The sequence below is a fragment of the Triticum aestivum genome, chromosome 7D (genome assembly GCF_018294505.1).
Source record: "Triticum aestivum cultivar Chinese Spring chromosome 7D, IWGSC CS RefSeq v2.1, whole genome shotgun sequence".
In the NCBI taxonomy this organism is placed as follows: Eukaryota; Viridiplantae; Streptophyta; class Magnoliopsida; order Poales; family Poaceae; genus Triticum; species Triticum aestivum.
In genome coordinates, this window is record NC_057814.1 from 48,520,606 (window position 1) to 48,592,694 (window position 72,089).

The 72,089-nt window shown below is 47.0% G+C and overlaps 2 protein-coding genes and 1 long non-coding RNA gene across 11 annotated transcripts; 2 read left to right on the forward strand and 1 right to left on the reverse strand.

The window, feature by feature from the left end:
• Positions 1-5,531: 5,531 nt before the first annotated feature.
• LOC123170749 (serine/arginine repetitive matrix protein 2-like) lies at positions 5,532-8,970 on the forward strand. The gene is made up of 4 exons (XM_044588526.1): positions 5,532-5,773; positions 6,934-7,407; positions 7,494-7,798; positions 8,458-8,970. Exons 1-4 carry the CDS (start codon positions 5,532-5,534, stop codon positions 8,499-8,501), a joined length of 1,065 nt encoding a protein of 354 aa, XP_044444461.1. The 3' UTR covers positions 8,502-8,970.
• An 11,018-nt stretch (positions 8,971-19,988) lies between these two features.
• Positions 19,989-28,056, reverse strand: LOC123166929 (uncharacterized). Of its 2 annotated transcripts, none has more exons than XM_044584754.1 (2): positions 24,299-27,161; positions 19,989-20,335 (listed from the first exon to the last, which is right to left on the reverse strand). In XM_044584754.1, the coding sequence occupies exons 1-2, from the start codon at positions 27,096-27,098 to the stop codon at positions 20,193-20,195; spliced, it is 2,943 nt and encodes a 980-aa protein (XP_044440689.1). In that variant the 5' UTR covers positions 27,099-27,161; the 3' UTR covers positions 19,989-20,192. The 2 variants fall into 2 exon arrangements, 1 of the variants encoding a protein (XP_044440689.1); XR_006483728.1 differs by lacking the exon at positions 24,299-27,161 and adding an exon at positions 27,591-28,056 and having other exon boundaries at positions 20,199-20,335.
• Positions 28,057-32,854: 4,798 nt separating this feature from the next.
• Positions 32,855-37,026, forward strand: LOC123164264 (uncharacterized). 8 transcript variants are annotated; one of them, XR_006482250.1, is made up of 6 exons: positions 32,855-33,660; positions 33,919-34,011; positions 34,584-35,351; positions 35,430-35,495; positions 35,891-35,997; positions 36,689-37,026. It is a non-coding gene; the product is annotated as an uncharacterized lncRNA (long non-coding RNA). The 8 variants fall into 8 exon arrangements; XR_006482256.1 differs by having other exon boundaries at positions 34,584-34,699; positions 35,399-35,495; XR_006482253.1 differs by having other exon boundaries at positions 32,855-34,011.
• Positions 37,027-72,089: the final 35,063 nt, after the last annotated feature.

Here is a 72,089-nt window from a genome sequence, read left to right on the forward strand (position 1 = left end):
GGGCCCCCGACCCTGATGGACTCTCCTTCATGTTTTACAAGAATTTCTGGGATCTGATTAAAAAGGATCTCATGGCTCTGTTACATGATTTCTTTTTAGGAAAATTAGATATCTATAGACTGAATTTCGCCATCATCACTCTCATTCCAAAAGAGAAAGATGCAGTCAATATGAAAAAGTTCAGACCAATCAGTCTACTTAATTGTAGCTTTAATTTTTTTACTAAAGTCCTCACCAATAGACTTTCATGCATTTTAGACAGGCTCATAGCTAGTAATCAAACAACCTTCATTAAAGGGAGGTACATCCTAGAGAGTGTGGTTACTGCACATGAGATTTTGCACTCTGTTAACAGCTCCAAAAATACTGGCCTAGTACTAAAGCTAGATTATGAAAAAGCTTTTGACATGGTCAACCTAGATTTTTTGGCAGAGATGCTTAAGCTTAGAGGGTTTGGAGAGCTTTGGCTCTCCTGGATTGATAAAATCACGCATGGGGGTTCAGTTGCTATGAAGCTCAATCAAGTAATTGGAGAGTTTTTCACCACTGGGAAAGGACTGAGGCAGGGAGACTCTCTGTCTCCCCTTCTCTTCAACCTGGTAGTAGACTCACTCACCAAAATGCTAGATAGAGCTGCCACTGCCAATTTGATTAGGGGGCTTGGGAGTAGGATCTACCCTGGAGGAGTCATTTGCCTGCAATATGCAGATGACACAATCCTTTTCTCTGAAGCAAACCAGGAAATGGCTAATAACCTTAAGCTGGTCCTCCATTGCTTTGAAAAGGTTTCAGGGATGAAGATTAACTATAGTAAAAGTGAATTAGTACCAATAGGGCTATCACAAGATGACACTAGTATCTTTGCTGAGATCTTTGGCTGCCCTATTGGTAATTTTCCTATTAAATACTTAGGGGTGCCTCTCCACTATGATAAGCTTAGGTGGGAAGATATTCAACCATTGATTGATAAAATCCTTAAAAGGATTGCTGGTTGGAGAGGTAAGCTCCTCTCATATAGAGGAAGGCTGATCCTAATTCAAGCTTGCCTAGCTAGTATACCTATATATCTCCTTTCTTTCTTTAAATTCCCCAAGTGGGCTCTGGATCTCATCAATACTCAAATGGCCCACTGCCTCTAGAGTGATTTTGAGGGAAACGGAAAACTCCACTTAGCCAACTGGGGGATGATCTGCATGAAGAAAGAATATGGGGGTTTAGGCATCCCAAACCTTAAAGAAGTCAATATGTGCCTCCTTGGCTCTTGGCTCAAAAGGTACATTCAGGGGGAAGGGAAGCTGTGGAAAAAGGTAATAGATAGCAAGTATAACACCAGTTCTCCAAATATCTTCTTGAGCTCCTCCACCAATCCGTCCATATTTTGGAAAGGGGTGGTTTCTGTGATCAAGAGCATCAAATTTGGATATATATGGGTAGTGGGGGATGGTTCTAAGATTAGGTTCTGGGAAGATACTTGGATAGGCACAGCTCCCCTTGCTGTGCAATTCTGGGATCTTTACCTCATTTGTGAGGAGAAAAATGTTACTATCCAATCTACCTGGGATGGGGACTCCCTCAAAGTTTCCTTTAGGAGGTATTTTTCCCCACCTATGATGGAGAAGTGGTATGAGCTACTAGAAATAGCTAAAAGTATTACTTTCTCTGATGATACAGACGCACTGATCTGGCAATTAGAGAACAGTGGTGTTTACTCGACTAGCTCTCTTTATTCAATCATTAACTTCCGCGGGGTGCAACCAGTTTTCATTCCCGCTGTTTGGAAATTATCTGTTCCCCCCAGGATTCACATGTTTCTGTGGCTCCTGGGATATAATAAGCTTATGAATAAGGATAATCTGCTTAAAAGACATATAGATAGAGGTAAAGAATGCCTTTTCTGCTCCTGTGATGAAAGCATCACTCATATATTCTTTGACTGTGTGGTGCCCACTGCTATCTGGAACATCGTGCACAGTTTCTTTAAGAAACCAGACACCCTATGCTATGAATCTGTAGCGAAACTGTGGGTTTCTAACAAGAAACATCTAGTTTTGAACATGGTTAATGCTGCGGTCCTCTGGTGCATCTGGAAATTTAGAAACAGCATGATTTTTGACTATCTTCCTTGGGTTGATATCAAACAGATAGGGTGGAGGATCCTGAAGGCGCTAAGATCATGGATGATACTTCTGCCGACCCAGCAACAAAGATAGCTGGAAGCCTTTTTGACTCACCTGCTGCATTACCTCAAACAGCCGCTGAGGATAAAAGGTGGATAACCTCTCTGGACACGCAAGCTTGCTTGGGGGGTCTCAGTCTGTCAGATGATGAAGGACCGGTGTCCCCTACCAGCGAGAAGAAGCCAGGGAAGCACAACATCATCAGCCCGGTCTCAGTTCTGGAGATGGGGGTGTGGTCCCCATCACCCGGGGTGGCGCCGATGAAAAGGGTCAAGAAGATGACGCCAACGGGCTCAGTGAAACCGAAGCTGCAGATCATGATGTAATTCGTCTCTAGTTCACCTTCGGTTGCCTGCGAGCAACTCTCTTTCGAATAATTTGTTTTCCTTTCTTCATAGTTTCTAGTTTGCCTTATGGTACATGCTGTACATGACGTGTTCGGACCTATCTGGTTTCATTCTGAGTAATGGAACTGGGGAGGGGGGTTTCCCCCACCCTGATCTTAAGAAAAAACCTAATTGGTAGTTAAGATGCAAATTCGGCAGTAACATTCTCAACACAGGAGCCAGTGATATGTACAGTTGCTTCTACCGAGTCGCATGCATGAACATATCCCAACCAATTGTTTGTTGTAGCAAGCGACTATCTCTTCTGTCACTCGGTACGGTTTATTTATGCAAGTACCAAAGCCTCTATATCTGGGGAAGATTTCTTCACCATGTTTCACCACTTGGGTGAAAGTGACTTAAGGACCTATGTATGGGCGACACGTGCATTACTTTGGGACGTGGCGGGGTAAGATCTGGTGTGTGGACATAGTATCGGGGATATACCCCACGGTATGACCCGGCCAGAGTTATGACCCGGCCGTGACTTGGTATTTCATTGGTAAACCGCCCGAGGACTGACGACTCACTGATGACCCGTCCGAGCCTGGTGACCCATTGGTAAGCCGATAGACAGTTGTAAGCCGGCAGATAGTCTCTGACCCGACAGATAGTTGTAAGCCGGCAGATAGTCTTTAACCCGGCGGAAAGTTGTAAGCCGGCAGATATTCTCTGACGCGGCAGACAGTTGTAAACCGGCAGATAGTCTTTAACCCGGCGGACAGTTGTAACCGACAGATAGTTATAACCCAACAGATGGTTACAACCTGGCAGACAGTTATAACCCGGCAGACAGAGCCGCCTGGGGTTAATAAGCCCGAGATGTTAAGAAGCCCAAGACGTTAAGAAGCCCATGGAGAGAAGCCCATGATGAGAAGTCAAAATAGTTTAAGTCTTAATCCGGCTAGGACTCAATATGTAACCTGCCCCTTCAACTTATATAAGGAGGGGCAGGGCACCCGGAGAGGGGAGATAATCTTGAAAGGCTAGACACAATTAGAGGAGAGCCGGTTTATGCGGCTACTCCCTGGTGAGCATAACGAGACCTAGCCACAAACAACATGTAGGGCTATTATCGAATGATGTTTCTCGGGGCCCGAAGCGGTCTAAATCCTTGTCTTGTGTATTAATCCGCCTCGCGTCTCACATCCTGATCAAGCCCTCTCAAGCTACCACATAGGTGCGTTGGCCTCACGACAAAGTCCTCACACTAGGACATCTGCCGTGACAAATCCACGACAGTTGGCGCCCACCATGGGGCCCGCGCACGGGGGTGATGAGTTCTTGGAGGGATCTCTTCTACGGATCGAGAAGCTCGCGATTGGCTAGTTGAAGAAGACTTGATTTGGAAGGATCTGCATCAGTTTTTGAGTTCATCAGTTCAGATTCGATTTGGGAGATTTTAGTTCTACTGAGGTCAGGGTTGCGCTCTGTCCACCGTCGTCGTGTAGTTGATTTAGTTATTCCCGGGCTGCCGTTCTGCTGAGCCGCCGTGCACCGGGTCACGTCATCCTGTATCAAGCATCCGCGTGAGTTGCACAAAAGGAAGTCCCGAGGCGGATCTGAAAAGAAATCGATAAAAAAGAAAAAAAGGAAAGAAGAAAAAAAAACAGCCCACGATTCGAAAGTGGATTCCGCCATCGAGCCGCCGTTGCTCCGCCGGTCGTTCACCCCTGCGGTTGGCTTTTGCCGCCGTCGCCGTGTCGCCAGGACCAGCCCGCCTTCGCGTCCGCGAGTCGCCTCTGGCCTGAGCCGTCGGCTGCTTCTGAATCGGCTCTGGCCCGAGTCGCTGTCCGCTCCACTGTTGTTTTGAGACGCCCCCGCTCATCGATGCTCTGAGCCGCCGTGGTTTCGCCGACTCGACCTTGCCGCGAGCCGCTCCGATGTCGACTCGCCACTCTGACCTCGCTTCGCCACGGCGACCCTCTGCGCCGCCTTAAGTCGCGCTCAACCTTCCCCTCACCGGCGGACTCCGCCCTTCGTCCCACCGGATCGTGCTCGCCGGCCCGCATCTGTGCTGCGACCCGCCCTGCGTCTTCTTGCTGAGGGCCTCCGCAGCGCGGCCATGCTGAGCCGCCGGTTTCTCTGAGCCGCCTCCATCTCCGGGCTGCCACGACGACCCGCCTCCACTGCTGCGGCCGATGGCCACACCTTGAGCCAGCCGTGTTCGGAGCCGCCGGCTACCTCGACGCCCTCCGTCCTCTGGTCGTGCCGTGAGCCGCCCACATCCATGGTCTCACCTCCGCCTCGCCACGCGTCGACCCTGCTGTGAGCCGGTGCTGTCCGTGAGCCGCCCGCCACCGCCGCGAGTCGCCCTCCCCGAGGCTGCCGCGTTGCTTTGCTGGGGGTTAGCCTCCCCCGCCGCCGTCGCACTGTGGCTGCTCTTCCCTGCGCCGCCTCGAGCCGCTATGCCGCCTCGCATCGCCAGTCCGCCGGTGCCTCTCCGCTCTCGCGCGGTCCTCAGGAACTTTCCAAGCGGGCCCAACTCTGCCACCGTAGCGCGTGTTGAGCCGCCCAGATGCCTTCGCTATCGCGAGTCACGCTTCCCGCATCAACACCCTCGCTTCAACTGCAGTGATCCGATTGACATACGAGTGCCCCCGTGTCGCCCCCCGCTAGGGTGGCTCGGGCGGAACCCTACCCCCACCGCCGCGGGGCTCCCAACCCCTCCCTCCCCTCCCCTCCGCCGCCGTTGGAGGAGGCCGCCGGGCAAAGCCCGAGTGGTTGACGGCGGCGGCGGAGGCCCCCTTCCCTCCCGCGTTCCTTTGGGTGAGGCAGGTCACCCGGGGCGCAGGGGCCCTCCTCCCTGATCTGAGCCGTCGTCGCGGCGGCGCAGCCGATCTGAGTCCGCCGACGGCGCCTTGGCGGCATGGTGATGGGAGGAGGCGGCGGAGCGGCGGGCTTCGTGGAAGATCTGGTGGTGCCGGCTGCTCGGTGGGCGTGCTTGGTCATGGCTGCGTAGGTCGCAATGGCCGGCGGCTTGGCCGGTCGGCGGCGGCGGAACATGGCCGGTGGCAGCGGCGATGTTCTGTCTGGATTCCGGGGCGGCGGCCCTGGAGGGTGGCAGCTGGTGAAGCTAGGGCTTCCCGCGGCGGCATGGCGTGGTGTCCCTGTCCAAGGCGGATCTGTGACGGCGATCTGCTATGGATTGATTCGGATCAGAGAGGGTGACGAGCGCGCGGGATCCATCTCGGTGGCTCTCACGGCTTGGCGAGGCGGGGTGGGAGCCCTCCTCCTAGGCTCCAGTGGTGGCACACTCAGGCTGTGGCCGGTGCGCCAGGGCTCCTACGGTGGCATTGTTGTCGCGGTTGGTCGCCAGATCTAGGCGGCTGGATCTGGGGCTTTGAAGGCGGTCGAGACGGTGCACATGTTATCGGGTGGATTTCTTGGGACGGATCCGGGTGAAAACCTGGTTTTCGGTCGATGGCCGGAGCCGGTGATGACGATGCCCTTATCATCGTTTCCTTCATGAAGGCATCATCGAGGTGAAGCTCCCAACTCCACTCAATACCTCCGGGGGAAACCCTAGATCAGCTAATCGGATGCTGGCGGCAAGCACGTGTCGTTACCCCCTTGGGGGCGGCATTCTTGGAGGTGCACTCGGCTTCACGAGACCAGCGGACGGCATCTTTGGTGGAGCGGTGCTTCATCCTACACATTGATGGCGACGGATCTCGGCGGCGTGGCGCAGTGCAGATTCGGAGTTCGATGTGCGAGGATGGACTCGCGCAGGAGGACGACGCTGTCTGGCGTCGTGGTGGCGTCGATGGCAGAGAGACCTGGCACGGTAGATGCAACAGTACAGCTCTGAAGATGGATTGGTGGCAGGTTGCTGCGGCGGCCTCATACCCGGCAGGCGTCCTGGTTGAGGAGTGCGCCGGACTGGTAGGTGCCCCATACCCGGCAGACGTCCTGGTTGGGACCTCAGGTCTTAAATGTTTAGGTTTGGCTGCGATGTCTGTTTGGTATTAGGCCCAGGCTATCAGCGTCCCTTCATCAACTGGATAGGAGTAGCGACAGTTGTTGCTTAGACAGTAGCTTTAGTCTTACTGTTGTATCACTTTGTAAGGTCTTGTGAGAATAATTAATAAAGTGGCCGCATGCATCGCCCAGATGCAGAGGCTGGGGGTCCTTCTCCATTTCTAAATAATAATAATCTCTACTCCTAATGGAGCAGTTGGTAGTCTCCGTCGGTCAATTTTCGTCCCACCTCACCCGATTTTTTTGGTACCTATTTTGGTACCTCCTCCCACCTCATGCTGACTCCCACTAATCGAAAAAACCACGTACCAAGTCCTCCACCAGCCCCCGCGCTCGAAAAAATCTACGACGATTAACCAGCGATAAAAAAACTTATGAAAAATAACCAGCAAAAAAACCCCGCACGTACGAGCGACGTCACATGCCCTCGACTGCACGCCCTACTATGCCCGACTCACTGCCCTCGTTTGTGGCCGCCCTCCATCCCTTCGCCGCCGCCGCTCCATCCCTTTGCCGCCGCAACATGCCGGATCTTGCCTCAGCCGCCGCCTCTCCGCCGTGAAAGAGAGGGCTCCCGATCTCCGCCGGAGTCGACCAACGGCGCGACGCGCCACCAGATCGGCGACGCGCCGGGATCGCCTCTCCGCCTCGGCGCTTGCGCTTCCAGATCGAAGCCCACGACGGCGGCGTTCCCAGATTGGTGACGCGCCACCATACGTCACGGCTGACAGCCGTGTCCTCGTCAAGGAAGTGTCGCTTCGAGGTGGCGGCAACCAAGGCCTCCCGGATCCCCGCCTCCTTCCTCACATCTCCGGCGGCGATAGCGACAAATTCCGACACCATGAGGCCACCGGCACGAGGAGGTAATCACCCGTCTCCTTACGCGCTGCCTTATTCTTCTTCCTCACATCCCCGATCTCACTTGCGGGCGCTGTTACGCTTCACGCAGGATGCGGCGGGAGGGGTTTTGGCGGCAGGAGCGACGGCGGCGACCGCGGGGGCAGGGGCTTCGGCGGGAGAAGCGATGGCGGTGGCCGCAGCGGCAGGGGTGGCCGGGGAGGCAGGACGCCCAGGGGCCGTGGTCGTGGCGGCGGGGGAAGGGGAGGGCCCGGCATGAAGGGCGGGAGCAAGGTGATCGTGGCGCCGCACAAGCACGACGGCGTCTTCATCACCAAGGCCAAGGAGGACCCGCTCTGCACCAAGAACATGGTCGCCGGGTAGTCCGTCTACGGCGAGAAGAGCGTCTCCGTCCAGGTCTGTGCTCACTGCCCCGCTCTTACTTATGGCACCATATCATGCTCCTCCGTCTGCCACGTGGGGAATAGCAGTCTCTTTATCTGTGTTTCAGAGTCAAGGGATTTGTTTCACACCATATCTCTGTCATGCAATGGCTTCTTATCAACAGAGGACAAATTTATTTTACAGGTTTGAAGCTTATCTTGCTGGGGGATGTGAGAGATTTTCTACACAAAAGGGCACCTAAAGATGTTGAACTGATCCGTACTGCAAGGCTCATGCACGTTTTGGCTCATGCAGATATCACATGTGTTTCTTTCTCAGATGCCATTGTTCCATTGAACTGATTGTTTGCAGCCTGATTGTCTGCAAATTCTGTAAATTCTCACATGTGTTGAACTGATTGTTTGCAGACTAAAAATTTGTTTTTAAATTATGTTCATCAAGTGATTCCAATGTGCCATGATAAGATGCGCAACTCAACATTTGAGGTTTCTTACTCATAGGATTATCTCATCTTGAATTCTGGTTCTTAGAGTTTTTGTTTCCAACCCTTATTTGCTTGTCTTGTCTTTTGTTCTTACGGGTTTCAATCTTCATCACACATCTTCTGTAGGAAATCTTGTACTTAAAATGTAGAAAATGTCCCTAACTTTGTTGTAATGCTTGTATGGCAGCCTATTCTGTAATCTGTTCAATTACAGAGTTTATGATCTTGTGAATGAAGCAGGGATCTGAGAAAAAAAGGTAATAGTACTTTACTTCCCAGGCAGATTTGACATATCCTCGTTTACTTCCCTCTTCTCTTCTGACTAACTCCTTAAATCATCAACATGTGTGTACAGTTATTCCTGCCCATGTTTATGTCAAGGAGCATCACCGTATGTGTTCAAGGAATGCCATTGATTGTATTATCATTATTATCTGTCACAAATTTGGATTCTGAATTCTTTCAGAATTCGATTATCTTGGATTGAGACCTGCTGCACTGAGCGTAAGTAGATTTAAGGAGATCGATATTGAAAATAGTTGGCTTCATTATGCAATTGACTGAAAACAACTGTACTTTCACCTCGAGTTACTAAAATGATGCTCCTTCATTAGAATTCTATCATGTTATCTCACCTTTTGGTCAGAAAAATGAAAAAAAGTGCATCTTCGGTATTTAGTTTGACACCTATTTGTTTTCTTTCCAGCTTCATCATGTGCTTCCGCAATAGGTATCTGTTGGAAATATGCCCTAGAGGCAATAATAAATGGTTATTATTATATTTCTTTGTTCATGGTAATTGTCTATTGTTCATGCTATAATTGTATTGTCCGGAAATCGTAATACATGTGTGAATACATAGACCACAACGTGTCCCTAGTAAGCCTCTAGTTAACTAGCTCGTTGATCAACAGATAGTCATGGTTTCCTGACTATGGACATTGGATGTCATTGATAACGGGATCACATCATTAGGAGAATGATGTGATGGACAAGACCCAATCCTAAGCATAGCATAAAAGATCGTGTAGTTTCGTTTGCTAGAGCTTTTCCAATGTCAAGTATCTTTTCCTTAGACCATGAGATCGTGCAACTCCCGGATACCGTAGGAGTACTTTGGGTGTGCCAAACGTCACAACGTAACTGGGTGACTATAAAGGTGCACTTCGGGTATCTCCGAAAGTGTTTGTTGGGTTGGCACGGATCGAGACTGGGATTTGTCACTCTGTGTGACGAAGAGGTATCTCTGGGCCCACTCGGTAATGCATCATCATAATGAGCTCAATGTGACTAAGGCGTTAGTCACGGGATCATGCATTGCGGTACGAGTAAAGAGACTTGCCGGTAACGAAATTGAACAAGGTATTGGGATACTAACGATCGAATCTCGGGTAAGTAACATACCGATTGGCAAAGGGAATTGTATACGGGATTGACTGAATCCTCGACATCGTGGTTCATCCGATGAGATCATCGTGGAACATGTGGGAGCCAACATGGGTATCCAGATCCCGCTGTTGGTTATTGACCGGAGAGGCGTCTCGGTCATGTCTGCATGTCTCCCGAACCCGTAGGGTCTACACACTTAAGGTTCGGTGACGCTAGGGTTGTAGAGATATGTGTATGCGGAAACCCGAAAGTTGTTCGGAGTCCCGGTGAGATCCCGGACGTCACGAGGAGTTCCGGAATGGTCCGGAGGTGAAGAATTATATATAGGAAGTCCAGTTTCGGCCACCAGGAAAGTTTCGGGGGTTATCGGTATTGTACCGGGACCACCGGAAGGGTCCCGGGGGTCCACCGGGTGGGGCCACCTGTCCCGGAGGGCCCCATGGGCTGAAGTGGGGAGGGAACCAGCCCATAGTGGGCTGGGGCGCCCCCCATGGGCCTCCCCCTGCGCCTAGGGTTGGAAACCCTAGGGTGGGGGGGGGCGCCCCACCTGACTTGGGGGGTAAGTTACCCCCCTTGGCCGCCGCCCCCACCCTAGATGGGACTTGGCCGGCGCCCCCCCCTCCCAGGGGGCCTATATAAAGGGGGGGGAGGGAGGGCAGTAGCATTACAGCCTTGGGCGCCTCCCTCCTCCCCTGCTACACCTCTCTCTATCGCAGAAGCTCGGCGAAGCCCTGCCGAGACCCGCTACGTCCACCACCACGCCGTCGTGCTGCTGGATCTCCATCAACCTCTCCTTCCCCCTTGCTGGATCAAGAAGGAGGAGATGTTGCTGCACCGTACGTGTGTTGAACGCGGAGGTGCCGTCCGTTCGGCACTCGGTCATCGGTGATTTGGATCACGGCGAGTACGACTCCGTCATCCACGTTCATTGGAACGCTTCCGCTCGCGATCTACAAGGGTATGTAGATGCACTCACTTCCCCTCGTTGCTAGTATACTCCATAGATGCATCTTGGTGAGCGTAGGAAAATTTTAAAATTATGCTACGATTCCCAACAGTATCTTCAACCTCGATTTGATCATACACTTTTCTCCCTTATTGTTAAAATCATCGCCACTAATGTTTTCAACTGTCATCTTTCAAGTTGCAAATTCTTGATGAATTCAAATTGTATGCAGCCCTGCCATCTACAATTTGGCAGTCAGATGGTGATCTGAAACTTAAAATGGAGCAAATGGCCATGAGCTCTAATAAATATGAGGTTTTCTATAACAACATACCTCAGGTATAGACATATAGTCCTCTTCATGTTTCCCAGATCCACGCTGATTCGTTAATTTAGTCCAACAGTTTGTGTATGTGTACTATGATCAATCTAGAATACTTTTATGAGTTGGAAAGAAGGCCAATAAGGTGGTTGTATAACCAACAAGCTCTACTTGATTGGGATATTCTTCCAAGACCATTGACTTAGATTCTGATAGTTACTCCTTAGGAAAATTATGACTGTCAGAATGGTCGCTCTGTCATGCCCCTGCTGTTGCTTCTTGCCGGTGCATGCTGCTGCTGCTGCTACTTCTGGCCGGCCCGTACTACTGATGTTGTTCGTGGTCGCCCTCCTGTGTGCTCGTGTTGCTGCTGCTTACTGTGCTCCCGTGTCGTACTCGTGCAGCTGCAGCGAAAAGACAACAGAGCCATGGGTGCTGAGGGCGGGCACTGGTGGTCGGCAGAAGGCGCTGTGGAGGTGCTCGCTGCTGCCCGGCTCTACTTGCACGCCACCAGGTTCAGAACTGGCATGGACCTGGGCGCCGCCGCCTTTGCAGCTGCTCCCCGCTGCTCAGCTGCTCCCCGTGTACATAATTTATTTTGTAGAGGAAGAATATGGTAACTTAAACAATATTACATGTGATGCCATGTCACTGCAGTGAAGCATTCTTTTTGACTAGCAGTGAATAGAGTTACAGTTAGTGAATAGGGTTACAGTTTGTGAACTGAGATGTTTGTGTAGTTGCTGCACTTTTATAACTACTTCTGATTAGTTGCGGATGCAATGATGTTTAGCTGATGTGGAATATTTTTGACTAGAATCCTTGATTGTGTAGTTGTTGCATTTTTTTAAAATTGATTTATTCATGCTTCATACACACTGGAGACAATTTCATCTAAGGAAAATCAAGTTCTGATTTGAAAAATAATAATTAAGTTCTTGGCACAATTAACATTGGATGACCTGCCTTGCTATATCTGTTAGTTAGGCTGGATGGAGTAGGATTAGTTAGTGGATCAAACCCCGGATTATATGTCCCCTTTTATTGTGTACTATAGTTTGAGAGTTTTCTCCAGAACTGATGCTATAACTTCATAAACTACAGTTACATGTATATCCGAGTCTGAATCAGATAAGTAACAGTGCTCATGTGTATTTATGTATCAGGATTCACATTTCCTTTAATAGTTACTGAAGTTTGTTTTATGGTAGGAAAACACATACTCTAAAGCAGTAAAACGTTTCGAGTTCGATGGTCAGCTTGGACAATACAATTTGGATTCTTTTGGAGACTGGGAACAACTTTCAAGCTACTTGTCACAAAGTTTCATTGAACGCCTTGGTAAGTTTGATGCATTCTTCATTTTTCTCTTACCCTTAACAGTTACAGAGAAGCCTGTATTTAAAACATTTTTTTATAGAACCAACTAATGAACTATTGGTTATGTGTGTTTGATTTGTACAGAGCCAACTGGTGGAGAAATTACAATTGCATTGGAGACATCATGGTTGGATAGAGCTCCCCAAACAGATATGGAGAGATGATTGATAGAACAACTTAGAGAAGACAAATTTGCAAAGAAAGGGCTTGTACAGCCCGAGAGGAGAGGATGCTATTACACAACTATCCCCGCTTCGGTTAAGCACAGAAACATTTCTGCGGATGAGGCAGGTGTGGAGGTCGCAGAGGAGGATGGGGACGTGCTCACGAAGCCCTAGAGAAACATGAGCTCATGGGTGCCGACCTCCATCACCCCCCTGATGCTATGCAGAGTGAAGGCGAAGAGCTAGCGGGGAGGACACCAACTGCCTCTTCATAAATTTACTCCGCGTCATCGTTCATGTGGACGAGGCCGGAAGAACCGAAGGCGTTGGCGGAATTTGAGGAGGACGAGATGACAGGGATGATGATGGCATCATTGTTGTTTGTAATTGAGAGCATCACGGTGGTGGGTACTGCGTGTGGGGGAGGAAGGAGGTGAGTCGGCTGGGTGCACTCCTACTGGTGCTATCGATGGCGGCACTATGCTTCAGCCTTGTAGCGGCAATGTTGGAGGCAACGAATGGTAGTGTGCTATTGCTGGCATGGTTTAGATTCTGCCAGCCACTGGGTGCACAACTAGGCGACATTCTTGGAAGGGATGTGCTACATGCCCGACTGTGATGGCGATCACGTCTACTACGTATGTTTCATCACTGCAGCGGTTCGAGCACATTGACCGATTCAACCCCAATGATCACTATGCCAAGTCCAACCTCGTCTTCTTCATACTTGTGTGCCCTTTAGGGTCCCATGTATGTCTAGCACGAGTTGCATATAGGTTCAGTCAGCCTGCAGCGTGCCTACGTGCACCAGTGTTGGATTGGAGGAAGAAGGTCAAGTTGTTCGAGAAAGCCCAACCATGGGGAACAAGACACATAAGGAGAGTGACCAATGAGAGGATGACCATAACCATTTTGGTGACAAAAATTATTTGGAGTTGATGCTTTCTTTTCTTCTCTATGCACAGAGTGTTTACTTTCTTGAGCTATAGTTTTGGATTATCAGTATTTGACCCATGTTAAGGCAAAAAAAAATTTGTCCCATGTTTTTGAATACCCATAGATGAGCCCAGGCTCATCTGCACCCGTGTTGAAGAGAAAAAACAAAACAAATACTTGAAAAAAAATGACTTATTGCATGGTAGATAGTTAGGTGCGTGAGGTCCACTTCAATTTTCAGATCATTTGGACATCTGAGTAGATCTCGGCAAAAAAGACAAATTTGGGTCTGTAAAAAAGTTTACTGTTCAGATACTGTTCTGGCCCTATTTTATCTTTTTTACTGAGAGCTACTAGATGTCTAAATTATCTAGAAGTTGGAGCGGACCTCACGCAGTAAAGTATCTACCATGCAAAAAATGGGATCTTTTTGAATTTGTTATGATTTGTTTCTTGACCGGGTGCAGATGAGTCTGAGCATCAAACCACTGCACTTCCATGTTTCTTGCTATATCATATCAAGCAAAATTCATGGTATCTACAAGTATATCATATATTTTTATGTTGATGAAATCATAACTTTTGAAGGTGTAGATCAGTAGAGGACTTCTTGAAAAGGTTGATCATTACTCCCATTCACTTTACAATTTCTGTCATAAGACGCATGCTTCACTTTTCAGTTTGACCCCCTACAAAATATTGTAGGGTGAATAAATTCACCCCCTAAAATAATATTGTAGGGTGAATAAATTCCAAAAAGTATGTGGCACAATCACTGGAATTATGGTGTTATGAGGTAGAAGATTTAAAAAACACGTCAATTAAGAATTATACATATTTATACCTCTAACAGGGAAGCATGTACTCCCTCCATTCTATAATGTAGTGCATATAAATTTTCTAAAAAGTCAAACTTTACAAACTTTGACCAAATTTATAGAGAAAACTATTTATATCTACGATATCAAATATATACAATATAAAAGTACATCTTGTGATGTATCTAAGGATATGTATTTGGTATTCTACATGTATATGTTTTTCTCTATAAAATTGGTCAAAGTTTGTAAAGCTTGACTTCTCAAAAAATCTATATGCGCTACATTGTGGAACGGAGGGAGTATTATATTTGTGCTGCTAAGATTCGGTTTTCCTATCCCCGCAAAAAAAATATTGGAGAGATCTAGAATGATGTATTCATTTGTTTTATCTTTATGGATATCAACATCATTATAGTTCTTTCAAAATAATGCATTTGTATGTAAATTTTGAAAAGCCCATAGCAACGCACGCACATTTAGCTAGTAATAATAATAAACTGCAGTGATCCCACTGTCTCCAAGTCACCGGGAAGGCCACCGCCTCGGGTTAGCTGCGTGTTGAGCCGCGAGCCGCCGACCTCTGCGCCGAGTCGGCCGGCCGCTGCCATGATTTGCCTTGTCAACAGCGAGCTGCCTGGTTGCCGCCGAGACCCACCCTGGTTCCATCAAGCTGCCATGGTCCGGTCCGTCTGAAAGAACCACCAAACTATGGACTGGCCTGCACGATCAGATGACCCGGAAATAGACGGCCTTCGTCGCATCGTCGGCTCACCTTTAAGTCGCCGAACACCATCATCTTCTGCTATTCTGTTTCTCTAGCATGTCAAGTCTTGATCTATAAAATCGCCAAAAGTCAGTTGGAGTCTCCGATTCGTTCAGCATCGAAGAAGTAATTTGCAGTTGTTCAGAAGTTGAAAATCTGGCTGCTAGTTTGACAGAGTCTGACGCACAAAAAAAAAAGTAAATACAAGAAGAGGCTGCGACTCGGAGGAGTACTCAGGCGGCGGCTGGACAGTGCTTTTGGTCTGCGCCTTGAGCCGGTCCTTTGCCGCAGCTGACCTGCGCCCTGGCCTGTGAGCCGCCGCGCCTCGCACTGCTGTGAACCGCCCTCGCCGCGGTCGACATTGTTCCACCTCTGCGCTACGCCGACCCGCCGGCTCGGCCTCCGCTGCCCTTGGAGCCGCCGTGGTAGTACTAAGTCGCCCCTGCCGGGCGTTGAGCCACCGGGGCCAGCCGCCGTTCTGCCACTGCTCCAGCACGGGTCTCACGGCCGACCCTGCCGCGGCCGGCCTTGAGCCGCCGCAGTTAAGCCGGCTACGGCCTCAACCCATCTGCCGCGAGCCGCCCCCTTTTCGCTGGCGCTCTCTAAGCCCGTCCTTCGCTCGCCACAAAAAAGAGAGAGAGGAGGAGTTGACCCGGTGGGATAGAGCCAGAGTAAAAAAAAAGATGTCTACATCGCCCTCGTTGGCATCTGCAGCGGGCTACCTCACCCGGCGCGTGACCCGCCCACGCCAATTCTGCCGTGTCTCGTTCCACCTCGCCGAGCCGCCTCTACCTCTGTAAGCTGTTGCATTAACGCGCCGGTTACTCCCGTGTGCTCTTTTATCACAGAAGAGCAGATAAGACTGATTGAAGGTAAGGTAGAAGGCTGGCTGCGAAAAGGTAGTTTTCTGTTGACAATAGATGGGCCGTACCATAACCAAGTTATCTACGGACGCTATATATGGATCATCCGTTGTCCGGACGAGTCAGGTGATATCCATCCAGTATATTTTTTACCACATATTAATTTCTTTAAAAGAGCAATTACTCTGGCTTGCAAATTCTTTAATGCATGACAAGTTGTCTACTGCAAAGGAGACTGTTATGTCACGGAGTTTGTTGAATGACTCGTACCGGGAGTATATAGCAAATATTGCAAGGATCATCCACTCGCTTCAAGCTTCTGGTTTACATCAATTTCAGTGTTCCGCTGTTCAAATTATCTGGCGGCTTATGCCATGTGCAAGAATGAAGAATCTCAAGCCAACTCCTCGAGCCGTCCTGAGACTCGGGGGCTACAATGACATGACTCAGCAAATCTTGCCAGTTTTAGCAGATTCAAGAATCCCGGGTCATTGGAGGGAAAATAACCCGGTCCCGGAGGCTACTGCCACATTGCTGAAAATGCAAAAGGTTGTCAGACAATTTCCGGCTTAAAAAGTGCCTGGCAATCCAAAAAGTTCTGGTTCGATAGACGGATTCCGGGTTATCAGAAAAGATTCCAGCTTAAGGGAAATTTCTCTCCCAAAATGTTTTGAGCTCTCAACATCCGGTTCAAAAAGAATTCATCCCTCGTAAGTTTGAGTTCTCAAAAATAATAATTAAATATTGCCAAAGAGAACTTGCTGCCATGATGCGCGGTTCAAACATTGGTATCCTGCCTCATGGGCTTACCTTATTATGGTCACTTGGGGGCTTCCTGCTCATCGAGCATAGCTAGGACTAACCTTTTGATCCGGCTTGTACGCCATGATTACAAAATACTTGGGGGCTTCCTGCTCATTGAGCATAGCTATGATTACCCTATTGATCCGGCTTGTACGCCTGGAATGAAATATTACTTGGAGGCTCTTTGTTCAACGGACAAGAGTTTTTATGACCCTTGTAATAGGCTTGGAAGCCAGGTGTATTCACCTAAAAACCCGGGTTATCCTGCCTTTTTAAGTCTGCCACTCCGCCCAGGTAATCCTGGAATGACCCGTCGAACTTTTGACAGTCAATCTTATTAAGACCCTGAACTTGTCAAAGTTAAAACGACGACTGGTCATGTGAGGCCCGGCTTATAAGGTCTGCATAAAGGTTCAACTCAGCGGCTGTGCGGCCCTTTGAAAGCACTTGATTTTTAGGCCTGGCAGCCTATGAAAAGCCTTGTTTTTATCTTTTGATTTATATTTGAAAGTTTTTTGAGGTTCATCTTTTGTGACATGTTAATACATGGTTGAAAACCGATGAAGGCTATGATGACTTATGGTTCATATATGAAATTACCCGGTGTTTATTAACCCGGCCTGGCTTTGGACTATAAGTCGCCAGTGTATGATGATCTTATATGCTTGGAGTTCTGGCTCTAAGCTTTGGGATGTTACCCCTTACTACCTTTGGCTTTGTAAGCCGGCGGTATAAACAAATTGAATAGGGCGTTGTGCTCTCAATACTTGGGTTGTAACCTTTACTGCACGGCATATGATGAGTCGGCGGTGTTAACAAATATCACAGGTATGATATTTATTTTGTTATAATTATATGAGGTTTTTCTAAACCGGCCCTGGCTACGGACTTTAAGTCGCCAGTATCATTTGGATTGCGTAATTGGGATTATGCGCTTATAAATCATTGGGTTGTTACTCTCACTGGATGAGGCGATGTAAGCCGGCAATTGAGCCAATTTTCCAGGTTATAAACCGCCGGGTTGCATCCCCGAGGATAATGGATGCGCATTAAGTCTCTATTGGCCAAGAGCCGCCGGATTATATTATTCCAATCTTTAATAGCCAATTTGGCTGAATTTTCATTATGATATTGAATGATTGAATTTTCCAAAGTCGCGTCAGCGCAATGGCTATTATTTCTTTATCCATGGATATGATTTATTCTGCAATGGAATGAATAGTTCCAACTCGCTGCAGGCATACGACCCGGCACTTGGGGCTACATTATTCTGATTGAGAGTACATCAAATATGCAAGTCCCATGTCACTGCCAACATGCACCATGGCACTTGGGGGCTAATGCAAGGTCATTCTTAACTTGCTTTATTGAAGACCTGACCCATCACATAGTGATGAGCCGGCCCTTGGGGGCTACCAATTGCTCCTGTCAAAAACTCAAGGTACATAAGCTTTAATCCATTATATTGAAGGGTCCACTGCTCATTTGGTAGAGTACAAAGCTCTTAACCTTATGGACGTGGGTTCGATCCCCATGGTGGGGGTTGCATCATATGATGTTATTTTCAATGAAGTATATATAAAGTCCCAGATTGCTGCAAGCATGACAACCCGGCCCTTGGGGCTACACTGGTTGAAGTTTTTATGAACGTAAGGCAATTACAAGTCCCAGGTTGCAGCAAGCATGACAATCCGGCACTTGGGGGCTACATATGTGGAATATTGAGTTTATGACTAGTGACTGAGATGAACAACCCGGATTTCTTCAAGGTTGCGACATTTATATTGAAGCAAGTCTTAAGCGGTTACTACGCTCCCTTCTTAAGACTTCGGGGCTACAAGTGATATGCATATAAGGGAGGTATATTTTCAAGCTTGATGATTATCAAAAATATTGAGTATTTCAAAAACCAATATTTTTGTTAAGCATTGCGAGCTGAGTCAAATGAATTATTCTTCACAAAATTTCTGTGAGAAACTAACGTCAGTAAATTGAGTATGAAGCTGGCCTATTGACCCGGATTTTCTAGAAGAAGGAAATGACAAGGAATTAAGGATGATCAGGTGCCGGCTTATAAGAATTCTTAACCCGGAGCACAATTCTGTCAAATTTGTTCTTGTGTTTGTTTTACAGGATCAGTTTAACATGGATAAATCCAAATTAAATTAGGGGCTAATGTCGGGGATATACCCTGCGGTATGACCCGGCCGGAGTTATGACCCGGCTAGGACTTGGTATTTCATTGGTAAACCGCCCGAGGACTGATGACTCACTGATGACCCGACAGAGCCTGGTGACCCTCTGACCCGGCAGACAGTTGTAAGCCGGCAGATAGTCTTTAACCCGGCGGACAGTTGTAAGCCGGCAGATATTCTCTGACCCGACGGACAGTTGTAAGCCGGCAAATAGTTATAACCCGGCAGATGGTTACGACCTGGCAGACAGTTATAACCCGACAGACAGAGTTGCCTGGGGTTAATAAGCCCGAGATGTTAAGAAGCCCAAGACGTTAAGAAGCCCATGAAGAGAAGCCTGTGATGAGAAGTCAGAATAGTTTAAGTCTTAATCCGACTAGGACTCTATATGTAACCCGCCCCTTCAACTTATATAAGGAGGGGCATGGCACCCGAAGAGGGGAGATAATCTTGAAAGGCTAGACACAATTAGAGGAGAGCCGGTTTATGCGGCGACTCCATGATGAGCATAATGAGACCTAGCCACAAACAGCATGTAGGGCTATTACCGGATGATGTTTCCCGGGGCCCGGAGCTGTCTAAATCCTTGTCTTGTGTGTTAATCCGCCTCGCGTCTCTCATCCCGATCAACCCCTCTCAAGCTACCACATAGGTGCGTTGGCCTCACGACTAAGTCCTCACACTAAGACATCTGCCGTGACAAATCCACGACACATAGCGTTTGGATGCAAATTTTCTCAATGTCCTCTCCATCGGCGTGTACAATTATGGGTGTGCGATGCAATTTTGCTTCACCCTATTTCTCACTAATTTTTTGTTTGAGATTTTTTTGACTTTTTTTCACAGCCTAAATCAGGCCAATAAGAGCCTGCCATGTTAATTTTAAATTCTAAATATACTAAACCTAGCTAGGTTTCTTTTATCTGTTTTTTTACTTTCTTTACAGCCCAAAATCTACCAATAAGAAACTAACACGTGCATTTGTGGGTGATTAGAGGGGGTAGAGCGCTGTCCTGCAGTTCACATGGAGGCGGGACGACAGGGAGCTGGAGAAATGTCCAACTTGCCCCTGTGTAGCTATAAACAAACATATCTTGCCGACTGCAGCGTGTTTTTTTTTCGAAAAGGGGGGGTTTCCCCGGCCTCTGCATCAGAGTGATGCATACGGCCATCTTATTAACGAAAGAAAAGGTTCCAACAAGGTTCGAAAGTCTCCGACAGAAAAGTAATAAAAAGACAGCTCACACAGAGCAAAAGAGGCTGGACACACAGACTAGCCAAGAAAAGATGCCACATCCGGCTGGCTAAATATAGATAGGTAAACTAATTGCCTATCCTATTACATGACCGCCATCCAAACCGGTTGAAGATATCCCGAGCTACCATCTCCCAGCGGATAGATCCAGTAACCAAATGCTCCCTGGCCACCATCGGAGTGAGTAGTGACCATGAACGGATCATGGCCGTGGCTCGGAAAATAACCTGCAAAAAATGAATACGTGATATTCTGTTAAAAACCAAATCATTTCTGCAAGTCCAGATAGTCCACAACAACGCGCAAACTCCAACACGAATATGTCTCGCTAATTCAGGCTCAAGCCCAGTGAGCCATGTCCCAAATAACGTGGTGACAGAATTAGGTGGAGTAATATTAAAAGCAATGTGAACCGTCCTCCAAAGTACTCTGGCAAGCGGGCAATCAAAAAAGAGATGCTTGATCGTCTCGTCCCGATCACAGAAGCTACACCTCGTAGGTCCTGTCCAATTACGCTTAATCAAGTTATCCTTGGTTAAAATAACCTGTTTATGGACAAACCACATAAACACTTTTATTTTCAAAGGAACTTTGACAGCCCAAACATGGTTGGATTTAGGAATGGAGCTCGAATTAATCACATCAATATACATTGATTTAACCGTGAAAACTCCAGACCTAGTCAGTTTCCAGCGCAATTCATCGGGTTATTGAGAAAGATGGACATCCATTAGTCTCCGAACTAGACGGAGCCAATCTTCCCAACGATTGCCCACTAACGACCGTCTGAACTGAATATTAAGGGGGTTGGATTGAAACACCGTAGCAACGAACACCTCACGTCATTGAACAATACGATATAAAGACGGATATTGAATGGCCAAGGGTGTCTCACCGAGCAAAGTATCCTCCCAGAATCGTGTACTAGCGCCGTTACCAATAACAACCTTTGTCCTATTAAACAACGATTGTTTGACTTTCATCAGGCCTTTCCAGAACGGCGAGTCAGTTGGCCTGACAGTGACCTGAGACAAGGACTTTGCCTGTAGGTACTTGCTGCGAAGGATTTGGGCCCACATGGCCTCAGTCTCAAAAGAAAGCTTCCACATCCACTTGCTAAGAAGGCATCTGTTCTTGACTTCAAGATTCTCAATACCAAGACCCCCTTGGTCTTTCGGTCTACAGATGATATCCCATTTTGCAAGTCTGTATTTTCTTTTAAGATCATCACCTTGCCAAAAGAAACGCAATCGATAAAAGTCCAGTCTTTTCCTAACACCAACTGGGACTTGAAAGAACGATAAGAGAAACATAGGCATACTCGTGAGCACCGAATTAATCAAAATTAGTCGGCCTCCATATGACATGAGCTTGCCCTTCCAGCAACTCAGTTTCTTCTCGAACCGGTCTTCGATGCACTTCCATTCTCTATTGGTCAGCTTTCTATGGTGGATTGGAATACCTAGGTAAGAGAAAGGTAAATCCCCTAAATCGCACCCAAACAATTGCCGGTAAGCTTCCTGTTCGTCTTTGGCTCTACCAAAGCAAAACAGCTCGCTCTTATGAAAGTTAATCTTTAACCCAGTCAATTGTTCGAAAAGGCATAACACCAGCTTCATATTTCTCGCCTTGGCCAGGTCATGCTTCATAAAGATGATTGTATCATCAGCGTACTGAAGGATGGATACACCTCCATCAACCAGATGAGGTACCAAGGCACCCACTTGACCATTCTCCTTAGCCCTTCCTATCAAGATAGCTAACATGTCAACCACAATGTTAAACAAGATAGGGGACATCGGATCTCCTTGTCTTAGGCCTTTATGTGTCTGGAAGTAATGACCAATATCGTCATTCACTTTAATTCCCACACTCCCTTTTTGCGTAAATGATTCAACCTGGCGTCGCCAGGCTGCATCAAAACCTTTCATACGCAATGCCTGTTGGAGAAAGGGCCATTTAACCTTATCGTACGCTTTCTCGAAATCCACCTTGAAAATGACACCATCTAACTTCTTGGAATGGATTTCATGGAGTGTTTCATGGAGAACGACCACCCCTTCAAGGATGTTGCGGTCCGGCATGAAAGCGGTTTGGGAGTGCTGCACCACAGAATGCGCAATCTGTGTGAGCCTATTAGTCCCGACCTTGGTGAAGATTTAAAACTAACATTGAGAAGGCAGATCGGTCTGAACTGCTCAATTCTCACAGCATCCGTCTTCTTCGGAAGCAGTGTGATAGTGCCAAAGTTCAAGTGAAATAATTGAAGCTGTCCAGAGAACAGATCATGAAACATAGGTAGCAAATCCCCCTTAATAATATGCCAGCACTTTTTGTAGAACTCCGCCGGAAATCCATCCGGTCCGGGAGCCTTATTATTTTTCAACTGTGCTATAGCATCAAACACCTCCTTCTCCGAAAATGGGGCAACCAGAATATCATTTTCAGCTGCCGAGAGTTGAGGCACATCCTCAGTTCTGGACTCTTCGAGAGATATACAATTATCCTCCGGAGGGCCAAACAACTGCCTATAATACTCGGTTATATATGTTTTTAGGTTATCCTGTCCTAAAATAGTGCCCTCATCTTGCTCGAGTTGGAATATTCTCTTCTTTCTGTGCTTACCATTAGCAATCAGATGAAAGAATTGAGTATTCGCGTCCCCTTGGACCACTTTGCGAACCTTAGCCCGCAGAGCCCACTTCAATTCTTCTTCACGGAGAAGTTCTTTTAACCTCTTCTCTGCGTCAGTTTTAACCTGGAGCTCAGCAGGCGTCAAAATCATGGATTCAGCCTTAACATCCAGATTCTGTATAAGAGAGAGAAGCCTGTCCTTCTCAACCTTATATACCCCACTAAGGTGCTTAGCCCAGCCCCGTAAGAAGCTTCTCAAACTCCTAATCTTATTTTGCCAACGCTCGACCGCAGTTCTACCGCCTACACCCTTCGCCCATTCCCTAGCGATCAGGTCTAGGAATCCTTCGCGTTCGAACCAGGCCATCTCAAAAGAGAAGGTGTTTTTGTTTCCCACGTGGTTCGGCTCCCCTGAGTCAACGAACAGGGGTGTGTGATCGGAAAAACCCCGTGAAAGAGCTTGAACCATCACAAGCGGGAACTTCTGTTCCCACTCCACACTCGCAAGAACGCGATCAAGCTTTTCGTAAGTCGGGTTGGGTAGAGAGTTAGCCCAGGTATACTTTCTACCAGAAAGTTCTATCTCTCTCAGATCCAAACTTTCAATGATAGTATTGAACATGAACGACCATCTGCCGTCAAAATTATCATTATTCTTCTCCTCTCTCCTCCTAATGATATTGAAGTCACCCCCAACTAAGATAGGAAGCTGCTCGGACCCACAAATCCGAACAAGATCCGCCAAAAATTCCGGTTTAAGTTCGGGTTGTGCGGCACCATAAACCGCCACCAACGCCCAGTTGAAACCATCAACCTTAGACCTGACTCGAAACTTAACGGTGAAGTCACCCATCACTACACTCCGAACTTCAAGCGAATCGCATCTCACACCCAGCAAGATACCACCCGATCTTCCTCGCGGAGGAAGGCAATGCCAATCAAAATCAACACCACCCGCAAGAGAGGAAAGGAACTGGGGCGCAAAGTTGTCTCTACCAGTTTCCGATAGAGCAATAAAATCTAAACGATGCTCCAGTGATGCCTCAGCAAGAAACCTTCTTTTAGCCAAGTCTTTCAGACCTCTGCTATTCCAAAAGATTCCTTTCATCACTCATCATGAAATTTTTTAGTAGTCCGAATTCTAGCACTCCGACGAACTGCAGAATCGGGATAAATTTTCCGTTTCCACTTACGCTTGGGTTTACTAGGTCCTGACTCCCGATCCTCATAACCGGGCTCATTGGAACAAAAAACTGCATTCTCTATGGGCATATCATCGTCCTCAGACTCCTGATTGGATGGTGCTAGATCCACACACATAGTATCGAGCACTCTAACCCCTAATGCATCAATCTCATTGTCATTCATTGGCTTAACCGCGGCAATATTACGAATAGTTTCTAAGGCACGCTCCGCCTCCAAATCTAACAAGTCATTCACCGACTTGGAAACCTCACTATATGACTCCCCTAGTGAAACTCCCAATTGGTTTGCATTATTTATAATCTCCTCATTAGAAAAATGCAATAACGAGTTAGATATGTTTACGGACATACCAGCAGAGATAGCAGCGTCCTGAAGCTTGGCGGCCCTCATAGCGCACCGCTGCTGCATATCATCCACCTCCGGAAGCTCGTGGACTCTCTCACTGAACCGTCTCCCCGTCGAGGCAGGGTCTGGGATCCCGCCAAAAGCAACAACCTCCTCCCTGGTAAAGCCTCGCGCTGAGTCCCTCAAAGGATCAACCGAGGAGACCGGAGGAGGTGGCTGCGGGCTCCCAAACCCCGCCGGGGGATCCACGTCCACGGGGATAGACGGAGAGGAGAAGGCGCAGGCCACCTGCCCATGCCCTCCTCCCACCCCCCTGCCGACGCAGAGGGAAAAGCCGTCGGCGAAGGAGTGGCGGTCCTCCTGACCGCCGGTGAAGAGGGGAGAGCCAGGGCCACCTGCCTCGGCCCCCCCTAGCGCAGCAGCAGGCTCGGGTGGCACCGCCCCAACCGGGGAGGCAAGAGCCGAGGCCGCCTGCCTCGGGCTCCCTCCCCCAGCGCTGGCCGACCCCGCCTGAATCGGCATCCCCACAGGAGAGGAGGCTGGGTCCGCCTGACCCATGCAACCCTCCCCACAATCGACCATTACCGGCGTCGCCGGTGTCACCGGCGCCAGGCTGAGAGAAGGAGAGACCGGGGCCGCCTGCCCCCGACTCTCCTCCCCAAATCGAACCACCAAGTCAGTCGACGCCTGCCGGCCCGAGACCACTGAGATGGTAGGAGAGGTCGGCCCCACCTGAGGCTCCACCTCCCGAACCCCTCCCACGGGCGTCCCGAACAACCCATCCTCCGTAGGACTAGCCACAACGTCAAGCTCCAACGGCGGAAGCATACACTCAAAACAATCATCAGACTCCACCCTGTCGCTCCAGAGCCTGGGAGGAGCAGATGCTGGCTCGAAGGATCCAAACCGCAACGTAGTCATGGGTACCGCCGGATCCGATGGAGACTCCACTCCAGGACCATTACCTGGCAACTGAGCATCCTGACTCGACCCCTTGGTCTTGTCACGACCCGCCTCATCATGCGGGTTCCCACGAGCACCGGCATCATCATCCCCCTCGTGCATATCCATAGCATCATCTGAAGCCACCTCGGCAAACAGCTCGGAATCCTCAAACTCGATCTCAAGAGGGAACACCTCTCCCCCATAAAACCAGTTGACCCTATCTGGGACAAAATCGATGTCCAAAACCCCCACCAAGAGCCGTGCCACCCCATGTGAGCGGGTAAAAGCCATGTCCACATCCTCGGTCTTACCAACCATCATACCCAAGCTCGCCACCACACGAGCATCTGTCAGAGCCTCAGATGGTACCCCTGAAAACCGTAGCCATACCTGAGTGAGCGGTTTGCCCTTAGGTTCCACCTTTTTCCACTCGTGAAACTCTAGGATACACTTAGTACCCGGCACCTTACACAACCCAAAACTCAGCAGCTTCTGCAAATCTTCCACCGAAGGGAAATCAACCCTAAACACATTGTCCTCAATCTGGACGAGCTCCCACTGAAAATCACCTGGAGCCAGTTCCTGGAGTCGCTGCACAATTTGAGACTCAGAAATCGCTTCGCAGGTAGCTTTCACAAGTCCAGTTGTCAAACTTTGAATCTCAACTCGAGTCTCCCTCGCCACCGGAGACTCAAAGAACGTGAGCTCAGCACAGTACACTCCATACATCGTGAGAGCAGGAGCCTGGTCACGCAAAACCGGGCAATCCCCCGTAATATGAGCAGTCTTACCACATGTGTTACATAGATCCGCCATGCACTCAGCAATAAAGTGGCCCTTCTCACCACAGCGATAGCATAGCATCTTTTCTTTCTTGCGCGCCCATTTGGCCGCCCTTTCAGACTCAGCCCTGTCCCCTACCTCCGCAACAACTCCAGAAGCTGGAACCTCCATGTTGGCTAGAGCCGTCACAACATCCAGAGCCTGGCTAGGCAACTCAGTCGACCGAACTGGATCAACAGCCATATCCGAAGCCTGATGGTCATCCACCACCGGTGGCGGGGGCGGCTTGCGAGCCCGACCACGTCCACCACCACGGCCACCACGATGGCCACGGAATCCACCTCTCTGTCGATTGTTCGGTCCAGTAACCCCTTCGACAAAACCGCCTGCCGGACCCAGGAATGGTCTTTCGGCAGAACCATCACTCTGCCAAGCGTATCCGCGTCCTCCACCCGTAGACGACGATCCACGGTGCTGGCCTTTCCCGTAAGCATCAACACCATCATCCCCCCACTGTCCTCTGGGCGGCCCATTTGATCCACCGTTCCCCACGTCAGGCCTTGGCTGCAATGTGCCCGAACGCCTTTGCGCCGGTCTCGCGACATAGTGTGGCGGTGGTGCGGCATGAGGTGCAACCGGCACGACCCCCCGCCCCACGGAAGCCGGCACCGGAGGTCTTGGGGGAGGGGCACCTCTCCCCGCAACTGCAGTGACTGGCTGGGAGGGCCTCACGCCACCGCGCCCTGCATGCGGTAACGAACCAGGCTGCACCACCGGGCGCTGAAGCGGCGGACGGGCACCATCGCCACCGCCCCGACTCGCGGCGGCCAGACTCGCCGGACTTGGCGGACGGCTGCTCCCTCCCCTGCCCGCGACAACAGGAACCGAAGCAGGCGGACGGACGGGAACACCACCACCGCGGCCGATGGGCGCATTAGCCCCAGCCGGTACAGCACCCCGGGCCGCCGCCGGCACTCCACGGTGAGCTCCACCGGCACCAACCTGCGGCACCACTCCGGCACGGGCAGCCCCGGCCGGCTCCGCCGAACCCTTTCCCGGGGGCCCCTGACCCGCCATGGGAGGCAACGGAGGAATACGCCGGGCGCGGCCACCACGATCTGCGAGACGATGAGGAGCCCGATGACGAACCCTACGGCGCGCGACGGGAGTAGATGGAATAGACGACTCGATGCATGCCTCTCGCACGTATCCAACCGTCTCGTCCAAGACTCCCACAAGCGATGGCCCAACAGCGATCTCTTCGGACTGGGCCTCATACCCAGCCGAAAGCGGCCCGCTCTCCATCTGTGTCACAGCAGCGACGCAGAGGGCAATCGACGGCGCTGGCCCACTCGCAGGCCCGCACACACCCGTCGCGGCCGCAGCCAGCCCATCTGGGCCAATCAACCGATTCAAACGCGTGATCCGCGCCTCCCGGATCACGGCGTGACTGGCGGCCGCCGGCGCCGGCGCCTGCGCCGCCGATGGCCGCCGCTTCTTCTTCCTCTTAACGAACTTCCAAGAATCCTCGGTGAAGAAATCGGACAAAGTAGGTTTTGGAAGACTAACCTTAGGTAGAGGACCCTTCCAAGGTCGGATTGCCGTCGTCGCCGTACGCCGGTGAACTACCCGCCTGACGACCTCGATCTGATCCTCCGCCCTTAGTCCCATCCTTGCCGGATCATCGGAGGGGATTGCCCGATCTACGAGCATAGCCACCTCGTCCTCCGGGTACCCAAGTCGAAAGGCCTCGCAAATGACGTCGGAAGGAGAGGGAGACGGAACGCCGACGGGTCGCCGTCGTCCTCGTCCGAGTCCCCGGCGCCTTCCTCGGCTAGCGCCCAGAACCGGCCGCCCACCCGCCTCCTCCTGCCGGAAAGGGCAACGCCGGCAATCCCCGGCGGCGACCCCGTCCACCAGGACATGGTTAACTAAGCAAATCTTATACTGAAGAAGTGCGGTGGCCTCCCCCCTGTGGCCGACTGCAGCGTGTGTCCCCTCTCTTCCATAAGCATCTGGAAACATGATTAAAGCTTGACAGCCAAGAAGATAAAAAGGGATACTCTTCAGACTATCCAAATAGGACGACCATGCATTGTTCACATCGGACTCTACTTTGAACGACCGTTCAAGGTTTAATGAATAAAGAAAAAGAGACATGATAAATGCATGCACTACTGAAATTTACGTACAATACTGCATGCATGTTCACCACATAATTTTGTACGTGCATGTTTCTGCAAGCTTAGTACGTACACTTGTGCATGCAGTCGACTGGTGAAACACCAACTGGATCAATCAGCCCTACTGGCTGTCTCACTTCACGCCACGCAACAAGCAACGTGCCGCCTAAGTAGTCAACCGCAGATACTGCATGCCGCTTGGCAAACTTACAGCAACTTCATTCATGCAGTGACTGCCACTTGCCACTCTTACATTAGCAATGCGGTGAGTCATCACCCTTTCTACCTGCTATATATTCACATGGTGCCCTTCGCAGCATTCATTCGCTTCAAGCAGCGAAGAGCAAAACCAACAGCCATGAGTAGCAACCGTTCCGCCAAGAGTTTCCTATCAGGGAAACAATCAAAGAAGAAGGATACGAAAGCTTCTTTGAGCTCCTCCTCCAATGTTGCCCCCATTGACACGGTATGCATCTATTTGGGATTTGTATTTAGGCTACGGCTTCATGCAAAGCAGGGTAGTAACTATCTTCTGCCTATACATAACATGGCCGGATGATTGCCCATTTTCCCTCTAACTCCCACGTGGAACCTAGCCTGTCACGCAAAGAAATACTGTACAAGAAATGTGTGCCATTTCGCGAGCTGAAAGATGTAGAACGATGGCTCATCTACTTTTGTATACACTATATAACCGTTCATAGGCTACCAAGGAAAGTCATAGTTCACACACAGTTAAACACAATACAATGGACGGAGCTTACCGTTCTGAGAGAGCATCCTCTGTGGGAAAGCAAGTTAAGAAGAAGGTCAAGCACCCAGCGCTAAGTTCCTTAGAAGATCGGCCCCATTCCAACCGTGGCAAAGCAAGCAATTCGGTAAGCCCTTACTCTTATCCAATATTTTATGTTCTTTCCTCTTTTGCAACTAAATGAGAAGTTGTGCCTAATATTTTTATATGCATCAGGAAAACCTCATAGTATATCTTTCAAGACGTCCAATTGTCAAAACCTCATAGAAATACAAGGCTATAGTCTGGTATCTTCACAGGGGCATGGTGCAAGCATCCGTATTGATAGGCCTCCCATGAGAAAAAGACAGCCGCGGATAATTTTCAATCACGTTCAAAGGAGAGCCAGCTAACATGGAGGATGAAGCCAAAGAGAAAGCTGCCCAAGTGGCTTTGGAATGTATTTGTGCAAATTACAATATTTCTATCAGTGACCATAACTATTATGCCCTCTAAGTCACAAAGGAAAGACTATTTATGTCAAAAGAAAATGCGCAAACAAAGGAATGACAATTTAACATGGCCCGTCAGCAGGTAGCTACACAGCAAAATGAGTTCACAAGGCAAACAAGGATTTTGGCAAAGATATGCAACAATTTCTCCGATGGGTTGCCACTCCATCTGTATCCTCAACGTCCGCATAGCAAGGATCCTATCATCACATGCACAGGAGCGTATCCACCTGTCCGCCGAGTCCAAGAATTTGAAAAAGCTCTGTATCATTTTATTACCGGCACTAATCCTGCAGAAGGTTATACCAGGATGATCTAATCCAGCGAAAGCTATTTGTGGCTTCTTATTACGGTGTGTTTGTATCTCCATGTACAACCATTATGTAGAGTGGACTGTATATGGTTTCAATACGTGGTTCTTCTTAGAGGTCTGCAAATATTAGTCGTTCTCTTTGTGTCCATGGATTTGCATTGTTGTAGTAAATCTAGTTCTTTGTCATCTTCAACCTTTTTATGTATTGTTATCCCTTCCTTTAATTTTTTTTGCAGGAATCCCTTCCTTTAATTGATAGTGAATGTTTGTTTATTACTCTGTTGCTTAATTAGACCATAGTCCACATATAGTCGCGACTGATCGTCGGGCACGGCGTGTCGCCGCGCGGGTTAAGCTAGTTATATCTAATAGATCAACACCAGTACTACATCTCCATGCATCATCTTTTCTGCTCTCATGAGTAGTAATGTAGCTACCCATTGGGTTGACTAGTTGGCGATAGCAAGGTAGATTACCTGATTTTGTTCACTTCATGTGCAATCTCTTCTACATTTTTTACGGAGTCGCTCTAGGGATGAAGACAAGCTACCCACGGACATTTATTCTTACATGGATGTCCTAATATTTGACTAGTAATTCAAGGTATATACATCGAGTTGGTTGGTTCCGGATGCAATGTTGATTGACCAATTTATCTAATTTGGCTCTTTTTTTTTTTGACGAATGTACTACTAGTCTACTACTTGACATATTACAGGTACCGATTCGCTTGTCCCTCTTATGCAAGTACAAAGAACCAACAGGTTGTAACAAAAAAGTAGGAATAAGCAACATATAATTATGAATATTTTCAAAATATTTTATAATCAAATTTATGGTTTGGTTTTGTTTGTCTCAAGTCCAAGCAGCAAGAAGTTGAGCTTGATCGCTCTTAGGTTCTCACAAGTTCATGCCCAAACATGCGACAAGAAGCTAGCCTCGAAGGTGCTCATGTGTCCCAGTTAAGGACCACAAACTCCAGAACCATGGCCGCTCTGCTTTCCAACCAACATCACCAAATCCAGGCTACTTAACACGACACGATATTCACCCCACTCGGCTCTACCCACATGAAGTCCACCGGAGGCTTGAATGTTCATCTTCAAGTGTTAATGAGGACAAAAGTTGATTCCTTTAATAGGGGTAGTGTCGGGGATATACCACGTGGTATGACCCGGCCGGAAGTATGACCCGGCCGGACTTGGCGGTTCACAGAGACCCGACGAGTATTTGGTGACTTCCTGATAACCCCAACGGCGGGTTAGATGGATGACAAGGCCCAAGGCCCAGAAGGCCGGTTCATGTGATGGTGGGCCGGATTAAGAAGAAAGGGATGACGAATATTCCTTTACGAGGAAGCAAGACCCGGACTTGTATTCAACTTGTAAGAAAAGATAGACTAGTCCTAGTCCTACTAGGACTCCACATGTAACCCGCCCCTCTAACTTATATAAGGAGGGGCAGGGCTCCCCAAGAGGGACAAGAAACAAGAAACAATATCTAGGGCTAGACACAAAGAGCCGGCTTACCGGCGACTCCCTCATGAGCATAATAAGACCTAGCCACAAACAGCATGTAGGGCTATTACTGGATGATGTTTCCCGGGGCCCGAAGCTGTCTAGATCCTTGTCTTGTGTTGCATCTCTCGATTCCGCCCAACCCCTCTCAAGCTACCACATAGATGCGCTGGCCTCGCGACTAAGTCCTGACACTAAGAACATCTGCCGTGACAATTCCACGACAGTTGGCGCCCACCGTGGGGCTCGCGCACGGTGTTGTTGAGTTCTTGGAGGGTTCGTTCCCAGGGATCGAGAAGTTTGCAACTGCCCAGTATGAGTTTTGAGTTCAAGGGAATTTAGGGTTTGGCGTTCCTGTGCGTATCGCCGATGAAACGCCATCCGTCAAACACTACACCACGGTAGAGCTTACGTGACACATTTTTGTGGGCAGAGGTCCAATGATCTCCACAAAATAACTATTAGCATAAGTTTTAAGTTTTGTCTTCGGATCATGTGTCGGCAAAGGTACGTCATCGTGGACACACTAAGAGTCGGCAATCTCGTAGCATCAATGTATCTGTCAGTAATTGGTTAATAACATGCTATGTGTCGGCATATACGTGGACCTTGACAGTTTTTCAGTCGGCATAGATGGGTACTTAGCGACTTAAAATGTGTCGGTGTACACAGGGTGTAAGGACATAGACTAAGTGTCGGCGTAGGTAGACACGTGTCAATGGACTGATGGTTGGAAACTTGTGGCGCGCGATTTAGGCGCGAGGGGGAAATTTCCGGGTGTTCGTGCAAAATATCCTCCACCCTCGTGCAAAATATCCCCAACTCCACGACCCTAACCTGTGCCTGCCGCCGCCGCCCTCGTGCTCGATCCACAGTCCTGCCGCCGGCCTCGCGCTCCACCCCCGTCGTCAAGCCGTCGTCTCGAAGCTCGCACTCCCCCGCCCCCGAGCTCCACCCCGACATCCACCCGTCCTTGCACTCCGCCCCCCTCCCCCCGAGCTCCATTCCGAGATCGAGCCGCCGTCCTCTCCAGATCTAACTGCCGTCCTTGCCCCCTCCCCTGACATCCTGCCGTCTTCCTCCCCAATCCCCGTCCCTGCTACTACAGGGGCTCCATCTCCGGGCTCCCGTTGCTGCCACACCTGCTGTTGCCGGGGCTCCATCTCCGGGCTCCCGTTGCAGCCGGATCTGCTACTACTGGACCTGCTGCTGCTAGGGCTCCATCTCAAATCGAGGACATTCACCCCATTCCATTCCCCACTTCCCTGCCGCCGCCGCCCTCGCGCTCCATGCCCCCATCCCTGCCGTCGCTCCACCGCCTACGTCCCAGCCGCCCTGCCGTCGGCGTCACCCTCGTCCTTGCCGCCACCGTCCTCATGCTTCCCTGCCGCTGCCGGGGTCACAGCCATAACTCGACCCCGAGCTCCGTTTGTCCGCCGCCCCCAACCCCATCCCCCTCCTGCCTTCCTCCGAGTTACAACAACGACTGCACCCCCCCCCCCCCCCCCCCCCACACACACACACCAATGGTGGGATCCCCGATTTGTTTTCTTTGCTGTTGTTCTTCCAGCCGTGAGTACCACCATGTGTCAGTAGATCGAATTGCTAGTTTGCTGCAACTTGAGAGTTGTACCGTTGGTAGCTGCGGGAGTGGTTTGGACATGTTGTTGATCTGAAGCAAGACCTGATTCCTGCTCACTTAATCTGCCCCTTTTTGTTTGATAATATGGCGTAGTATTACGAAGATTACTAGTTGGATCCGTATACCACTGAGCAGCAAAAAGATTATACATTGCTTTGTTTTATTTTCTAATTCGTTGCTCAGATCGATGGTTAGATGGACATGGTACTTTAGCTCCGGAATTCTAAGCTTGCAAGTTTCTGAATTCTAGGTCTGCACCGGTATCATGAGTTAATCAGATGCGTGTCACCAGCTATAGTGATGATATTGCCATCATTTTCCTGTACAGAGAGCAGTGCCTGCTACAATCAAACTATAGTTGCATTATTCTGTGCCAATCAGTTTACAAAAAAAAATTGTCCTCTCAAACTAATGTGTTGTCTTATTTTCTCACTTTGGCTGGTACAGTGATACCCATCTAATTGCAGTCGAGGGGATATGTGATAACTTGAAACTGAGCACAGAACGTTCTTTCTTGGTTTGCATTTGGTGTAACCCCCCTTGATTGTTCTTTTTCCTCTGTCTTATAATCCTCTGATTGTCAATCCAGTCATATATTGATGATGTATTGATCATTGTTTATCAGAAGTTTTCTACACATTGCTGCTGGATAGAGCATCTATTGCAACTACAATTGGCGATATCTACACAGATCTATACATAAAAGATAATAGGAAGTAAGCTTCTATAGTGTGACGTAGAGGTATTGGCCATACACCATGAATGATAGAGGTTGTGCAGCTGATATTCATAGTTTAATTACTTTTTCCTCCAAAGAGATACATATTTTTAGCTATAATGTGTTACCTTGCTGACAGTACATCGATATATTCTCCAATCTGGTTCAACTATGCCTATACTCTTTAGTTTTATGTTGATGTTTACACTCTCTTTCTTCTGGTCTGGAGTCTTGTATTTTTTTTTCTGAGGTGTGTACTTCACTTTTATGTTGTATACACAGGTATTTTCAGATAAATAAAAGCAAGAACATTAGAGAGCATGCTGGGCCCTGAATTTGGAGAATCTAGGCGTATATCTGTACAATATTGTTGAGGTAATTTTGAATTTCTCAAGCTTGGTCTGGGCTTATGGTGCTTAGTTTTTCAGTGGGTTTTGCCGAGCAACTGAAATTTCCAACTACTTCTATTAGCATTATTGCACCTGATCATGGCTGATTCTGCACTATTCCCCTTCCTTGATCTATTCGTGACACATCTAAATTCATTTGTGGATCCTTACTCTGTAGTACGGGGACCCTGAGGTCCTTGGAGCCACACACGTTGCCACATGTTAATTATCTTATCGATTGGCGTTAGTAGGAGGTATCGAATATAGATGGACTATCTTCGTTATTGAATTGGCGTTAGTAGGAGGTATTGAATGTAGATGGGCTATCTTGGTTTTTGAATGCTAGGTTGTCGGGCACTTGGGATGATGATGTATGGCCAGGGGTAGGCAAGCTCCCAAACTTGCACGAGTACCCTGACTTTTTTTTTGAGAGTACCCTCACTGGAACTTCTCAAAACTGTCTACTGTATTAGTCTTGACGCCAATGGTCTTGATCTGCTTGAGTTTATAGTAATCAAACATGTGTATCCGACTATCCGTGCTACTTGATCCTTGCAGAAAAACAGAGAAAAAGAGGGGCTCTTGTAAGAATCTTGTACTAACTTACGGCTGTGATCCTTGCCGAAAATGCGGCAGTAAGGACAAGCCAACAAAGAGGATCTCTGCAATGAAAGGTCATGGAGCACCCATATTTTCAATGATGTAGACTAAGGCGTTGTGTTGGAGCTGTCTTCGTGACTAGCAAGAAGTGGATATTGCAGTTTGTGTTTGTCCTGAAGCATATTTTGTGCTTCCAGGGCAGGCATTTTTGCCTCTGTTTTTCTAGCTGCCATTTAGTTTGCGCCAATAACCTAATATTGCGATGGATAATATCTATGGAGTTGTGCATAATAATTCTGGAGTGCCACTTCTTTTTTGTAGCTAGCATGTAGCCGATTAAATTCCAGCCTAGTTCATAGCAGGTTTGAGTAGATATGTAACTCACTGTAGAAAGGTATTCACGCTAAGATGCCTGTTTAGAATGGAAAAGATGGCTAGTTTGTTGCAGGTTTGAGCAAACTAATTGTAGCCTATTATCCCCATTAGGGCTGTAAGCTGTAGGAAGATGAGGACTTCAATCTTAATAATGGCAATCTGGTTCAAGAATAAGACAGTACTTCAATCTTAATAATGGTGGTACATGGTGGTTTTATGAGATGTTCGTGTTCATTCTCGTGATGGCCTAATATTCCCTGAACATCATTTGTGCATTTGAAAAGTTCATCCATTAAACTTACCAAGGAAATAACTTGCAGTCCCTCAGCCTACTTTCTAATTTGATTTATGGTAAGCCGAGTTATCTATATTATTAAACACAATTTTCCTTTTCACAGGTTGGTTGATACATGTGTGCACATTTTTCAGAGCAACGTGCAGTGGAAGAAGCAGCCTGTGAACTGAAATAGTTTGCATTGGAAACAAGTGCTATGAGTATGTTATCATTTGATTACACATAATCTGTACAACCCCTGAAGTATTTTCCATAGTTCTCTTTGGAATCCTTTTCTTTTTTGATGAAACACAAGTGCCCCAAAACTGATTTTCCTGTCATTTAGCTATATTGATCAGATGATATTGAACTAGAAACACTAGTACATAGACTAAGTATCACACATTAGAGTAAACCAAATGGCAAGCAAGGAAAATGTGTCACACATGACACTTCAGTGTATCTGAAATTGTAAAACTTATTTGTGAGCCATGTTTGGCTGGAGCTTCATGTGTAGACATTTTTTGGACTTCCTTTTTTGCAATAAAGATTGTGTGCTATGATTTCATTATAGTTCTATTATACTTAACCTCTATAATGTTTCATTTGAATGTAGAATACAAGGATTTCATCAATTGCCTATTAGAAGACCTATTAAAAAGTAACGATTATTTTTGTAAATCAAGGATGAAAAGAAGACAACTGATGTGCAAGGACGTGCAGGTACTACAACATATTGCATACAATAAGCTTTTTTGTTTTTGTCTCGGAAATATACATACATCATTTGAGTGTCCACTAGAGCGCCAAATTTTTGCCTGGACTTATAGCATCACTATATAATGTTTCGTGTCTTCTATATAAAACTGAAATCCACATACTGCAGTTTTAAAATTGAAAATATAAAAATCACATGATGTTATCTGATGCCCACATACATTCCTTAGGAATTAGCATAGATCAATATGTATACAAAACTAAAGATCACATGGCATATACAAAACTTCACCATACTGCAGTTCTTTTTGTCTGAAGCTGTACATTTTGGTTCTACTTCATCAGATAACATGCAGCCATAATTATTTTTTAAATTATTTTCAAACTATGAAATGTGCAAAATTGTTGGGGTACACCCATGCATTTTCTCATATCTACACGTGAGTAACACATCACATGTTTGCAGTCACATTCAGTTTGAACGTATGAGAATTTGACCCAAAGCCTCAGGATACCTATGAAAATTTTCTCGATATTGGTAATATTTCCTATGAATCCACTTTGGCGTAAAACATTTGAAAAATGTCTATGTCTTAATTAGGTGTTAGTACGAAATGATATTTGCACTTTTGTCAGATATTAAGTGAGCATAGTTTCATTATTCGCTTATCATTAAGATCGTGTGGAATATTTTCAGGTACTCAACCACCTAGTGCGCATGGATGTGATGACTTCGTAGTCTTATGTAGCATTTGGCCGTTTGTAGTATTTCGGACTAGCCAACTTGTAATCATGAATCTTATGTGCGTTCTACCATTTGGTGCTTCAAGTGTTCTGGAGTAGAAATCTTGTGGTCATGGATGTGACTTTTAAGTTTTTTGGACCATTTCGTGTTTCAACTCTTTTAGAATAACAAATAGTGGTCCTTTTATGTGACTTGTGTTTCTGGATGGTGGTCAAGATGGCCAAACTTTGCTTTGTCAATGTTGTCTTGTTTTTGAACTTGTGATCAATATATATGTATGTTTGTGAACATATTATCAATGTTTGTGAACATTTGAGCATTGTGTAATATTTGAACATGAGCAATATCCAATTGTTGTTTTGGCTGTACACCATCTTACTAGCAATTTATGTGTTGGGAAAAACATTCCAACTGAGAAAGTGTCGCCAAAGGTACACCCCATAGCCATGCAGAGTAAGTGTCGGCAATGGTGAAGACCTTTCTAGACAATTTAAGTGTCGGCAATGGTGAAGACCTTGCTAGATAGGTTAAGTGTCGGCATAGGTAGGGTGTACATTGGCTAATCATGTGTCGGCATAGGTAGGGTGTGCACGGACAGTCCATCTGTCGGCGTATGTAGGGTGTACATTGACAGATTTTCTGTCAGCATAGGTAGGGTGTATGCTGACTAAAAAAGTGTCGGCAAGTGAACTTCTGTCGGCAATACCTTTGCCCACAGCAAGTCCTCCGACTCTTTTATCTTTTGTCAGCATATGTGTTAGCTACAAGTTATGTGTCGGCAAAGGTACCATATGCCAACAGATAGATGTGTTGCCAAAACTTGACCGTGGTGTAGTGAAATCCGGATAGAAGATCAATTTTTTTGAGGCCGACAGGAATTGTGCTCCAGCTGCCGTACACCACGTCAGATCAATCTACGTCGATAGGCGCGTGTGGGCAAGAGTCAAAATACGAGGTGCTTTCATAAATTGATCTGCCAAAGACTATTGCTACTGTTGCTCGGAGTAGTACTACTTCCAATAAACAATTATGCTACTGTTGCTTGAAGGCAAGACTATACGTTGTTATGGATTGCATAAAGTGATTTTGAGGAGGCAACCTGCCCTGCTTCACGTGAGCATGCATGTTTGGACAAAGATTGCAACACCGGGTCAAGCTGGCAACAGGTCCAATCACCAGCGCCGTACGTCAACGACGGCTCGTTGGAGAACGTTAACGGGCGTGAGATTCCTCGGACGTGCATCGTTGCCATGCAAAGCCGGCCCCACTGCTCCTCAGCTCCGACTCGACCTCGTACTGGCGCGCTGTCGGACCGTCCCGGTTTTGTTTTCCCTCTCGCCGAAGTGGCCCTGTCTTCGATTGCCGCCGCTGCTATCTGTCACTGGGTACGAGTCCAGCCTCCCCGGGCGCGCGTCCTCACACGCGGCCTCGCCTCCCGCTACTGTTCTGCTGCGATCGACGGCCGCACCCCGGGCCGCCGTTTCGTCAACTCACCTCACCGGATTGTCGGGTCGTCTCCACTTTGAGCCGCCCTCGCGCAAGCTCACGCCCGCGGCCGTGAGTCGCCCGTAGCGAATAAGCCGCCGACGCAAGGGTTTGGAGTTCTGCTGTGCGCCGCCGATGCAAAGTGATCCGTTGAATCCGATCAATCAACAAACGCGTGTGCGGGCAAGGGTCAACCCCTGAGTGGTCCATCCATTGGTTCGTCAACCCCCGAGTGTGTGCATTGTTCTGGACTTGTTTAAAAAGATAGGGGGAAGGTCACGTGGAGACCTCAGGCACTTGAATACAAGAGAACCAACCAATTCTTTTGTCAAAAACAAAAGCAGCACTGTGCATTATCCAGCGCCAGCGTCCGTGTTCATCCGGCAAAAAATACTAGGTGTTATTTTTCCAATGTATTTTATCAGTACATGTTAGTTCATCCGACAGCAGTTACTCTGGCCTGTAATATTTTTATGCAGGACGGCTACTAAAAGAAAAAGCGGTGGTATTATACCGCGGAGGCACGTTCGGCTGTGCCGCGCAGCTTCACGGATATGCGTATCGCGGTCCGGTTTACATCAGCGCGCCGGCCGACTCACCCGTCCGCACCGCCTTACAACACCACGGATGGCTCGCCCGTCCGCCCTCGCGGCCGGTTCACACGTCCGCGCCGGTTTACAATGCGGAGGACAACTTGCTCGTCCGCACCGGCTTACAACGCCGGGCCGACTCATCTGTCTGCTCCCGCGGCCGACTCACCCGTGAGTGATTTCAGTTTCACCTAGTGATCATCAACTTCGTGTCGGGTTATTTCCGGCTAAAACGAATCAGGTGCTATCCATCTAAGGTCTATTTTATTGGCACATATTATTTTTGTCAAAGAGCAGTTTATCTTTGCCTTGGTCTGCAATATTGTTGATGCAGGACAATTGTTCACTACATCAACACAACGTGGTTGACTCGCCCATCCGCGCGGCTTACCGCGCCGGCGATCGATTCGCCCGTCCGGACCGGCTTACAACACCATGGCTGGCTCATCTGTCTGTGCCGCCTCTGATGCAACGGTCGTCTTTACCATCCGTCTCTCGCGGGTTGGTCTATATAAACACACTGGGCCGCACCTGTATGCATGAGCTGTTTATTGAATATGAGCGAGTCACTGCTTGGGAAGCTCGGTTTTCTTCCAACAAATTGGAGGCGAATTATCATGTATTATCAGCCGCCGTCTGCACTGGATGGCTCAATGGGTAGGTGCACAAGTCACCGCCACTACGGTTTGGTTAACATCAAATAGCCGGTTGGAAGGAACCATTGGCCGAGTTGCTGACATGGCTCATACGGGATCATTTATAACCCGCCGCAGTCACTTCAACCTTCTGTGGATTCACATCGCGCTATCAACACCAATGATATACACCTTATGCTATGGTCAATATGGAGAATCTCAAAGCCAACTCCTCGAGTCGTCTTGAGACTCGGGGGCTACAATGATATGACTCGGCATCATTGGTCGATTTCAATGCATTCAAGAACTCCGGGTCATTGGAGGGAAAAATAACTCGGTCCCGGAGGCTACCGCCATATTGGTGAAAAGTTTAAAGGCCGTCAGAAAATTTCTGGCTTAAAAAGAAGGATTCCGGTTTAGATCCGGCTCAAGAGACTTGACATCTCCCACAAAGCATGAAGCTCTTAAAATATCCGGTTTAAAATCCGGTTCAAGGGAAACTTATCTGCCACAAAGTTTTGAAGCTCTCAAATCCGGTTCAAGGTAAATTTGTTTATCACAAAGCTTTGAAACTTTCAATATCCGGTTTTTCCGGTTCAAAAAGAATTTATCTCTCGCAAAAGTTCGAGTTCTCAGGAAAAATTAAAGGGACCAAAAAGAGTCTGTTACAAAGAACAACCCAAACATAGGTACCCTGCTTTAATGACCATTGGGAGCTGATCGTATTCGAATTTAGCTTAACCCTTTTGGTGTGACCCTGATTGTATTCGAATCAGAGTCGTTAAATATTCTCATGATCACTAGGGGGCTTCCTGTTCAAACATAGGTCGTATTCAAACCAAAGAGAACATAGCTGTCGGTACCCTCTTGATCGGCACACTGCCGAGCTCACTAGGGGGCTTCTTGATCGTATTCGAATCATAGCTCAACCCCTTTTAGGAACCGTCGTGGATCGTATTCGAATCAGCGTCGTTAAACAACTCTCAAGGTCATTTGGGGGCTTCCTGTTCAAACATAGGTCGTATTCGAACCAAAGAGAACATAGCTGTCGGTACCCTCTTGATCGGCAACGCCAAAGCCACTGGGGGCTATATGATCATATTCGAATCTTAGCTTAACCCCTTTGGGACGGTTTTCTGATCGTATTCGAATCAGAAGCCTCAAATTTTTTGAAGTCTCTTTTTGCAAACAGTTTTTGGATTTTATTTGAAGCTCTTTTGATCATATCTAAAGTGTATATGAGTGGTTGCTATTTAACCCGGTTTGACTTTGGATAATAAGTCGCCATCATATGACAATCATAAACATTTGGAAGTCTTGATTTCTAAAGATTGGGTTATCACCCTTACTGCACAGGTCATGTAAACCGGCAGTACAAATTCAATATCACAATGGTTACATGTGAGATATTATGACCCGCCCTGCGGTAAACCGTCAAGGGATTTTGTGATCTACTTGTGTGCAGGATAAGACTACATTTGGGTGGTTACCCGTCCTGGCTTTTGACGTTAAGTCGCCAGAGCATATGTTGTTTAATCTCTGTGCAGGATTTACAGAGCTATGACTTACATAAATGATTAAGTTCAAGCCCATCATCAAAGATTGAAATTGGTGTCTCAAAAGGGTTATCAATTCTTGATTTTCTCAAAGGCTATAAGCCGCCGGGTTATAAAAGTTCCGGCTTACAATGGAGGCGTATTAAATTGCCATCGGCCAAGAGCCGCCGGGTATTTAAACTCCGGGTTTACTTATCAACAGATGAGGTATTCAAAGTCGCTTTGGCGTAATGGCTATTATTTTATCAATGGATATGATTTATTCTACAATGGAAGGAATAGTCCCGAGTCGCTGCAGGCTTACGACCCGGCACTTGGGGGCTACATTATTCAAAGTTGAGATTACATCAAATATGCAAGTCCCATGTCACTGCCAGCATGCACCATGGCACTTGGGGGCTAACGCAAAGTCATTTTTACTGGCCTTATTGAAGACCCGGCTCATCACATTGTATTGAGCCGACCCTTGGGGGCTACCAATTGCTCCTGTCAACAATTCAAGGTACACAAGTTTAAATCCATTATATTGAAAGGTCCACTACTCAGTTGGAAGAGTACAAAGCTCTTAACCTTATGGACGTGGGTTCGGGCCCCATGGAGAGGATTACAACATATGGTATTCTTTTCAAGGAAATATATATAAAGTCCCAGCTCAATATTATCTTACTGAGCCGGCCCTTGGGGGCTACATGTTGCTGCTCAAGTCTACATCTACAAAGTCCCTACTCATTATTGCATAATGACCCGGCCCTTGGAGGCTACACCGGTTGAAGTTTATGAGCATAAGACAATTACAAGTCCCAGGTTGATGCAAGCATGACAACCCGTCACTTGGGGGCTACAGGTAACACGGATATAAGGAGAAATACTTTCGAATTCTTAGTTTTTGAGCAAATCAGATTGACCCGGCGTCACCAATCATTATGACCTGGTGTCTGCAACAATCATAGCCCGGCGTCATCAACAATTATGACCCGGCGTCGGCAACAATTATGACTCTGTGCCATCAATATTTACAAACCGGCAATTTTGGTAATATTAAACCGGCAAGTTCTACATCTTTAAACCGGCTGAATATCAGATGAGTATTTCAAGACCAATATTTCTTAAGCCGGCGCTTTGAAAGCCGACTCAAGTGGATTATTCTTCACAATATTTCTCTACAAGAGACCAATGTCAGCAAATTGACTCTGAAGCTGGCCCATTGACCCGGACTTTTCAAAAGAAGTATCTGGATTTTTTTGTATTGACAAAGTTGAAACATATCTGCTAAAGAAGATTTACTATGAGATCATGGACATATACATATCAACAAGGAAATGACAAGGACTTAAAGATGATCAGGTGCCGGTTCAGGAAAATATTTAACCCGGAACACAACCTATCAAGTTTGTTCTTGTGTTTATTTTACAGGATCAGTTTAACATGGATAAATCCAAATTAAACTGGGGGCTAATGTCGGGGATATACCATGCGGTATGACCCGGCCGGACTTGGCGGTTCACAGAGACCCGGCGAGTATTTGGTGACTTCCTGATAACCCCAACGGCGGGTCAGATGGATGACAAGGCCCAAGGCCCAGAAGGCCGGTTCATGTGATGGTGGGCCGGCTTAAGAAGAAAGGGATGACAAATATTTCCTTTACGAGGAAGCAAGACCCGGACTTGTATTCAACTTGTAAGAAAAGATAGACTAGTCCTAGTCCTACTAGGACTCCACATGTAACCCGCCCCTCTAACTTATATAAGGAGGGGGCAGGGCTCCCCAAGAGGGACAAGAAACAAGATAATATCTAGGGCTAGACACAAAGAGCCGGCTTACCGGCGACTCCCTCATGAGCATAATAAGACCTAGCCACAAACAGCATGTAGGGCTATTACCGGATGATGTTTCCCGGGGCCCGAAGCTGTCTAAATCCTTGTCTTGTGTTGCGTCTCTCGATTCCGCCCAACCCCTCTCAAGCTACCACATAGATGCGCTGGCCTCGCGACTAAGTCCTGACACTAAGGACTTCTGCCGTGACAATTCCACGACAGGTAGCCTTAAAGTTGGAGATGTTCGATCCACGTGATTTGGGGAGGAAAAATGGTGTCTCTGTACAATATTTTGCGACGTAAGGATGCTTTTGTAAGCAAAATACCGCGGACCTCTCACTCAAATATCCAGTTCAAACTTCCACTGATCCATGGTAGTTCGCTACTGCTCCAGAACATAGTGATTGAAGTTCTGATCAGGATAAATGGACTGTTGGCTACAATTAGTATGTAGGTTGATGGGGTTACCTTAACTAATGAGCCAGACACGTTTCATCGAGGTTGACATCTTCTGGAGTTTTCTCTGTTAAATCTATGTATATTGATTTAATTAATTTTGGCTGAACTTTTAAAAAATATAGATATGTGCACCGTGATGATGCAGAGGCCAGGGTTGTCCTCGTTTTCTGAAAAAAAGAAGTGTTGAGAATCACTTCTAGTATGTTTAAGATGCAAAAAATTATCTTTAAGAGAAAAAACACATGGACCTGCATAAGAACTATGTGATATTAGAGTAGTGATCAACCGTGTGTCCTCGGCCCATATGGCTACAACAGAACAAAATAATCTATACAAGTCATTATTTTCTATGCGAGCTATAATATTCTTATGCATTTATTTTGTGAAAAATTGCACATTGGTTCACAACCAAACAATATTATAAAAGACATCTTAGTGCAAACATGAGGAAGACCAGCACGAGGAAGGAAAGAAAGGAAGATATAGGAAAGTTTGTCACCGTGTTTCTAACATTGATTTGGACGGAACCAAAACTGTTGAGAGGTTTCGAGAACTCAGAGAGCACTTATCGCCTTCTCCCTAGATGTACTATTAACTTGTTAGTGATGTAAGGATGTAATCATAGGCTAGTACCTTTAGGCATAAGTTAGAAAAGGCCACATACCCAAAGGTGGTTTTGAGAGCTTCCAAGCAACACATGGGGCTGAAAATTTGTTTTCATAATAGTGTGTTATTACGCTTTGGTGAGGGCGCGATATAACTTTAAGACATGCATGCATAATTTTTTATGTGTGGGTTGCGAAAAACACCCCAGTGTTAGCTAGTTATCATAATACTTTGCCCTAGGGTCTAGGCTAGGAAATGCCGGTTGTAAAATAGTGGAAGAAATATCAGAAAGGGTACCGTGTAGTGCAAGGAAAGAGATTGTCCACTATAGTCAGGTTTATCATAATTAACTTAGTTCTTACTAGTATGATACAATACTACATAATGTAGTTCCCCTTCGTGACAAAGATGGGGTGAGGGAGTTGATGTCTACTACACAACCTTCTTCTTGTAGACGTTGTTGGGCCTCCAAGTGCAGAGGTTTGTAGGACAGTAGCAAATTTCCCTCGAGTGGATGACCTAAGGTTTATCAATCTGTGGGAGGCGTAGGATGAAGATGGTCTCTCTCAAACAACCCTGCAACCAAATAACAAAGAGTCTCTTGTGTCCCCAACACACCCAATACAATGGTAAATTGTATAGGTGCACTAGTTCGGCGAAGAGATGGTGATACAAGTGCAATATGGATGGTAGATATAGGATTTTGTAATATGAAAATATAAAAACAACAAGGTAACTAATGATAAAAGTGGGCACAAACGGTATTGCAATGCGTTGAAACAAGGCCTAGGGTTCATACTTTCACTAGTGCAAGTTCTCTCAACAATAATAACATAATTGGATCATATAACTATCCCTCAACATGCAACAAAGAGTCACTCCAAAGTCACTAATAGCGGAGAACAAACGAAGAGATTATGGTAGGGTACGAAACCACCTCAAAGTTATCCTTTCTGATCGATCTATTCAAGAGTCCGTAGTAAAATAACACGAAGCTATTCTTTCCGTTCGATCTATCATAGAGTTCATACTAGAATAACACCTTAAGGTACAAATCAACCAAAACCCTAATGTCACCTAGATGCTCCAATGACCACCTCAAGTATCAGTGGGTATGATTATACGATATGCATCACACAATCTCAGATTCATCCATTCAACCAACACAAAAGTACTTCAAAGAGTGCCCCAAAGTTTCTACCGGAGAGTCAAGACGAAAACGTGTGCCAACCCCTATGCATAGGTTCATGGGCGGAACCCGCAAGTTGATCACCAAAACATACATCAAGTGAATCACGTGAATATCCCATTGTCACCACAGATAAGCACCGCAAGACATACATCAAGTGTTCTCAAATCCTTAAAGACTCAATCCGATAAGATAACTTCAAAGGGAAAACTCAATCTATTACAAGAGAGTAGAGGGGGAGAAACATCATAAGATCCAACTATAATTGCAAAGCTCGCGATACATCAAGATTGTGCCAAATCAAGAACATGAGAGAGAGAGATCAAACACATAGCTACTGGTATATACCCTCAGTCCCGAGGGTGAACTACTCCCTCCTCGTCATGGAGAGCGCCGGGATGATGAAGATGGCCACCGGTGAGGGTTCCCCCTCCGGCAGGGTGCCGGAACAGGGTCCCGATTGGTTTTTGGTGGCTACAGAGGCTTGCGGCGGCGGAACTCCCGATCTATTCTGTTCTCCGAAGGTTTTAGGGTATATGGGAATATATAGGCAAAAGAAGTCGGTAAGGGGAGCCACGAGGGGCCCACGAGGGTGGAGGGCGCGCCCAGGGGGGTGGGCGCCCCCCCTGCCTCGTGCTCTCCTCGTTGATCCCCTGACGTGCACTCCAAGTCTCCCGTATTGCTTTCTTTCAAGAAATAACTTTTCCGAAGGTTTCATTCCGTTTGGACTCCCTTTGATATATCTTTTCTGTGAAACACTGAAACAAGGGAAAAAAACTGGCACTGGGCTCTGGGTCAATAGGCTAGTCCCAAAAGTAATATAAAAGTGCATAGTAAAGCCCATTAAACATCCAAGATGGATAATATAATAGCATGAATACTTCATAAATTATAGATACGTTGGAGACGTATCAGCATCCCCAAGCTTAATTCCTGCTCGTCCTCGAGTAGGTAAATGGTAAAATAATTAATTTATGAAGTGTGAATGCTAGCAGGTGCATAAGTTTTATCAATGATAATTTCAATCACCTTTTCTAGCATCATCATATGTGATAACAGTAGCTCAACTCATAGAACTTTTCATGATCAAGTAACAATCTATTCACATGTTAAAGTATAGATCATAAACTTTCTTGAAAACTAACAAACCGTGTTATTAGTCATCAAACAATTACAATTCATCTTATTTTCAGGAAGAGTCTATGTTAGAGCTTTAATTTAGCAAACCCCACATACTCAACTATCATATAGTCTTTCACAATTTCTAACACTCACGCGATATTTATGGGTCCAAAGTTTTAATCAGACACAGAGAAAGATAGGGGCTTATAGATTTGCCTCCCAACCTTTTACCTCAAGGGTAATGTCAACAGTAATAGTTCATGATGCCTTACATCCAATTGGATATATATATATATCAGAATCTTTCCAACACAAGGTGCTTGCCAAAGGATAAAATGTAAAAAGGAAAGGTGAAGATCACCATGACTCTTGCATAAGGTAAAAGAAAAGATAGGCCCTTCGCAGAGGGAAGCAGAGGTTGCCATGTGCTTTTCTAGTTGGATGCACAAAATCTTAATGCGAGGGAACGTCACTTTATATTGCCACTTGTGATAGGGACCTTTATTATGCAGTCCGTCGCTTTTATTTCTTCCATATCACAATGATCGTATAAAGCTTATTTTCTCCACACTAAAAGATCATACATATTTAGAGAGCAATTTTTATTGCATGCACCGATGACAACTTACTTGAAGGATCTTACTCAATCCATAGGTAGGTATGGTGGACTCTCATGGCAATACTGGTTTAAGGGATGTTTGGAAGCACAAGTAGTATCTCTACTTGGTGCAAATAATTTGGCTAGCATGAGGGGGATAGCAAGCTCAACGTGTTGGGCGATCCATGACAATATACTTTATTTCAGATATAAGAAAACATAACCCATTACGTTGTCTTCCTTGTCCAACATCAACCTTTTAGCATGTCATATTTTAATGAGTGCTCACAATTGCAAAAGATGTCCAAGATAATATATTTGTATGTGAAATCTCTCTTCCTTCAATATTCTTTCATGAATTGTTCAAGTGACCAATACAATGTTTGCTAACCATCAATAAATTTACCACCTCTACTTCTTATATGTGAAGGCATTACTCCCCATGGGAAAGGCATATGAAAAATATATAATTTTAGATTTATGACATTCAAATCATTCAACCATTTACTCATAGGATATAAGTGAAGCACACGAGTAAATGACAAACTACTTCAAAAAGATATAAGTGAAGATCAATGAGTAGTCGAATAATTATGTAACTATGTGAAGACTCTCTCCCATTTTAAGAATTTTAGATCTTGATACTTTATTCAAACAGCAAGCAAAACAAAATAAAATGACATGACGCTCCAAGCAAAACACATATCATGTGGTGAATAAAAATATAGCTCCAAGTAAAGTTACCGATGAACGAAGACGGAAGAGGGGATGCCTTCCGGGGCATCCCCAAGCTTAGACGCTTGGTTATCCTTGAATATTACCTTGGGGTGCCTTGAGCATCCCCAAGCTTAGGCTCTTACCACTCCTTATTCCATAGTCCATCGAATCTTTACCCAAAACTTGAAAACTTCACAACACAAAACTTAACAGAAAACTCGTAAGCTCCGTTAGCGAAAGAAAACAAAACACCACTTCAAGGTACTGTAATGAAATCATTCTTTATTTATATTGGTGTAAAACCTACTGTATTCCAACTTCTCTATGGTTTATAAACTATTTTACTAGCCATAGATTCAGCAAAATAAGCAAGCAACACAATGAAAACAGAATCTGTCAAAAACAGAACAGTCTGTAGTAATCTGTATCAAACGTATACTTATGGAACTCCAAAAATTCTAAAATAAATTGGTGGACCTGAGGAATTTGTCTAGTAATCATCTGAAAAAAGAATAAAATAAATATCACTCTCCAGTAAAAACTTGAAGCTAATCTCGTGAGCGCTAAAGTTTCTGTTTTTTACAGCATGATCAGAAAGACTTCACCCAAGTCTTCCCAAAGGTTCTACTTGGCACAAACACTAATTAAAACATAAAACCACATCTAAACATAAGCTAGAAGGATTATTTATTACTAAACAGAACCAAAAAGCAAAAAACTAAAATAAAATTGGGTTGCCTCCCAACAAGCGCTAACGTTTAACGCCCCTAGCTAGGCATGATGATTTCAATGATGCTCACATAAAAGATAAGAATTGAAACATAAAGAGAGCAGCATGAAGAATATGACTAGCACATTTAAGTCTAACCCACTTCCTATGCATAGGGATTTTGTGAGCAAACAACTTATGGGAACAATAATCAACTAGCATAGGAAGGCAAAACAAGCATAACTTCAAGATTTTCAACACATAGAGAGGAAACTTGATATTATTGCAATTCCTACAAGCATATGTTTCTCCCTCATAATAATTTTCAGTAGCATCATGAATGAATTCAACAATATAACTATCACATAAAGCACTATTTTCATGATGCACAAGCATAGAACTTTCATTACTCTCCACATAAGCAAATTTATTCTCATCAATAGTAGTGGGAGCAAACTCAACAAAATAACTATCATGTCAAGCATAATCGAATTGAAAATTAAAATCATGATGAAAAGTTTCATGGTTATCTTTATTCTTTATAGCATACGTGTCATCACAATAATCATCATAAATAGGAGGCATGCTTTCATCATAATAAATTTGCTCATCAAAACTTGGGGGACTAAACATATCATCTTCATCAAACATAGCATCCCCAAGCTTGTGGCTTTGCATATCATTAGCATCATGGGTATTCAAAGAATTCATACTAACAACATTGCAATCATGCTCATCATTCACATATTTTATGCCAAGCATTCTATGTAATTCTTCTTCTAGTACTTGAGCACAATTTTCATTTCCATCATTTTCACGAAACACATTAAAAAGATGAAGCGTATGAGGCAAACTCAATTCCATTTTTTTGTAGTTTTCTTTTATAGACTAAACTAGTGATAAAACAAGAAACAAAAAGATTCGATTGCAAGATCTAAAGACATACCTTCAAGCACTCACCTCCCCGGCAACGGCGCCAGAAAAGAGCTTGATGTCTACTACACAACCTTCTTCTTGTAGACGTTGTTGGGCCTCCAAGTGCAGAGGTTTGTAGGACAGTAGCAAATTTCCCTCAAGTGGATGACCTAAGGTTTATCAATCCGTGGGAGGCGTAGGATGAAGATGGTCTCTCTCAAACAACCCTGCAACCAAATAACAAAGAGTCTCTTGTGTCCCCAACACACCCAATACAATGGTAAATTGTATAGGTGCACTAGTTCGGCGAAGAGATGGTGATACAAGTGCAATATGGATGGTAGATATAGGATTTTGTAATATGAAAATATGAAAACAGCAAGGTAACTAATGATAAAAGTGGGCACAAACGGTATTGCAATGCGTTGAAACAAGGCCTAGGGTTCATACTTTCACTAGTGCAAGTTCTCTCAACAATAATAACATAATTGGATCATATAACTATCCCTCAACATGCAACAAAGAGTCACTCCAAAGTCACTAATAGCGGAGAACAAACGAAGAGATTATGGTAGGGTACGAAACCACCTCAAAGTTATCCTTTCGGATCGATCTATTCAAGAGTCCGTAGTAAAATAACACGAAGCTATTCTTTCCATTCGATCTATCATAGAGTTCATACTAGAATAACACCTTAAGGTACAAATCAACCAAAACCCTAATGTCACCTAGATGCTCCAATGACCACCTCAAGTATCAGTGGGTATGATTATACGATATGCATCACCCAATCTCAGATTCATCCATTCAGCCAACACAAAAGTACTTCAAAGAGTGCCCCAAAGTTTCTACCGGAGAGTCAAGACGAAAACGTGTGCCAACCCCTATGCATAGGTTCATGGGCGGAACCCGCAAGTTGATCACCAAAACATACATCAAGTGAATCACGTGAATATCCCATTGTCACCACAGATAAGCACCGCAAGACATACATCAAGTGTTCTCAAATCCTTAAAGACTCAATTCGATAAGATAACTTCAAAGGGAAAACTCAATCCATTACAAGAGAGTAGATGGGGAGAAACATCATAAGATCTAACTATAATAGTAAAGCTCGCGATACATCAAGATCGTGCCAAATCAAGAACACGAGAGAGAGAGATCAAACACATAGCTACTGGTACATATCCTCAGCCCCGAGGGTTAACTACTCCTTCCTCATCATGGAGAGCGCCGGGATGATGAAGATGGCCACCGGTGAGGGTTCCCCCCTCTGGCAGGGTGCCGGAACAGAGTCCCAATTGGTTTTGGGTGGCTACAGAGGCTTGCGGCGGCGGAACTCACGATCTATTCTGTTGTTCGAAGGTTTTAGGGTATACGGGAATATATAGGCGAAAGAAGTCGGTAAGGGGAGCCACGAGGGGCCCACGAGGGTGGAGGGCATGCCTAGGGGGGTGCGCGCGCCCCGTGCCTCGTGCTCTCCTCGTTGATCCCCTGACGTGCACTCCAAGTCTCCCGTATTGCTTTCTTTCCAAAAATAATTTTTCGGAAGGTTTCATTCCGTTTGGACTCCGTTTGATATTCCTTCTCTGTGAAACACTGAAACAAGGGAAAAAATAGAAACTGGCACTGGGCTCTAGGTCAATAGGTTAGTCCCAAAAGTAATATAAAAGTGCATAGTAAAGCCCATTAAACATCCAAGATGGATAATATAATAGCATGAATACTTCAGAAATTATAGATACGTTGGAGACGTATCAGGAGTCCTGGACTAAGGGGTCCTCGGGCGTCCGGCCTGTTATCCATGGGCCGGACTGATGGGCTGTGAAGACATGAAGGCCGAAGACTGTACCCGTGTCCGGATTGGACTCTACTTGGCGTGGAAGGCAAGCTTGGCGACCGATTTTGAAGATTCCTTCTTTTGTAACCGAGTCTATGTAACCTTAGATCCCCCCGGTGTCTATATAAACCGGAGGGGTTAGTCCGGAAAGGACATACTCATTACCATAGTCATACAGGCTAGACTTTTAGGGTTTAGCCATTACGATCTCGTGGTAGATCAACTCTTGTAATACTCATATTCATCAAGATCAATCAAGCAGGAAGTAGGGTATTACCTCCATAGAGAGGGCCCGAACCTGGGTAAACATCGTGTCCCCCGTCTCCTGTTACCATCGACCTTAGACGCACAGTTCGAGACCCCCTACCTGAGATCCGCCGGTTTTGACACCGACATTGGTGCTTTCATTGAGAGTTCCACTGTGCCGTCAACGAAAGGTTCGATGGCCCATTCAATCGTCGATAGTGACGCTGTCCAAGGAGAAACCTTCCTCCCCGGACAGATTCTTGTGTTCGGCGGCTTCGTACTGCGGGCCAATTCACTTGGCCATCTGGAGCAGATCGATAGCTACGCCCCTGGCCACCAGGTCAGATTTGGAAGCTTGAACTACGTCGGGGACATCCGTGGAGACTTGATCTTCAACGGGTTTGAGACCGCAGCGATCGCTCCCCCTCGCCCCGATGAACATGACTTAAATCTGTCATCGGATCACGTCCAGGAGATGGTTCCTGTTGCAGCAACGGCCTTAGAACCGAAGCAGATCATGCCATCCGAGGCCACAGAGTACGCGGCGTTGGAGCCGCACACGGACTCGACACCCCGCAATATTTGCGTCCACGGAACTCCGGACTCGTTTCCGGCTATAAGTTCCGGACCGGGTACGCCTGCGGACACCGAGCTGGATCGGTTATCGATTTTCGAATTTAGCGCCGCAGACATCTTCCAGCACTCACCTTTGGCGATGTGCTGAACTCTTTAAAGAATTTGTCCTTGGAGAAGGGCTCACAGTCGAACTATGTTCGGTTCGAGTTAGAGGCTGATGATGGGGAATTTTGCTTCCCACCCGCCACCCACTTCATAGCTACCGTCGAGGACTTAACCGACGAGCTCGATTATGGCTCCGAAGACATTGACGGTATGGACGACGATGCCGACAAGGAGCAAGGCCAAGACCCACCATTCGCTGAACGTTGGACGGCCACCTCTTCGTACGATGTGTACATGGTTGATACACCTAACGGATCTGGCGATGACAAAGAAGAGCCAGATGCGAATAAACCCTCTGAGACGCAGTCCAGGTGCCGGTGCCCTAAACGCCGCTCTAAGTCACGTCGCTCAAAAGACAGCAACACCGGAACCGGAGAAAATAGTACTCCTGACGACACCGAAAACAATGAAGACCCTATTGGAGCAACATCCGAACAAGAGGAACAAGACAGCGAGCAAGTTAACCCTGATAAACAGGCCATGCCCAATGAACCGGATGATGATAATTATCGTCCACCCTCCGAGGATGATGAGAGCCTTGGCAATGAGGACTTCATCGTGCCTGAGGCACCCCTCGAGAAGGAGCGCTTTAAGCGCCAGCTCATAGCTACTACAAGAAGCCTAAAGAAAAAGCAGCAGCAGCTCCAAGCAGATCAAGACCTACTCATCGATAGATGGACCGATGTCCTGGCAGCCAAAAATACGGGCCTCAAGCGCCCAGCCAAGAGTTACCCAAAACGCAGACTGCTACCTCAGTTCAATGAGGAGGCACCAGATCCCATACCTCCCTCGCGCGATGCGGACCGACCACCATGTGGTCAGGATAGTGCGGCGGACCGACCACCCCGCGGTCGGGATAAAACGACAACTCAGGCCGAACAACAGCCCGCCCCACCGCCTTGCAAAAACAGGGACAGAACAGCTCGGGACCATACATACGACCTTCGGCAGGAATTGGACAGTAGATCAGGACACACCTGATCAATCTACGAATCGCGAGGATGCTTCCCCACTCGGGATGACAGCTACCTATTCGGACGTGACAAACTTAATCACACCCGGGCTGATAACCGCAGACGGACTTCATCGGAGGTGCGCCGTGACGCGACCCGCTATAGAGGCGCCGCACGCCCTCTCTGCTTCACAGATGAGGTGCTGGATCACGAATTCCCCGAGGGGTTCAAGCCCGTCAATATTGAATCATACGACGGAACAACTGATCCCGCAGTGTGGATCGAAGATTTTATTCTCCACATCCACATGGCCCGAGGAGATGACCTCCACGCTATCAAATACTTCCCATTAAAGCTCAAAGGACCAGCTCGACACTGGCTAAATAGTCTGCCTGAGAATTCCATCGGCAGCTGGGAGGACTTGGAAGAGGCTTTCCTTGATAACTTCCAAGGAACTTATGTTCGGCCACCCGATGCCGATGACTTAAGCCACATAGTTCAATAACCAGGAGAATCAGCCAGAAAATTCTGGACTAGGTTCCTAACCAAAAATAACCAGATCGTTGACTGTCCGGATGCCGAGGCTCTAGCAGCCTTCAAACATAGCATCCGTGACGAATGGCTAGCGCGCCACCTCGGCCAAGAAAAGCCGAAGTCTATGGCAGCCCTTACGGCACTCATGACCCGTTTTTGCGCGGGTGAGGACAGCTGGCTGGCTCGAAGTAAAAATACAGCCGGTGAGGTAGGCCCCACCGAGGCCAAGAACATCACTGGCAAGCTCCGGCGCAATAGACACAAACGACGAAGCAACGGCGACAACACCGATGACATCACAGTTAACGCCGGATTTAGTGGCTCCAAGTCCGGCCAACGGAAGAAGCCCTACAAAAGAAACAATGAAGGACCTTCCAGCCTGGACCGCGTACTCGACTGTCCGTGCCAGATACACGTACGACACCCCAGACAAACAAGCCAATCACACCAACAAAGACTGTTGGGTTTTCAAATAGGCTGGCAAGTTAAATGCCAAAAACAAAGAAAATGGATCACAAAGTGAGGACGAGGACGAAGAGCCCCGGCAGCCGAACACTGGGGGACAGAAGAAATTTCCCCCTCAAGTCAAAACGGTGAACATGATATACGCTACACACATCCCCAAAAGGGAGCGCAAGCGAGCACTTAGGGACGTCTACGCGGTAGAGCCAGTCGCCCCAAAATTCAATCCGTGGTCGTCATTCCCGATCACCTTCGATCGTCGAGATCACCCAACTAGTATCCAGCATGGCGGTTCAGCAGCACTGGTCCTCGACCCAATCATCAATGGATTTCACCTAACACTAGTCCTAATGGACGGTGGTAGCAGCCTCAACCTGCTCTATCAGGATATAGTGCGGAAGATGGGCATTAATCCCTCTCGAATCAAACCCACAAAGACTACCTTTAAAGGAGTCATACCAGGTGTCGTGGACTTGTCACGGCAGATGTCCTAATGTGAGGACTTAGTCGTGAGGCCAACGCATCTAGTGGTAGCTTGAGAGGGGTTGAGCGAAATCGAGAGATGCAACACAAGACAAGGGTTTAGACAGCTTCGGGCCCCGGGAAACATCATCCGGTAATAACCCTACATGCTGTTTGAGGCTAGGTCTCATTATGCTCATGAGAGAGTCGCCGGTAAGCCGGTTCTTTGTGTCTAGCCCTAGATATTGTTTCTTGTTGCTTGTCCCTTCTTTGGGGAGCCCTGCCCCTCCTTATATAACTTGAAGGGGCGGCTTATATGTAGAGTCCTAGTAGGATTAGAACTAACTTATTCTCTATTACAAGTCGGATACAAGTACGGGTCTTGCTTCCCTGTAAAGGAAATATTCCTCATGCCTTCCGTCTTAAGCCGGCCCACAATAACATGAGCCGGCCTTCTGGGCCATGGGCCTAGTCTTCTGTCTGACCCGCCGTTAGGGCCATCCGTGAGTCGTCAGGCTCGTGAGTCGCCACTCCGGCTGGTTACCAATGAAAGCGCCAAGCCCGGCCAGGTCATACTTCCGACCGGGTCATACTGCGGGGTATATCCTCGACATTAGCCCCCTGTTTAATTTGGATTTATCCATGTTAAACTAATCTGCAATATAAACACAAGAACAAATTTGACAGGTTGTGCTCCGGGTTAAATATTCTTGTAAGCCGGCACCTGATCATCTTTAAATCCTTGTCATTTCTTTCTTGATACATGCCCATGAACTCATAGCAAATCTCCTTTAGTAGATATGTTCAAACTTTGTGAATGCAAAAAATCCAGATACTTCTTTTGAGAAATCCGGGTCAATAGGCCAGCTTCGGAGTCAATTTGCTGGCATTGGTCTCTTGTATAGAAATATTGTAACAAACAATCCACTTGAATCGGTTTCCAAAGCACCGGCTTTAAAAGATATTGGTCTTGAAATACTCATCTGACTTTCAGTCGGCTTGAAGAGGTAAAACTTGCCGGTTTATCATAACCAAAATTGCCGGTTTGTAAATATTGATAGCACCGGGTCATAACTGTTACTGACGCCGGGTCATAATTATTTGGTGACACCGGATCATGATTGTTGCAAACACCGGGTCAACTTGATCTTCTCCAAACTGAGAATTTTGAAGATCCCCCCTTATATATATATATATATATATATATATATATATATATATATATATATATATATATATATATATATATATATATATATCACTTGTAGCCCCCAAGTGTCGGGTTGTCATGCTTGCAGCAACCTGGGACTTGTAATTGCCTTATGCTCATAAAAACTTGAACCAGCGTAGCCCCCAAGGGCCGGCTCATTATATAATAATGAGCAGGGACTTTGTAAATATAATCATGTAAACTTGCCCAGCAATGTGTAGCCCCCAAGGGCCGGGTCAGTAAGATATTACCGAGCTGGGACTTTGTATATGATTCATTGATAATAACAGCTTATGATGTAATCTCCACCATGGGGCTTGAACCCACGTCCACAAGGTTAAGAGCTTTGTACTCTACCAACTGAGTAGTGGATCTTTCAATATAATAGATTAAGGCTTGTGTACCTTGAATTTTCGACAGGAGCAATTGGTAGCCCCCAAGGGCCGGCTCATTACAATGTGATGAGTCGGGTCTTCAATAAGTTGAGCAAAAAATGTCTTTACATTAGCCCCCAAGTGCCATGGTGCATGCTGGCAGTGACATGGGACTTGCATATTTGATGTGATCTCAATTTAAATAATGTAGCCCCCAAGTGCCGGGTCATAAGCCTGCAGCGACTCGGGACTATTCTTTCCATTGTAGAATAAATCATATCCATTGATAAAATAATAGTCATTGCGCCAAAGCGACTTTGAATACCTCATCTGCTGATAAGTCAATCCGGAGTTTAAATACCCGGCGGCTCTTGGCCGATGGCGATTTAATACACCTCCATTGTAAGCCGGAATTTGTACAACCCGACGGCTTATAGCCTTTGAGAAAATCAAGAATTGATAACCCGTTTGAGACACCAATTTCAATCTATGATGATGGGCTTGAATTTAATCATTTATGTAAGTCATAGCTCTGTAAATCCTGCAGAGTTTAAACAACATATGCCCTGGCGACTTAACGTCAAAAACCAGGGCGGGTAACCACCCAAATGTAGTCTTATCCTGCACATAATTAGATCACAAGATCCCTTGGCGGTTTACCGCAAGGCGGGTCATAATATCTCACATATAACCATTGATGTGTAACAAGGAGTCACAGATAAGCCTGTTATGAATCATAACTTTGAAACATAACTATTATAATAATATTATACCTGTGATATTGAATTTTCACTGCCGGTTTATGTGACCTATGCAGTAAGGGTGATAACCCAATCTTTAGAAATCAAGACTTCCAAATGTTTATGATTGTCATATGATGGCGACTTATCATCAAAAGTCAAACCGGGTTAAATAGCAACCACTCATATACACTTTAGATATGATCAAAAGAGCTTCAAATAAAATCCAAAAATTGTTTGCAAAAAGAGACTTCAAAAAATTTGAGGCTTCTGATTCGAATACGATCAGAAAACCGTCCCAAAGGGGTTAAGCTAAGATTCGAATACGATCATATAGCCCCCAGTGGCTTTGGCGTTGCCGATCAAGAGGGTACAGACAGCTATGTTCTCTTTGGTTCGAATACGACCTATGTTTGAACAGGAAGCCCCCAAATGACCTTGAGAGTTGTTTAACGACGCTGATTCGAATACGATCCACGTCGGTTCCCAAAAGGGGTTGAGCTATGATTCGAATACGATCAAGAAGCCCCCTAGTGAGCTCGGCAGTGTGCCAATCAAGAGGGTACCGACAGCTATGTTCTCTTTGGTTCGAATACGACCTATGTTTGAACAGGAAGCCCCCAAGTGACTATATAAGTTTTGGCATTGTGCCGATCAAGAGGGTACCGACAGCTATGCTCGATGAGCAGGAAGCCCCCCACGTGATCAATAATATGATAAGCCAATAAGGCAGGATAACCCATGTTTGAACCGCGCATCATGGCAGCAAGTTCTCTTTGGTAACCTTTAATTTTTCTGAGAACTCAAACTTGCGAGAGATTATTCTTTTTGAACCGGAAATTCTTAAACCGGATATTGAGAGCTTCAAAGCTTTGTAAGAGACAAATTTACCTTGAGCCGGATGTTGAACCGGATTTGAGAGCTTCAAAGCTTTGCGGGAGAAAGATGTCTCTTGAGCCGGATTTTAAACCGGAATCTTTAATTTGAACCGGCAATTTTCTGACGGCCTTTAAATTCTCATCAATATGGTGGCGGCCTCCGGAATCGGGTTATCCTTCCCTCCAATGACCCGGAGTTCCCGAGTCATGTCATTGTAGCCCCCGAGTCTCAAGACGACTCGAGGAGTTGGCTTGAGATTCTCCATATTTAACCGTGATATAAACCGGCATGAGTTATCCAATAGCTCAATGATATAATAATCCATTTTTGCAGTGGACAATTTGTCCTGCATTGGAAAACTTGCAAGCCAGAGTAATTGCTCTTTTAAAGAAAGCAATATATAATATAAAAATATAATGGAGGGATTTCACCTGATATGTTAAGCCAGAAAATATCCACCGCGGAGTTGATGATCACCACGGTGAAGCTGAAATCAATCATGGGCGAGACGGCCATGCAAGCAGACAGATGAATCGGCCACGGCGTTGTAAGCCGGTGTGGACGGGGAGAGTCGGCACCGGCATTGTAAGCCGGCACGGACGGGCGAGTCGGCTGTATGTTGATGTAGACCGGACTGCGGGGATGGCGGCCTATGCACGCTTTATTGGGCAATTCGCACGGTCCTGACGAGTTGATGCGGACTGGACCGCGGGAACGGCGGCTTGAACGCATATCTGTCGAGCAGCGTGGCATGGACGAATGCTAGTGCATGCACTCCGTATCCGCGGTATAATGGCATAAAAAGTTGTCCTGCGTAAAAAATATTACAGGGCAGAGTAATTGTTCTTTGACAAAAACAATAAGTGTTAATAAGATAAATTTAGATGGATATCACATGATGTTTGTGAACGACAGATGATCCGTGCGTAAAGTCCGCCAGTCAACCCGGCACTTTGAATAGGCTGGACTGCAGGGCGGACAGTAAAACGACCGCAGCATCAGAGGCGGCTTAGAGAGGTGAGTCGGCCGCGACATTGTAAGCCGGTGCGGACGGGCAAGTTGTCCTCCTCGTTGTAAACCGGCGCTGTCGTAAGAGACGACCACGGTGCTTTAAACCGGTGCGGTCGCGAGAGATGGCGAAGGCGTTGTAAGACGGTGTGGTCCGTATCCACGGTATAATGCCACTTTTGTAGTAAATAGTTACCCTGATTTGTTTATTTTGGACGCACGCGGGTGCGGCCATTAGCGCGCAACTGGTCTCCATGTGTGCTTCATCCAATTTACACATACTACTCTCCGAAGAAAATTAACCCAATACGGAGTACGAGTACTAGTCGCCACATTGACAAATACTACAGACCAGAGTGATTGTTCTTTAGACGAGTTAATATGCTGATTAAATACAGAGGAAAGATATCACCTAATGTCCTGTGGAGTGAATGCCATATTCCAGCAATTATAAACTTGTAGTCTCATTTCTTTTGTCCAACCCACGATGTTATGTTTAGCTCCTTCTCACGTTACCCTGCGTTTGATCCAGCCTATTGCCTGCATCTCTCCTCGACAGTATGATGGACTGGTGCTTTTGACCTTGACGTTGAAGTGAAAGGTGTTGATATCTTACAAGGAAAGGCTGAAGCTGCAGCTCGCCCGTGCGATTGCTCAAAAGCGAGGCTAGCAGAGTTGAACCGGCACGGGAGCAGCCAGTAGGAGCAGCAACAGTGAGCCGGCGAGGGCGGGCCCCTGGCCACAGTAGCGGCTGAAGACACAACGGCGGAAGTAGCGGCAGCCGATGACGGAGTTTTGATCCGTGTCCGGGTCGTGGTCGCTCTGGCGGAAGTAGAGGCCCGCTGTACGGGCTCAATCACGGTGGAGGTAGTCTTCGGTTCTCCGGACAATTTCTGAAGCGAAGAGTTAATCTTCGATATCGTCCCCTTTTGCAGCGGCTACCATGCACTGCTCGGACGAACCGCGTTTGCTAGATTCAACGCAGTGTCACACTATGCTTATCTCAAGCTCAAGATTCCCGGTCCACGCGGCGTCATAACAGTCAATGGCAATACTGAACGCTCCCTCCGAACAGAGGAGCATACCACCGCCCTAGCAGCAGAGGTACAGAGCAGCTTTCTCAAGCATCACCATAGTATGGCTGCCGAGCCCCTGGACATCATTAAGAGGTTCCGGACTACACTGCAACAGGACAACGCGGCTCGTCAAGAGCTCGATTAGCAATTCGGCCTCCGTCCCAGTCCCGATGAAGTAGTGGCATTCGTACCACGCGTACATAATTACGCACTAAAAATTCCATGGACATCGACGGACGCACAAGCTAGCCCGGGATCTACAGTTCGGCTAGACCAATCCCGGACACACATATAACTTTACTATTTCCTTTTTCCCTTTTTTGCAGGTTTCTCATATGCGGGCCTCTTTCGATGGCCTGATTTATGGTCCTGTCAAAGGACAAATACACCGGATCAACATGGAGCACAGGCATACAGGGGCAGCCCTAGAGGCCAATCCAACGATTACTCTATCTGTTTTCAGGGCCCACGCGCAGCTCGCCTTTAGTTGTGGCATGTCAAATAGCCGGTTGCTTATGGCATTACTTTGTACCGATGCGCTTTGACGCATTAATCAAACTATAATGGAAACAGTTCATGGTCCAAGTTCAAGGGCCCCAGATACCATCTCTGTTCTCCTTCTGTTTTCCTTTCAATTACTTATTTCCTAGCAGCCGTACACTCTAGTACATTTCATATTTGCCAGGGGCTCCTCATCGCCCCATAACACGGCAACAAAGTCCGAACACTTCTTATAGAAGTGCGGCACCCCGAATTTAGCATTATATGCATTGGCTCAGAATCATGCCTTTGGTCAATAGTTGGGTTGCCCGGCTCCTGTGCTTGCTACCCTACGTTCCACTAAATCAGCTAGGGTAGTACAGGGAGAACTACTGTGATTATGCCCTGGCCTTGACCAGATGAGCACCTCAGTAGAGAAAGCCAAAAACTGACTGTCATGATACGGCGAGAGCTGGTCAGTTGTTCGAGGTTTACAAATCGTTTGAGATTTTTTCCGCATTATGCGAAAGATCGGCACTTCCCGATCAGATGCTAACGGCACTCTGGCTTGAACCAGGGGCTGCGCCCATGCTTTATTATAAAACTCCTATGGCTAAGTGAGGGCGTTTAAGCCGTATAGTCTGATTGCCTTGTTCGTTGCGCTAAACAACTCCTTCAAGGACCATATAATTGGATCAAGATTGTTTAGATTCCATCCCGAACACCTCCGTACTACCTACGTGAGGGCAGAAGCCGACGACTGGCCAACCCTCAGATTATATACAACACGGCCGCACAGGAGGAAATAATTAAAGCATAACAAAATTACATTACAAAACATGCTTTGTTTTCATAATACAAGGCAAAGGCAACATGAATACATTTATTCAAATACAATGTCCTGCGAACATTGTGCTGCTGCAAGGCGAGACCCCTCCAGGACATCCGCAAAATACCGTTCGGGTGTGCGGTGCTCCTTGCCCTCCGGTGGCCCTCTGGTCACCTCGACGGCGTCCATCTTCGCCCACCACATCTTGCAACGGGCGAAGGCCACGCGCACCTTCAATGCAGGCCGAGCACTTGACGACATCCAGCCAAGGACAGGCGTTCACCATCCGCCTCACGAGTCCGAAGTAGCTGCCTGGCATAGCTTCGGCTGGCCATAGCCGGATTATCAAATCCTTAATGGCTAGTTCGGCCACCCTATGCAGCTCCACCAGCTGTTTCAGCTGATCGGTGAAGGACACGGGATGCTCTGGCGCCGCATACTGCGACTAGAATAGCTTCTTCGTAGAAACCCCTCCTTCGGCTTGATAGAACTCCGCGGCGTCTGATACACTGCGTGGCAAATCCGCAAAAGCCCCTGGGGAACTCCGAACCCGGGTTAGTAAAAGGTACTGCTTCTCCGCATACTTGCTTTGCATCTTAAATGCCTTACCCGCCGTGATCTTCTTGGCCTCCTGGATCTCCTGGAGGGCGGCCTGGGCCTCATTCCGTGCGGTCTCCACGCTCTGACGAGCCTTGGCAAGTTCGGCCCCTTTGTCGGTTCAATATCCGGCGTATCTCGTAGTAGGGGTCCTAGGCTAGGCATCTTGGAGCGATGGTAACAAGGACCCGGGGTTTTACCCAGCTTCGGGCTCTCTTGATGAGATAATACCCTACATGCTGCTTTTGATTGTATTCATATGGGTGTAGTACAGAGTACATGTATCTACCACGAGATTGTAGTAATGAATATGAGATTGTCTATTGACTAGCCTGGCCTCGGTTTATATATGCACCGTAGGCCTAGGGTTTAGAGGAGTCCTTGTCTTGGGCGCCAAGTCTTGGAATCCTCCTTGTATGCAGCATGGGCTGTCCGAACTGGCCCATGAGTATACGGCCATGGGGGGTCCTCGGCCCAATCTAACTGATCGGGAGACGACGTGGTGAGTACCCCCTAGTCCAGGACACCGTCAGGAGCCCCCTGAACCGGTCTTCAAGTTGGGGACGCTCCTCGATTCTTCCGAACTGTTCTTCATCTTCAGTCGTCGGTCTTGAAAACTGGTTCAACAAATCTTCTTATCTTTGATCTTGAGGATCGCCGAAGTACATCCGAAGGGTTTATATGTCAGGTATCCGAGGAGCCCCTCTAAGTTATCGGCTTTTACCAATGCCTTGTTATTTTTACGCCCACCTCGGGTTCGAAGTTGTTCCCGGGCGGTGGTGTCCTCTTGCATCCGAGCTCCAACGCCGGACTGCATTTTGAGGTATCTTTTGCAGCCGAGCACCAACGCCGGACTGTATCCAAGATCCAACGCCGGACTCTATACGAGGTGTCATAGATCACCTTGGATTGAAGAAGTTTAAAGGAAGTTAGCCGAGCTTAATGCCGGAAATGCCCTCTATAGAGCTAGCCACTTGCATCCAAGCTTTATGCCGGACTGCTTTCGAGGGGATGCACCACCTCGGGCTTGGGCTGATTGTTTACGGGTTTTATTTCCGATGCGTGTAAATTTATTTGTTGTCAACATGTATTGCCAGTAGCCCTCGAGATGCACCTGAAGGAAAATATGAAACCGCTGATCCTAGTAGCTTCTGAGACTCAGGTCGTGAAATCGGCCTGAGGATCAACTCCTAGCTCGGCAGCATACATAGGAATAGAAACCCAGTGTAATATATTAGAGGTAATAGTGATCGGCGGACGGGCCCCTGAGAGAGGGTCGTGAGAAGTCGCCGCGATATATCAGCTTGATGCCGGATAATTCCCATATGGTACTTATTGTCGTCCGAAGACGTACTTGTCATAGTTCGGTTATGCTGAACACTGAGCACTTTGAATTTTCTGCATTGAATAGGCAATGCAGTAGCCCCCGAGCCACTGGTCGGGTGGCAACACCAGATCAGGGGATCGATGTGCCCCTTTAATATTTGCAAATAATGAGCGCAAAGCCCAGTAGCCCCCGAGCCTTAATGTGGGCACGGGTGGCCAAATTAAGGATCGAAGTCCGTTTGACAGAAAATTTTGTTGTGTTTAACACAAACTTCTCGGAAAGAGAATAAAGATCTCTTAAAAAAGCTAAGAGCTGGTCAAAATCCGAGCTCGCCAAGGTAGGCCCCAAGGGGTTTAAAAGATGGAATGCAGTAAATGGATTTTACTCGCAATTTTTATGTGTAATGATTCTATGTATCCAAGTACTTTACATCATTAATGCTCAGATCCGCATTGTACAAAACTTTGTTGACCGACCATCGGCTTCAACCTCCTCGGCCAGTAGCTGGGGAGTGTTTTTCCTAATTTATAAAGCCTTTACAAGGGCAAAGTTTTACGGCAAACAAGGCAATCCGGTCATACGGTTTTATAAACAAAGGTACGCAGAGAGATATGTTATATTACTGTTTAATGTAAGAAACATCTTCCAAAGAAAATAGTCCCGCTATCGGTTCCTTTCCTTGGGTCATCATGCTGATCATGATCATGAAACCTCAACTCCGATCAATGTGGGAGAAAAATATGGAGGGTTTAGTTTGGGGAAAGTTCCCGGACTATGTGGTTTATAGCGAACCAAAATTTTCACTTCCGTTGTTGCCGACCAATGTGATACTTTAAGATTGCTAGCTTTCGGCTTCATCCAGTCTGAGGTACTTACTCGGATGACCCGGTAGTAACAATCACAGAGGTGCTCCCTTTACCACCTAGCCGAGCAATCGGGAACGTAGGGGTAAGCACAGGAGCCAGGCAACCCAGCTTGGCCAAAATCTTAAGTCAAATTGATGCATATTTATGGCTTTATAACGATGATTGCGGAAGGAGGCCCTCATATATTAAATACAAACGCCGATGATATGTTTATTTTGACTCCGTTGCGACCGTTTATCAGTTGAAAGTGGCCCATCGTCGACTTCCACCCCCTCGTAGATGCTACGCAGGGTGTTTCCGCAATAACCAAACAACTCTTAGCCGACGTCTCGGTACCCGAAGGAGGTTGTGTTAGGGGAAACGAGGCAATCAGATATGCGGGCTTTATAACTTTCACTTAGTCATAGGAGCTTAAAGTTGGGAGGCCGGTTACTAGCCCCCGGTTAGTGTTCGGCGACAGCCGAGGTCAAGCCGTAAACACTTTGGTCAATGTTATGAACGACCCATTATTTAACACAGGGTGACCTCTATCGAGCTTATAGTCATCAGATCGCTGACCAGTTTACGCTTATTGTGCCAGTCAGTTTTTGGCTTTCTCCACTGAGGTGCTTAACCATTCGATCTGGAAGCACAAACGCAATGGTTCTCCCTTTGCGCACCTAGCCGAACAAAGCGGAACATAGGAGGCAAGCACAGGAGCCGGGCAACCCAACTATTGACCAAAGACACAATTCGAAACCGATGCATATATAGCAATATCCGAGAATGTTTTTGCAGAATCTCTAAAGGTGTCCGGCGTTGCACTGCGAGACTTATGCTGGAAACACACAAATAGTTTAAAAGGGCCATAGGCTTGGAAAACCAAAAAAACTTCAGTAAAAACTGAACGTCCGAACTAGATCAAGTGTTCGGTGCCAAATCGAAAATTGGTCTTAAAAAAGGTGCTTCTGTGGTGCTTTAACATGACACATCCTATCTCAAGACTTCAAGCGGGTCAGCCTACGGCTTCAACCTCCTATCCCGAAGGCGGAGTACTTCTCGTTAGGCCAGTTTAGCAAACTAAACTCTAGCGGCTTTGAGGAAGAAATTAGGCTCCTCGGCTATTGAACACACACTCGCGTCGAAAAAAGGAGTGATAGAAAAAGGCTTTGCAATGACTAAGAAGAAGAACACTTATAAAATGGCTCGTATAAATTTAAGAGCCCCCAAGTGACTTGGGTAAAAGAGTTTTATGTATAATGATTGTATGTACCGAAGTACTTATATCATATCTGTGTTCACCCGAACTTTAAACGCGTCTTAACCGACCGTCGGCTTCTCCCTCTTCGGTCAAGGGCCGAAAAGTGTTATGTACTCCACCTGTCGAGAATATCGACGGTGTTTCCGATAACCAGGCAATCAGGCCATAAGGCTGTAACAGACAAAGCGCGCTCAGGGAACTTATGCTATATTACTGACGAAGTGTAAGAAGCATCTTCGAAGAAAATAGTACCTCCACCGATACCTTTCTTCGGTTGCTCATTGTTACTATGAGACTTGTGCAATAGATTTTTTGTATTCATGAGTTCCGTTGTGTGCCGACCATGATTGAAAACAATAAGAGCGCTAGCTTTCGGCTTCACCCAGTCTGAGGTCCGAGCTCGGATGACCCGATCGTGACAATCGCAGAGGTGCTCCCTTTACTCCCTAGCCGAACAATCGGGAACGTAGGGGTAAACACAGGAGCAAGGCAACCCAGCTTGCGGAACACTTAAGTCAACATGGTGCATATTGTGGCGTAATACACGAACAAGGAACGAAGCCATACAAGTATAATCATATGCAAAAGGAAAAGCTTCATAAAGGAAGCCCCCAAGTAGACGGGGTATTTGAATTTGTGTGTCATAAACAAAGTTTTGACAAGGAAGTTTTTCATAAACAACTTTTTGCCAAAAAAGTATAATGCTTGGTCGAACCGAACAAAATTTAAAACTGAAAGTTTTTGAGAATGAAAGCGACTTAGCTGGTTAATGTGTTTGGCATTGATGACGCGGTCCGGCTTGATGTGGGACAAGGTTCCATTCCCCAAGCCGGTACCGATCGAGGTGGCAGAGCGAAGAGCTCGACACTCCGAAGTGGCGACATAGCACGGCCAATGCAGGCCCGCAGTGTGACGCCGAAGTCCCCGTCGTGGGTTAATGAAGTGATGACGAAGCCCTCGGTCCAGCCGAGGTGACGTGGTCCGGATCCTTTATCTGTGCACAGAAAATAGTGCAAGCCGGAGATAATAGGAATAATAATAAATTTAAAAAAATGTTGCATAATTAATAGTTTATGCAAAGTGAGTAATAAAAGACATATGGCCTGTGTGCCGAACACTCGATGAGGTAGAGCTCTCTCAATGATGCCGAAGTCCCCGAGGCAACCGAACACGTCGGTATGGCAACACGACCAACAAGGTGATCACGCGAGCCGATTTACGCCGATTGGGACGATGGCGTCGGCTTGCCGAAGAGACCACGTGACGTAGTCAAAGTCCATTACCGAACCACTATGTGACCGTCATTAATGCGGCCACCATTTGGTAGACCTGCGTACAGATGATGGAACAAACCAGAGTAATAATTCCTCGGAAAAAATAAACCCAAACAAGCAAAAATTACTAGGAGAAATAGCACCTGGTTTATTTGTTGTAGCAATCCAAAGAAAGGTGACTCCCAAAATTGGGACTCGATCCGCATACCCATTGCCTGATGGGCGGTGAAGCAACGGCATGGCGATGCTGGTAAAGGTTGGCTCGCCGAGGCAAAGCCCCCGGTCTAGCTAACGTGACGAAGCTGGTCGATTGACGACGCCGAAGTCTCCGGAGTAGGTTGATGGCGAAGCCCCGGTCCAGACGAGGAGACGGAGCAGGTCGGTAAGGAGACATTGCAGCTGCCATGTCAGCCGAGGTGTTGAAGTAGTTCGGCGTGATGGACGTCGGCTCGATGAAGCGACGGTGCGGCCATGCCGATGCAGGTCGTAACTCGTGACGTGGTCAATGCTGGCTTGATGAAGTGACCGTGCGGCGATGCCGGTGTGCCCGCTCCGTGTAATCCGTGGGGCGGCGATGTTGGTCATGATTTATCCTTCGTTATGCCGAACTCTTGTTCGGCTTGCTGAGATGATGATCGAAGAGGTTGAGCTCGGCTCAACAAAGCGGCGACGTGTCTAGCGCAGGTCGGCAGCCGTGGAGCAATATTGCCGGACTGGTTTGACACCAGCGTGATGGTGAAGATTACCTCGGAGGAGGCTTAAAATTTTATGGGTACGTGTTTAAAAACAGCGCACAATACCCTAGAAAAAATTCCTTCAAAAGGGTTGTCCAATATTCCGTTCATGAAGAAACATGAACTCGGGCCGGATTCGTATTCGCGCAGAAAACAGATCCGAAAATTGGTCCACTCATCGTAAGGTTCCCGGAGTTTGAACCGTCGGATCGAGCTGAAATTTGGAGGGGTGGTAGATATGGGAATTCCGCAGAAGATGAACGGTTGGATCTTCCAAAGGACCTCCGAGCTGGGCTCTGGAGACCACGCCCTAAACTCGTCCAGATTCCCGTCCAGATTTGACAGGGCTCCGGTATATCGTAAATTGCCAGAGATTCCTCCATCGGAACTCGACGAAATTTAGCATGGTTGTTGTACACTTAATTACGCACAATTCCACCAAAAGAATCGTCAAAGCGATGCTCGAGGAGGTGGTGGCAGCGGATACAAGTTTGCTGTTTGAAAAAAACAGCACGGTCGCCCGAGGGCAATGTTGACGTTGAGCCCCCGAGCTCCATGGATGATTCTTCCATGATCATGATAGAGATCGGAGTTGATGTTGACGAAGGCCCTCGTCCGAACATGATGATTGGAGGTAGGGCATAGTCCTTGGTTAAGCCAAGGTGACCAGTCGAGCCGGCGACAAAAGATACCGACATCGACCATAAGCTCGGCTCCGATGCGTAGATCGCGCCGGAGACGATCCGAATTCCCATCGCCCCGTGGCGACCGCCAGCATGCTCTCAATGAAAGCACCAATGTCGGTTCAATATCCGGCGTATCTCGTAGTAGGGGTCCTAAGCTAGGCGTCTTGGAGCGATGGTAACATGGACACGGGGTTTTACCCAGCTTCGGGCTCTCTTGATGAGATAATACCCTACATGCTGCTTTTGATTGTATTCATATCTACCACGAGATTGTAGTAATGAATATGAGATTGTCTACTGACTAGCCTGGCCTCGGTTTATATATGCACCATAGGCCTCGGGTTTAGAGGAGTCCTTGTCTTGGGCGCCAAGTCTTGTAGAATCCTCCTTGTATGCGGCATGGGCTGTCCGAACTGGCCCATGAATATACGGCCATGGGGGTCCTCGGCCCAATCTAGCTGATCGGGAGACGACGTGGTGAGTACCCCCTAGTCCAGGACACCGTCACCCTTGAGCCGACGCATCATGCTCCAAGGCCTCACATTTTTTCACCACATCCTGGAGCTCTTGCTGGACTTCTTTGACCCGGGCCTTGAGCTTCTTACGGGTGGCTTGCTGCTGGACAGCCTTCTCCTCGGCCTCGCCCAGGGCCTTGGAGCTCGAGATTGGAAAGGCGGAGACAGAGAGAGGGCGTGAGAGGGGAAGAGGGAATCCTTATCCCCTTATAAAGGCAGCAAATATTAAACGCCACCTCACTCGCCTTAAGATTCGCCTATTCCCAAGGGCTGTATAAACGGCACGGTTGGGTTACCCATGCCCGCATTGATGAGAATCCCGCGATAAGGGGACACGATCTCTGCTTTGAATGGAGGTGCCAATGGCAACCGCGTCTCGGGACGTGGGGCGTCGAACATGAATGCGGTTTAGAATTATGACCGTTCGAACGTACTGCCGTGCTACGAAAAGTTGTCTGTGGATGGAACTCGTGTAAAAATATATTCTCTCTGCGGTTGTGTATGGTGTGTGTAACCGGTCCAGATACTATTATCGCATCCGAAGACTATCTTGGAGTTCGGAAAAAGGGGGAACCCGCCTTGCAATGCCGAAGACAATCTGCGCGCCGGACTCCTCGTCATTGATGCCAGGTTCAGGGGCTATTGAGGGAGCCCTGGACTAAGGGGTCCTCGGGCGTCCGGCCTGTTATCCATTGGCCGGACTGATGGGCTGTGAAGACATGAAGGCCGAAGACTGTACCCGTGTCCGTATTGGACTCTACTTGGCGTGGAAGGCAAGCTTGGCGACCGATTTTGAAGATTCCTTCTTATGTAACTGACTCTATGTAACCCTAGACCCCCCCGGTGTCTATATAAACCGGAGGGGTTAGTCTGGAAAGGACATACTCATTACCATAGTCATACAAGCTAGACTTCTAGGGTTTAGCCATTACGATCTCGTGGTAGATCAACTCTTGTAATACTCATATTCATCAAGATCAATCAAGCAGGAAGTAGGGTATTACCTCCATAGAGAGGGCCCGAACCTGGGTAAACATCGTGTCCCCCGTCTCCTGTTACCATCGACCTTAGACGCACAGTTCGGGACCCCCTACCCGAGATCCGCCGGTTTTGACACCGACATGGGGCGCTAGCGATGAGCAGGTCATTCCGGCCGTGTGATGTTGTGGCCTTAGTGGTAAGGAAGGTGGTGAGAAGGCCAGTGAGGCAGTGACCTAGAGTGGGGAGGTAAAGGCCATGCGAAGCAAACTTGTAATAGATGTTGACTCAAAAGTAGCGCTTCATCCGCTCGGTACATCTCCACGTAGAACTTTTGCAGGAATGCCAATTTTGTTTCCTTATTATGCAATCTCGTTGAGAGTTCAATGGAGCCATTGTCAGTGATAAACGCTAGCTATCCATGGCGATTTTTTCTTGTAGAGAAATAATATTCAAGGCAGATCATGACAATGATGTTGCTATCCTATTGTGCTACTTCGCAGAGATTATGTTGACAGTTGTGACACTGATTTGCTTCTTATTCATGGCAATCACTATTTGACATGTTTTAGATGCCGATTTTCATGAATCAACAGTTCATCAACCATGTGGATGTATGATTCTCAGTTGACAAGTGGTCACTGTTTAATTCACTCTCGAACATGCGACAAGAACCAAGCCCCCCTCGCACCTCCCCCTCCCGCTCCAACCCCACAATCAAAAGTCCACCATTGTGTACATATGTGTTGGGAATCACTTCAAGTAGTTTTTTCAAACATGCAAAATGTTCTATAAGAAAAAAAATACACAATAGCATAAGATCTTTTCTAGAGAAGAGAAGCGGTCAATCACGTGATCTCTAACCGTGATCTCTAACCATATATCCACACCGGAACAAGAGAATCAGAAGTCATTATTTCTTATCTGAGCTACAACATAGGCTAGGAAATACTGATTGTAAAACGGTGGAGGAAATATTGGAAAGGGTACCGTGTAGTGAAAGGAAAGCGATTGTCCACTAGAGTTAGGTTTATCATAATTAACAATACTATACATAATGTAGCTTTGTGGAGTCCCCTTGGTAACAAAGATGGGACGCTAGCGATGAGTGGGTCATCACGGCCGTATCATGTGCTGACCTTAGTGGTAAGGAAGGAGATCTCTAACCATATATTCACACCAGAACAAGAGAACCAAAAGTCATTATTCCTTATCTGAGCTACAACATAGGCTAGGAAATGCCAATTGTAAAACGGTGGAAGAAATATTAGAAAGGGTACCGCGTAGTGAAAGCAAAGGGATTGTCCACTAGAGTCAGGTTTACCATAATTAACAACATACATAATGTAGCGTTGTGGAATCCCCTTGGTAATAAAGATGGGATGCTAGCGATGAGTGGGTCATCGCGTCAGTGTCATGTCGTGACCTATAGAGCTAGGAGGTAAAGGCCATGTGAAGCAAACTTGTAGTAGATGTTGACTCAAAAGTCGCCCTTCATCCGCTCGGTACATCTCCACAAATAACTTTTGCCGGAATGCTAATTTTGTTACACTATTAGGGAAAACCTTATACACAACATCTTAGCAGTAGCGCTGGACAAAATAATGCGCTACTGCTACTTAGTAGCAGCGCCCGAAAATAAACCGCGCTACTGCTATAACTTTAGTAGTAGCGCGTACTAGCAAAAAGCGTTGCTGCTATGTTTGAACTGGGCGCACATGCCTAGCCCAACTTAGCAGTAGCGCGTAATCCCGTCAGGCGTTACTGCTATTCTCCTTACCTGTAGCGCTTTTCTCGCACAGGCGCTACTACTAACCCTACCTTATCCCCCCCCCCCCCCCCCCCCCCGCGGCCGACCCTCTCTCACTCACTCTCCCTCTCAGTCACTCTCGCCCGCGCCGATACCCGTCGTCCGTCCTCCACCGAGGTACTCCCTCCTCCTCCCACCGCGTCCTCCTGCCTCCTCCTCCCACCGCGCCCTCCTCCCTCCGCCTCCGGCGCCCCCTCCTCCCTCCTCCGCCGGCAGCCCTCCTCCCACCGCCCCTCCCTCCTCCTCCTCCGGCCGGCCCCTCCCCCTCCTCCTCCGGACGCCCCCTCCCCCTCCTCTCTCCTCCCTCACTCCCTTGTCTCTGTTCTTGCAAATTGTAGGTAATTTAAATGTAGATAATTAGTAAGTGTTTAAAATAATTAGTAAGTAAATTAATAAACTAGTTGAACTAGTTTAGTTTTAGTTGAACTAGTTTAGTAAGTAAATTAATAAACTAGTTGAACTAGTTGAATTAATAGAACTAATGTATTTTTAGTAAGAAAATTAATATAACTAGTTGAACTACTTTATTTTTAGAAAGAACTAGTTTTTTTCTATTTATAGTAAGTTTATATTTAGTAAGAACTAGTTGAATTAATAGAACTAGTTGAACATGTCATATTTGTTGTTATTTTTTTATTTTAGTAAGAACTAGTTTATATTTAGTAAGAACTAGTTTATATTTAGTAAGAACTAGTTGAATTAATAGAATTAATAGGGTTTTTGCTTTTGCAGAAATAAAGGAGCCCCTCCATCATCCCCGCCGTCGTCCCCGTCACCGACCCCCTCCGACCTCGAGGTGAGACCAGCCAAATCTCCATGTCAATATGAGTCCTATAAGATATATATGATGTAGATAAAAACATGTATATCTTGTGTTGCTCAAATAGGATATGTGGTTGCCCAAGTGGCCGGTCATGTTTAGGTTACACCTCCGAGTGGCCTATGTTTTGCCGGAGTGTTGATTAATTTCCGTTCCGGCAAATTTCAGGCGCTCGATATGTCCTTTTTTAGCAAAGGTCATGCCGGATTTTTCCGTAAATTCTAGTATGACTTGTGCTAGAATATGTAGGAAATATCGAGTGGCCTGGATTTTCTCG

Excerpts from the sequence above, each read along its gene's own strand:
- LOC123166929 (XM_044584754.1), bottom strand. The coding sequence starts at position 27,098 with ATGGCGGGTCAGGGGCCCCCGGGAAAGGGTTCGGCGGAGCCGGCCGGG. Across the intron at positions 20,336-24,298 it reads GGACGCTGCTATCTCTGCTG|GTTATTTTCCGAGCCACGGC; the intron begins GTATGTCCGTAA and ends CATTTTTTGCAG.
- LOC123170749 (XM_044588526.1), top strand. The coding sequence starts at position 5,532 with ATGGCCGGCGGCTTGGCCGGTCGGCGGCGGCGGAACATGGCCGGTGGC. Across the intron at positions 5,774-6,933 it reads TCGGTGGCTCTCACGGCTTG|CAAAAAAACCCCGCACGTAC; the intron begins GCGAGGCGGGGT and ends AAAAATAACCAG. Across the intron at positions 7,408-7,493 it reads GAGGCCACCGGCACGAGGAG|GATGCGGCGGGAGGGGTTTT; the intron begins GTAATCACCCGT and ends CGCTTCACGCAG.